Below are 70,497 nucleotides of genomic sequence, written 5' to 3'. Positions count from 1 at the left end.
GGAGGTACGCAGATGTAGTGCGTGTTACAAACCAGTCCTATCAACATGTTGTTGAAAGGGTTGCTGCTGAACAACAATATTTTTTGTGCATAACACAAAAGATTGTACAGCAGCTGACCTGGCTACATCAATCTCACAGGTGGGACTATCCCCAATACACAAGACCACCACAGCAAATAGACCCAAGGTGGGCACCTCTGGCAACAACACTGACATCACATCGGTGCTCTTACTGAACATCAGAGGACTGTTAACACTTAGTAACAGGACAAAAATTCCTTTCCTGAGAGACCTTGTTACATGCAATCAATGCTTGTGCATAGCACTTATGTAAACACACATAAAACCAGCAAATGCAGAAATACACATAGCACAGTATGTTGTATTACTGACCGACAGGAAAGAAAGGAGTTGTGGTGGAGTTGCTATGTACATCCGCGAAGACATCATACCCCAGGTCCTTTTGTCACACTCAAATTCAGTATGTGACACACTAATTGTACATATAAGGCAACTCGGTGTAGTTATATGCGCTACATATTGCCCTCCAGATGCTCCAAATCATGCAGACAAGTTTGAAGACTGCCTTATAAAAATGGAAGAAGTTCTAGTCACATTAGAACAACACATAAGTGTACTTCTTATGGGTGACTTCAATCTGCCCAATGTCAGATGGCCCGAGGGCCTTTCTCTCCCAGGAATGACACGATGCGAACGAGGACAGGCGAGGTCCCTCCTGAACCTCATCAACACTCTGTATATGGAGTAAATAATACTCCAACCAACCAGGGCAAGTAACATACTGGATCTCTGCTTCACAAATGACATGGATCTCATCCATAATGTGAAAGTGACACCGACACTACTCTCGGATCACAACATGGTAGAGTTAACCATGTACGGGCCAAAGGAAAGCATGGACATGCAGTCTACAAGAAACTCTCAGAATCTTTCCAGATTGAACTTCCATAAGGCAAACTGGAAACAAATTGAGAAAGATCCTCAAACAAAACTGGCCTAAATGTCTCTCCTCTCCGGACATCAACATGAAACTTCAACAATTCATGTTTGTAATGCAAGCCATATGCTACAAATGTGTCCTGGAGAGAAAGGTCACTGTACACAAGAACAAAATCCCCAGGGAGACGAAAATTCTTATGAGACGGCATACAAAAACATCAAATCGCCTAAACAAACATATTGAAAGCAGTGAAAAGTCCTGCCTGAAAATACAACTGCTGGAAATTGAAAAAAGTCTGCAACTCTACTATGAAAAAGAAAGAGCAAACAAAGAAGCCTGGGCTATAGACAATATAAAATCTTACCCCAGAGCTTTCTACAAGTTTGCTAAAGAAACAGCTACGGTGCACTGTAGGATAGGGCCACTCCTTGAAAAAGATGGCTCACTCACAGGAAACCCAATGAGGATAAGTGAAATACTAAATGAGCATTTCAAAAGTGTTTTCACTAGGACACTTGCAAGTCAGCAATCCAACTGACTTTTTTACCACTACAGATAAAAAAAGCAGGAGTGATAATCGATTACATCAATATAAAGGAAGACGATGTAATAAGGGCTATAGAGGAAATGAACCCAAACTCAACTACTGGCCCTGATGGATTCCCACCAATCCTTCTAAAAGCATGTGAGTCCGAGCAAGACCACTGCAGTTCCTCTTTCAGAGCTTACTTGCAACTGGCAAACTTCCAAGAAAACTGAAGGAGAGTATAATATGCCCTATTCATAAAGGAGGTAGCAGAGCAGAGGCGAAAAACTACAGACCTATCTCTCTGACCTTGCACATCAGCAAGGTCATGGAACAAATAGAAGAAAACTAATCACCTTCCTTGAGGAAAATAATTTGCTGCCTGACACCCAACATGGTTTCCGACCAGGAAGAAGCTGCCTGACTCAGCTCTTACAACACTATGACTGGGTACTGAAACAGCTGCTCAACGACTGAAATGTGGAAGTGATATATCTCGACTTTGCAAAGGCCTTTGATAAAGTCGATCATGGAATGATGTGTCACAAACTGCGTGATCTTGGCATAGTTGGAAAATGGCTGCATGACTTTCTGAAGAATAGAAGTCAGGTGGTAGTAGCTAATGAAGACACCTTCGACGACACGCAAATAGTGAGCAATGTCCAGCAAGGCACTGTTTTGGGACCACTACTGTTTGTCTCACAGGCAATACAGAACCCTGAAGACACTATGCACCTGCAATGCGAGTTGGATAAAATATACAAGTGGGCTGAAAAGAATAGCATGCAGTTTAATGCTGAAAAGTTTCAAGCTTTGTGCTATCAGCATGCAAAACTAAATGCAATACCCAATAAATACACTGGACCTGGAGGGATTGCAATCCCAGAGACACAATCAGTGCGAGACCTGGGTATTTACATGAGTGATGATGCATCCTCCCATGTGCATGTTGCTAAATTGCCAATGAAATGTAGGCGGCTGACCGGATAGATTCTTAGAACTTTTAGAACAAGAGATCAGGAAACTATGATGGTCCTCTGGAGGACACTTATCCTAAACCACTTTGACTATTGCTCTCAGCTATGGTCACCATCAAGTTAATCACAGAACTTGAGGCGATCCAACGAAGCTACACGAAGAAGATAGCCTCTGTGCAGCATATAAGCTACTGGGAAAGACTCAAGAGATTGAGACTCTATTCCGTAGAGCGTAGGCGAGAAAGATATGCCATAATATACATCTGGAAGATCCTCGAAAGACTTATCCCAAACTTTAGCATCGAGAGTTACGCAAATACTAGAACTGGGCACCACTGCATAGTGTCAAGGACTCTAAATTTGCCATCAAGATGTAGGACAAGATACTATGATAGCCTGGGCTTCTGAGGACCACAGCTCTTCAATATCCTTCCGAAGGACCTGAGAGACGCGCATGGAGTGGATGTAGGTGTCTTCAAAACATAACTGGACCTCTTGCTGTCAAGTGTTCCAGATGAGCCAACTTCATGGCAGGAGGTGCAGATGAGGGAAGCTGCATCAAACTCTCTCATGCACCAAATGTCAATTCCTAAAAAGCATTTGTGAAGTAAAATTATGTTGCAACACCAAATGGCGGTGCCCCAGCATGGTCACAGCTCATGAGCTGAAAATAAATCAAATCAAATCATATATATATATATACACAACACACACACACCACACACACACCACACACACACACACACACCACATATATATATATAATATATATATATATATATATATATACATACATACACACATATAATACATACATATATATATATATACATACACACACACACACACACACATATATATATATATACATACATATATATATATATATACTTTTGTATCAGGCCACCCCAATATTTTGGGGTTGTACTATCTCAATGTTAATGAAACTCGTTCACATAGTAGATTATGGTAATTTCACAATGTGCATTAGTTTTAATATCTGGTTGGCCCTCCTTTAGCATCAATTATTGCTTTTATACTGTACATATGCAACCAATTATCAGTTAGACCAATGTCGCCCAGAAACAGAAGAAAAACATCGTCGGAGCTCTGTGTGGATTTCAACAAGGCAAATACTTCCCAAATATCAACCAGAACTGTTAGAAAAATGCTTGTAGAGTACGGTCTGAAAGGCTGTAAAGCCAGGAAGAAGCCATAGATTTCTGAAGCGAATATTGAAAAACGTCTTCTGTGGGCCAAAAACCACTTAAATTGGACCAGTGAGCAATGGTTAAAGTCATATGATGTGATGAAAGTAACTATGAGGTATATGTATATGTCTCGGGATGGGCTAGAGAGTTTCTATTTTGGATATATTTGGGGTACTTAATTGTGCTCATGACTTAGTGTTCACTTCTTCCATGGGTATAAGTAAGTATTTCGCTTATTTCTTTGCGCATTTATCACAGATGAAGGGAAGGTTCTTATGAACTAACTCAGAAATCGGGTCCGATGTGGTAATAACGGGATTTTTTTAGAAATTTCTGTCGGCTTTCTTCGAAACACGTGATAAATTACATGGTTATTGACGCTGTGTCTATTTTCGGCATATTTTGGCATTAGAAATTTTTCCTTTTGCCCTTACTTATAAATTGTTTATAAATTTAACCTCTAAAGGTATTGTTAATATGTGGCCAATGATAGAATTTTTCGAAAAATTTTATCCTATATTAGATGTATATACATATATATATAGTATATATATATATATATGTATATATATATATATATATTATAATATATATATATATATATATGTATATATATATTATATATGTATATATATATATGTATATATATATATATGATATATATATATGTATATAATATGTATATATATATATGTATAATGTATATATATATGTATATATATATATGTATATATATATGTATATAGATATATGTATATATGTATATATATATGTATATATATATATGTATAATATATGTATATATATATATGTATATATATATGTATATATATATATGTATATATGTTGCTGTTTGACACTCCGGGGGAGGCTCGCAATTCTGTGAGCAAGCCCTTGGAAGGCAACGAAATTCTGTTCTCCTGTCGTACTGCGGGAGGAAATTAATAAGAGCCTTGGTATGTGGGACCCCCAGGCACCGAGGCGGGTTGGATTGATGATACCATCCGACTGGACTAGGGGATAGCGGGCCCAGGCTCTTAAATGTAAGAGTATTGCGGCGGTCGATTGGAAGGGTAAAAAGCGATTTTGACCCTATGGACCACATCGGCCGCAACAGATCTGGTTTTACCAGAGATTTTTTTTAAATGGCTGACTGCAGGTATCCGGTGATACTCGAGGGACGTCCCTTCAAGTGTCAACCCGTACCTACAGCCAGGCCAAATTAAAAAGAACTGCCCCCAGGACCATGGTATGGTCCTGGAACAGTCCCCTACCCGCTCAAAGAGAGAGGTGATGTGCTTGGCTGATGAGGCTTCATGGTTCTGGGTTCAGTCCCACTGCGTGGCCCTTGGGCAATTGTCTTCTACTATAGCCTCGGGCCGACCAAAGCCTTGTGAGTGAATTTGGTAGACAGAAACTGAAAGAAGCCCGTCGTATATATGTATATCTATGTGTGTGTGTGTGTTGTCCTCCCAACATCGCTTGACAATCCTATAGAGGAAAGTTTTAAAGATTTTATTTCACTTTATATTATAAAGTTTCTTAATAATTCATGTAGGTTAAATAAATGCTAGTATGGTTATATTATTTCCTTATTTGGTTACAAAACAGTAAGATTTGAAATTTAGGATAGTCAGAATGTTATTTAAAATACTTAAAAGTACGGGTGGCACACTGTATGCAGGATACTCTTATTGCATAAATTCCATATATCTAGGGAAATTTATTAAGTTCATCTTGATTACCTCCCTTCCATTACAATTTAAAATATTTTATACGCTCTTGATATTTCTGCTAAATGATAAGTTTCTTTTTTTTTTTACAGGAAATAAATATGTATATATATATATATGTATATATATATGTGTATATATATATAGATATATATATATATATATATATATATATATATATATATATATTATATATATATATATATATATATATATATATATATATATATATATAAGTTAATCCAAACATGAAAACACAACAACGCGAGGACGTGGAACAAATATAGTATTATTGAACGCTCAGGAAGGAAGAGAAGGAGGGTTTTACGTTTCGAGCGGAGCTCTTCGTCAGAAACATAGGAAAAGGAAAGATCCAGAGAAGGGAAGGCGGAGGAAAAAAATCGCCAACGGTACACACGCGGTCACATACATGTCTGTGTGTGTGTGTGGTGTGTGTGTGTGTAAAATTTTAAGGAAGGCTGCAATGTTCTTGTTCAGGGTCACCACCGTTACTTTGTATATATCCAAAACCACAACGGGTTGGTATGTATAATTAGAAAATGGAAAAGTATGTGAGGTAAAAAGAATTAATTTCGGCCAGTATGTGTGTACACGTCCTCATATATATATAAGAGAGATGGTAATGTTGCAGAGAAAAGAAAGTGAGTTAGTGAAAGTGAGAGTCGAGGGAAGTTGTGTCCCGCATAGTCGCTGAGTGTAACTTTCTTTTTCTCTCTGGCCGTTTGATCTCTAGTGACTGCCTGCTTGTGGCCATGACTCTAGTTGTCCGTTTACACTCACTGATGGTCGTTCTCACTAACTAATTGAGTCGTCACGAGCCGCCTCGCTCCGTTGTCGCCAAGTTACTAACTGCTTGAATCGTCATCGAAGTGACTGATTTTTGCTTAGGGTATTCTTGCTTTTATAACTATCCAGAAGGATAGACATATCATTGAGAACAATAGAATTAGTTGGTGGTCTTGTTATCTCTATTCTGGTTTTTGGTTAAGTAGAAGAGGTTATAAGGGTCAAGTGGTGAAGACATTATTTCGGTCTAGCTAAAGGCATCTGGAAAATGTAAAACTGCTGTCAGAGAGAAACCATCGTTCAACCGTGAGAAGCGTTCTGTTGAAGTATTAATTTAAATTTGACAAAGGTGGATTGAATCCACTTCATACATGCAAGATCCACTACATATATATATACATATATATATATGCCTCGCTCCGTTGTCGCCAAGTTACTAACTGCTTGAATAGTCATCGAAGTGACTGATTTTTGCTTAGGGTATTCTTGCTTTTATAACTATCCAGAAGGATAGACATATCATTGAGAACAATAGAATTAGTTGGTGGTCTTGTTATCTCTATTCTGGTTTTTGGTTAAGTAGAAGAGGTTATAAGGGTCAAGTGGTGAAGACATTATTTCGGTCTAGCTAAAGGCATCTGGAAAATGTAAAACTGCTGTCAGAGAGAAACCATCGTTCAACCGTGAGAAGCGTTCTGTTGAAGTATTAATTTAAATTTGACAAAGGTGGATTGAATCCACTTCATACATGCAAGATCCACTACATATATATATACATATATATATATATATATATATATATATATATATATATATATATATATATATATATATATAGGCGTAGGAATGGCTGTGTGGTAAGTAGCTTGCTTACTTCTGCACATGTGCATTGGTGTTTTGCTTCAACACTTGAACAAGGAGGACATAAGCTAGTGTGCTCCGTCCTAAAACTGAAAATTAAGAAGTCCGTTTGAGGTTTTGAACTGGGCGTGATTTATTGTTTTGGAATTTTTTTCAGTAAATTTCGCACAGCTCGGGGACAATTTCGCCTGCTCTCGGCGGCTATTGTGATTTTTGCTTGTTGAAGTTTGTTCCAGTCATTGAAAATTTTTATGGCCCATTGTGTCGAAGATTCGTCTTCTGTGGATTTAAGATTCCAGCTCGGAGTAACAGCCAAAGAAGAGGGCCAGGAGTACCTGTGTCCGGAATTGTGTAGTTGCCTTTTGGAACCATATTTTTATTTCTTCCGTGTTTTACCTTGTTTTTTGAACTGTCCTTTTTGTTTACTTTTGTCTTATTTTCTGCTATTTATTTTTCGTTCGGACTTTTTTTTCTTTTCTTTCTAGTGCATTTCTATTTTTGTGGACATTTGAACTTTCTTCGTCATGGTGATAAAGAATGGTGTCACTGCTTTTGAGTGGAAGATTGTCCCACCCAAGCAGTGGTTAAAAGATATGGAGGAGAGGACGGTGGTGGTTAGAACATATTCTAAAGTTCTTGATTCCATCACCGTCTTCTCAAAACCAGTTATAGAAAATGAACTGAAAGACTATTTGTCCTCTGTGAAATACATATCCCGTGATTTCAAACATGCAACCGTATGGTTGCTGTTTGACAACCGGGAAAAGGCTCGCAAATTTGCGAGTCAGCCTTTAGAGGGCAACGAAATTCTGTTCCTCCCGTCATACTGCGGGAGGAAATTAATGAGAGCCTTGGTATGTGGGTCACCCCAGGCACCGAGGCGGGTTGGATTGAAGATACCATCCGACTGGGACTGGGGCATAGCGGGCCCAGGCTCTTAAATGTAAGGGTATTGCCGGCGGTCGATTGGGAAGGGTCAAAAGCGATTTTCCAGATTATTTTTTAAATGGCTGGCTGCAGGTATCCGGTGATACTTCAGGGACGTACTCCCCCACCCCCGAGTGTCACTCGTGCCTGCAGCCAGGCCACATTAAAAAGAACTGCCCCCAGGACCATGGTACGGTCCTGGAACAGTCACTGGAAGCCACCTCTCCTACCCAGTCAAAGGGAGAGGTGGATGTGAAGCCTCCTCAGCCCAAAAAAGGATTAAAAAGGAAGAAGGCGGGAAGCAATAGTTGCCCGCCGAAGAACCCTAAGGCTTCGGGAGGTGGTGGAGACTCTGGACAAAGCGGAAGAGCTCCACCCTCTCGAAGTCAGGAAGAAAAGAAAAAAAGAAAGTTGTGCCACCCTCGATGGAAGAAACGACCCCCACCCTTAAAGATGATGAATTAATTATCTTTTTCTACAAGGGCGGGGAGATGGAAAAAGTAGAACATAAAGAGACAGTAGATATGCCCTTCACAAGGGATCCCGAATGGCCACTGCAGATAGCTGTGTAGGTCATAAGGTTTCCCTTGTGGGAAAGGCTTAAAGGATTTGGGGAGGAGCGTCGCATATGGCCGGGTGGCCCTTACATGACTTACATGAGTGAGGCATGGGAAATGGCGGGATATATGAACTTAATATGGAAGATAATGATGAATATATCGATGAGTAGGAGGTGGAAAAAACCACGTTAGGTTTGAAATCTCATCTTATTGTATTATTTGTAGTGGTTTATAACTTCAGTTGTTTTTTAAAAAAAACATGTTAAGTAAGAGGTTTTAGTGCCTCCTTCTTGTAAGAGGTTTGAAACCTCATATTGATTTTTTAAAAAAAAGAAAATATGATTTCGAGAAAAATCCAACCGGAGGGTGTGGGGTTTCGTCTCTCATTTACTCATTTTATTTCATTTTCATTCATTAATGTGTTTGTCCAGCCCGCAAAGCTACACAATCTTTGTACTGTCTATATGACAAATTTTATGAAATAAAGTAGCTTGCTTACAGGCATGCGCCGCTAGAAAGCCTGTTGCTTACAGAGAGAGCTTTGGTTCCGTGAATAGAAAAAAAAGAACAAAAAGAAAAATCGTCAAGTAAGTTCCTGCCTAGCCCTGAGGCAATTTCGTTTGCCTTGGCGGCTTTAAATTGTAGCTTGCTCTAGAGAGTAAAAAATATTGTGCTCTCGTCGCCTTAACGGTGGACTGAAAATTTTTTGAAAACTTCTTTGGAGTAAAATTCTGTGGTGTTTTTTCGCCAAATAACTTGTACATACTGGTGGGCGTATTTCGCTAGAAAAAGTGGTACCCTGTGGTGTTTACCTAACTGGAGTACTATTGAGAAGGACCCTGACTATCGGATTTACCTGCTGGAGTATTATACAGGGCCCAGGATTCCCTGTCTGTTCTACTTGTGTGCATTGTTTCCTTTTAATTTTTCCTTTCTTCCTAAATTTCGGTTCATTTTTTTTCTCATTATTTTAATTTCAGTTTTTTCCTTCTTTTATTTTGTTTTTCTTGTTTTTATTCGGTTTTAATTTTTGCGAACTGCCTTTGATCTTTTTTTTTTTTTTTGGCGGGGGACATGGCAGAGAAGGAACTTAAAAAGAAGAACCTGTCTTGGAGTGGAAAATTATCCCACCCAAGCAGTGGTTAAAAGATATGGAGAGAACGGTGGTGGTTAAAGTTCTTGATACCATCACCGTCTTCCCAAATCCAACTATAGAGAAAGAACTGAAAGACTATTTGTCCTCTGTGAAATACATATCCCGCGGTGTCAAGCATGCAACCGTATGTTGCTGTTTGACACTCCGGGGGAGGCTCGCAATTCTGTGAGCAAGCCCTTGGAAGGCAACGAAATTCTGTTCCTCCTGTCGTACTGCGGGAGGAAATTAATAAGAGCCTTGGTATGTGGGTCACCCCCAGGCACCGAGGCGGGTTGGATTGATGATACCATCCGACTGGGACTAGGGGATAGCGGGCCCAGGCTCTTAAATGTAAGAGTATTGCCGGCGGTCGATTGGGAAGGGTAAAAAGCGATTTTGACCCTATGGACCACATCGGCCGCAACAGATCTGGTTTTACCAGATTTATTTTTAAATGGCTGACTGCAGGTATCCGGTGATACTCGAGGGACGTCCCTTCAAGTGTCACCCGTACCTACAGCCAGGCCACATTAAAAAGAACTGCCCCCAGGACCATGGTATGGTCCTGGAACAGTCCCCTACCCGCTCAAAGAGAGAGGTGGATGTGGCTGATGAGGCTTCATGGTTCTGGGTTCAGTCCCACTGCGTGGCACCTTGGGCAATTGTCTTCTACTATAGCCTCGGGCCGACCAAAGCCTTGTGAGTGAATTTGGTAGACAGAAACTGAAAGAAGCCCGTCGTATATATGTATATCTATGTGTGTGTGTGTGTTTGTCCTCCCAACATCGCTTGACAATCCTATATAGGAAAGTTTTAAAAGATTTTATTTCACTTTATATTATAAAGTTTCTTAATAATTCATGTAGGTTAAATAAATGCTAGTATGGTATATTATTTCCTTATTTGGTTACAAAACAGTAAGATTTGAAAATTTAGGAATAGTCAGAATGTTATTTAAAATACTTAAAAGTACGGGTGGCACACTGTATGCAGGATACTCTTGATTGCATAAATTCCATATATCTAGGGAAATTTATTAAGTTCATCTTGATTACCTCCCTTCCATTACAATTTAAAATATTTTATACGCTCTTGATATTTCTGCTAAATGATAAGTTTCTTTTTTTTTTTTACAGGAAATAAATATGTTTAGAATATTCCTTTAATCTAACTCATTAATACAAATAAATTGCTATTTACTAACTAACTATAAAATCTATATTAATAATAATCTATTTTTATATATAAAAGTAAGGTTGTGTGCTGTCTGTCTCCTACGATTTAGATTCCTTACTCCCACATTTTGCGGTGCAGTTTAATCAAAACCGGGTATCTTATAGTCGTGATTTATATCGAGCCCTTCTGAGTATTAGCGCGCGTCTACGATGAGTCTACGATTTAAAAAAAAAATTACCATAATTTTTTCCCATTTTTAATGCATTTTTGGCATAAGGGAAGTAACTCTAAAAATTTATTAAATCTCAGAATATAAAAAGCTACAGTAACACCCACCCCTATGTGGTTAGCCATATTGAGATGGCTATTATACTTTACATCTCTAAAAATGCTTATATAGTTATTTCCCTTACAAACCCGAGCAACGCCGGGTGATACTGCTAGTATTTTTATAAATGTGAAATGATTTCTATACTCCCCATCCATATATAAGATACTAAAATTTATTAGAATCCTTTGGAAATAACTATCTAAAGGATATTTATTTAAAATCACAAGCAGGATTATGAGTGTTCAATAGGTTAAGGGCATTTGAAGTCTCTATTCTCCCTACCCCACTAGCTTCAGCCTACTAGCTTTAGCAAATGTACCAAAGTTAAATTCCTCATAAAAGGGTTGGATTTATGGCTCTGCCATTTAAACTGCCCCTTCCTCTATCTATAAATAGAAAAATTCTTGTCTCCACTGAACTCTAAAAAAACCCCCTCCCCATTGGTAAATCGAAATAACATAGTGAACTTAGTGATAAAAAATCTGCCCGTGAAGAAAGATCTACTACCATGTTCTTACTGATGAAATTCACGTGTCTGTATACATACCCTCTTTGCAATGTTGGCAAATGGAATAAGTATAAATATGAACAATGTCAATTTAATTTTAAAAAGTTCCATATGTGGCCGAAGAGTGCTCTGCATTTTTGAAACTGATGTAATACTTACATTGCTTAATTAAATGAAGTAGCATGAAACGATTGTACTACACGACCTTTGGATATCCGTGTTGCTTATTTTGATACACACACACACACACACATATATATATATATATATATATAAAAACGGGACAAGAATGCAAAACATCCAGACAGACAATACGCAGAAAACAAGGACAGATTATTCGGAGTTTTCTTTCCTCCAAAGTTGCAAAGATAATCTGGAACTTGACTGAGGAAAGAAAACATATATATGTATATATACATATGTATATAATGTAATATAATATGCATCAAAAAATTGCCTGTCCCACAAACCAAAAATGAATTACAAAGATTGTCTGAAGTTGGGATTGAATAAGATGTTCCAATTGACTAACGGAAAGATTTAGAACATTGCCAAGAAAAATGGAAAAAAGCTGTGTATGAAGGCAAAAAATGAAGTTGAAGAGAAGAAAAGAAAGATGAGAAAAAGTGACAGGAATGATGCTCTAACAAGCATTAACCCTTTCGATACTAATCCGGCTGTAGCTGGCCAAAATATGTTTTGTTTTATAAGACCAACCCAGCAATTTTTGAGGAGATAGAGTTTATCTATCGTCTTTCATGGGAAGCAAAACCATTAGACTTTTATTTTTTTCAGTATGCTTGTTTGAAGCGATCACTGCGGAAACAAACTTATGCAGAATGTAAACTAACACAAAATGGAGGATCAAAGTTTGGAAAATTTGTGAAGCAAATACTGGGTACTACTGTGGATTTAGTTTTTATACAGGGAAAATGTTAGTCACCATGGCCTAGGGTACAATGTGGTCTGGAATTTATCACTTCCATACCATAACCAGGGCCATATATTATTTTTTGACCAATTTCTTTAGTTCAGTCAAATTTGCTGTGGATTCCAGTTTATTCCACCTTTATGGTACACCTGTTCTGTTGTGCATTAAATTCAACTGATGATCCAGTGATGTGCACAATTCTTCTATATCAAAATTTTGTTGCATACCCATTTGAATATTAGCTGATGATTCATTTTCTATGGTGATGTTTAAACAAAATTTTAATATTTTTACCTTTTGCTCAGTTTACCTGGATTTACCTGTAATTAGAGGCACTTTGAGACAAAAGTTATGCAATAGAATTGATTAAGAACCCTTTCTTTAATTATGTTCCAAATATCACATTAATATGTCAAGTAAAAAAGTTACAGTTGTTTAATGAAGCTAGTCTAAATTCATGATTACTTTAGAATTCAATTGAAACTCATGAGGGGTGTATTTTGGTCAGAAATATAGTAACAAAAGGCTTAATGAATATGACTGGCTTAGAGAGCCATATGAAATCACACACCGCACATTGATTGTAGGTGGACAGATGATTTCGAATGCATACTCTGCCATAAAGCATGCATATCAAAAAGTGGCTTGTAAAGGTATAGTAAGTAAATATAATTGGACCTGTAAACTGTACAATCACGAAGTTTTCTTGCACTAATTGCCAAAAAGCATGCAAGTCATTGAGAGGCCTCAAAAGCCATATTTGTGCAGCTCATCGATGATATTCTAAGGCATAAAGAAATCAAGCAATGGCTCTACTCGAAATCAAGTTGGCAACCATCATATATGCTTGGAATGAGTAGACAGCCGACAACTGAGGAAGAGACCTTTGCGTTTACTTGTCCTGTTTTCCATTCTTTTCTCATTGCTTACATATTTCAAGTTATTTGCACCATTGGTCACGTCCTGTACCCATATATGCATGTATATATAATATATGTGTGTGTATGTATATATATATATATATATATATATATATATATATATATACACACACACACACACACACAATGTTTTCATATAGCCACAATATATATATATATATATATATATATATATATATATATAAATATATACATATAAATATATACATATACACACACACACCTGTCTGCACAGTCTGAAAGACAAATAATTGCTCTGGGAAGCAGTGAACTATGTTATTTGATACCAATACCAAGTGTGTGAGTGTATGTGTGTAATTAAGTCCTTGGCAAACTACAGTTGCTAGTTGATATATCTGGGGGACTTTTGCTTAAAGAACTGACCAGTAGACCAGTGGGTTCATTATGCCAAATATGTGTGTGTGTGTATCATTCTTTGATCCTCAAACTAACACATACACTCTGTACATCCTTTTGACTGTATTTTTGATTTGCTTATATATATATATATATATATATATATATATATATATATATATACATACATACATACATATATACACACACAATTTTCCTTTATTTTTGTTTTGAAAGTTAAAGTAGTAAATTAGTAAAGACAAGACTTCTAGCAACATTTTTAAAACACGTTTCTTACTCTGAGTGCATCATGACACAGAGAGTCCACATTGGAAACTATTGGTCTAAAGCACATTTTTTTCATGTCCCCTGAAAAATTACTGTGGACCTCCAATTTACTACATTGCATCTGAGGACTCCAACTGAGAACCCCTGGTTTAAATCACAATTAGAATGAAAAGAACTTGCAGAACAATTTATAAGATTGAAATCATTTTATTCATACATAACCAGATTCTTTAACGTTTGCCTCCAACTCTTGGAGCTTTAACAGGAATTGACTTAGCTGCTTTTGTTTTTGGATTCAATGTCTTTGAAGCAGGCTGTAAATAAAGACGTTAATGAATATTTATTTATAAAGTAACCCTACAATAACAATTCAACAAATATCTAACAAGCACACATTAATATTAGTGATTGAACTTACAGAACAAACATCTCCAGGCTAAATAGTAAAACAGATTCAGTTTGATGGGGAGAAGGGTGTCTGAGAGAAGATATTACTTCTTGCTTGTAAAAAATGGATAAAAACAGAAAACTTCCTATCTTTTCTTTTTTTGATTGGTCAAACCAAGAAATTTCCATGGAAACTAAATATGTAAAAATCAACAAATGGTAATACAAAGAAAGATGTACTCACAAGAGCAGCTACCATCATGCATTTTATCAGAACAACTAACATCATCAGCAACTGTATCAGTTATCTCAATTGTCTCAGAAAGACCAATCTTATGATTATCATCATTCTTCAACCATAAAGAGAGGAATCATCACAGACAAAAGGTTTGAAACAATCAAAATGTTACAACTATAAAAAATTATGACTGGGGTCTTGAAGGGATAATTAGTCAAACAAATTGACTCCAGTACTTTTTTTTTCTTCAAGTCTGGGACTTATTCTTCATCCTGCTCTCTTTTACAGGGATGTAAACAAACCAACAGTGGTTGTCAAGCAGTAATGAGGACAAACAAAAATACATATACACACACATCCTTTAATGTCCATTCTCCATGCTGGCATGGGTTGGACAGCCTGACAGCACCAAGCTCTGCAGTTTGTTTTGGCAGGATGTCTACAGCTGGATCTACTACCTAATTACAATCATTTTACTTGGTGCCTTTTATGGGGTCCTAACAGCATTGAGGTCACAAAGTAACCTACAGCACAAGACACCTCAACTGAGAAGCAGTAGTATTAACCCAGTTTAGATTATATAATCTTGATAAACTCCATCTTATTTTTTTAAGAATTGATAAAAACAGACATCAGGAGATACTGAGACATAACCAGTCAGATGTAAAGAAAGTTTTGTAGGTGCCCCAAAAGTAGCAAGTGTACCAAGCAACATGCATTTTCGTACACATGTAAAAATATAAAAAAACAAATAAGCAGAACATTTCTATAAAATCAAAACAGTTACCAACCTTTGCAGGGGTTTTGACACTCCTCTTCAGCGCTTCCTTAGCTCTTTGTTTTTCTTTAGCAGCCCTGTAGAAATAAACATTATAACTATAAAATAAGCTTGCAAATCTATCATATTGCACAAGTCCAAAAGGAATTTAAATCGCAACGTCATCTCAAATACACTTCTTACGTGTTTCAATTAAATTCTAAAATAATCATGAATTTAGACTGGTTTCATAAAACAACTTTATCAATCAACAAGTGATTTTTAGAACACTCACTAAACTTATTTCATAACAGTTGTTTCAAATGAATCTGATTACAACTAAATATAAAATGATTTAGCATATGTTTCACTATCCAAATTACTCAAAATTTGTCACACATCTTACAGTTATTTAAAAAATGAAAATGAGGTAATCTATGTATACTGGTTAAAGTGGTGTATAGATTTTATATATTAGGAAAAAGGAAGCACTCAGGATACTGCATAATTATTTAGTGCATTCATCATTTTGAGAGATTCATCATGAAAGATATATTTACAGGAAATTCATACCAGATATGAGTTAGTTTACAAAAAAATCTGGAAGTGAACTGGAGATAAAGGTTTGTTATTTTGAATGTGTTTTCAGTAAATCTTTGGAGGCTTGATTAAAGAAAGAAAAAATCCTCAACACAACAACTAAGTCTTCTTTATGCCCATCAATACAAGACATGGATGTTTCCAAATACATCCTACTCACTGTCCCAGAAAGGAGCATCCCAACAAGTTTCAATGTTGGTATCATCATCTAACATCTGTTGTCCATACTGGCAAGCTGCATCGAGCTACAGTCCGATTCAGCTCCGTTTCTATAGCTGGATGCCCTTCCTAAATCCAACCACTTACCAGTGTGCCAGGTACCATTTAGTGGCACTGGCATGCATGTTTTTTTACATGGCACTAGCACAAGACTTGCAGATCAATCCTCTTAACAAAGAGGAACAGCCTTAGAACTTCTGCTGTGGAGCATGTGCCAGGCATCTCAGTCTTTTGTCATCTTGCCTGAAAGGTTCAGTGTCCTGAAGTCATCCGTACTTCATCCCATCTCTTCCTGGGTCTCCCACTTCTACTTTGAGAGGTTGGCACTTCTTGATGGAGCTTTATGCTAATAAACTTCACACTTTGGGCCCAGAAACAACCAAACACCAAGTAGAAAAACAAAAAGATAAGTGAACATTTCATAATGGATTTCATAACCAAGGCCACATTCCTGGTACTCTAAGAACACTTCTAACTTTGATAGTAAAGCATATCAACAAAGAAAAGGCATAGCTAAAGAGAAAGAATTATCACCTGCATATGCTAAACTGGTGAAAGGGGGGAAGGGGGAGTTAAAAGAAAAATCATATGAGGAAGTATTGCATACCTAGACCTAAACTCCTGCTCTTATAAGCCCTTTCATAATGTTACGGAGGTGAATAAATGGGAAAACGCTATGACCTAGTTCCGTTGGTTGGAGTCGAACTGGCAGGAAAAAAAAATAATGGTTCTTTGTCTTGTCAACGGTAAGGGAAATTAATGAGTTAGGAAGTGGCATTTTGATCCCTACACGGTCAGGGAAAGGTTACAAAAAAATTAAAATGCGACGAACTGGTGTTAGAGGGATCAGACAGCAGTCGATACGGACGGTCAGCCATGAAGGTGGTGATGGCGAGAGGTAATGACAACGTTGAGAAAGACAGACAGTGAATGTGACAGATGACAAGCAAGAGGTAGAGAAGAGGATGACAGCGAAGGATTTGGACTACTGATAGTAGGGTTTTGTGATGTGTTGTTGCGGACGAGAAACCTGCGGTAATGTTTATTTATGTTTTTGAATTCTGATGTTTGGAAAAAGAAAAGAGACTCTGTAAAAAGATCTGTAAGATGTGTTTCTAAAAGGAAAAGAACATTGTGTCAGAAAAAAGAAGAGACCAGGAAAAGAAAGAGACTATTTGTTTTCGGATGTTGTACTCAGTTTAAATGCATAGATTGTTTTTTTTTTACTCTGCGTACGATCTGTTAAATGTTTTTAAATGTATTACGTTTTAATTGATGTTGTAAAAATTGTTAAATGTAAGCAACTGCCTTCCGCTGTCTCTCTCTTCCTGTTGTTGTCTCCGGTTACTGGTTTGCATTCGGTGCCAACCCCACCGCTTTCTGCAGTGGATTTCCGATTTGACTGAGCGTAGTCGTCGTCGCTCAACTTAGGGTCCTGAGCTGAGTTGAGCGACGGCAGGTCATAACAATAAAGTAAATGAAAACTAACATATCTACGAAGTCCCATCCCCCTATCATAGTTTTCAAAAACACCATGGTGGGGTGGTGAAGAATTGCAAAACATTCTTTTTTTGATTGGTCAAACCAAGAAATTTCCATGGAAACTAAATATGTAAAAATCAACAAATGGTAATACAAAGAAAGATGTACTCACAAGAGCAGCTACCATCATGCATTTTATCAGAACAACTAACATCAGCAACTGTATCAGTTATCTCAATTGTCTCAGAAAGACCAATCTTATGATTATCATCATTCTTCAACCATAAAGAGAGGAATCATCACAGACAAAAGGTTTGAAACAATCAAAATGTTACAACTATAAAAAATTATGACTGGGGTCTTGAAGGGATAATTAGTCAAACAAATTGACTCCAGTACTTTTTTTTTCTTCAAGTCTGGGACTTATTCTTCATCCTGCTCTCTTTTACAGGGATGTAAACAAACCAACAGTGGTTGTCAAGCAGTAATGAGGACAAACAAAAATACATATACACACACACACATCCTTTAATGTCCATTCTCCATGCTGGCATGGGTTGGACAGCCTGACAGCACCAAGCTCTGCAGTTTGTTTTGGCAGGATGTCTACAGCTGGATCTACTACCTAATTACAATCATTTTACTTGGTGCCTTTTATGGGGTCCTAACAGCATTGAGGTCACAAAGTAACCTACAGCACAAGACACCTCAACTGAGAAGCAGTAGTATTAACCCTTTCGATACCAACCTGGCGGCAGCCGGTTGAAAGGGTTTTTGATTCAAACAACCAACCCAGCTGTAGCCAGCCAAGAGTACTCATTGTTATTAAAATGTGAATTTGAACACAAATCTCAATTAGTACATTCATGAAAACATGTGATTTCACTTTGTAAATAGTTGTTATAGTATCCAACACTGTCTGACATGAATTTTGGGAAACTTTTCTCTTCATTTTTTTTTTTTCAACTTTGAAAATGAATAGGACTTTCATGCTATCAAGCAGTGATTCTGAATTTGAGTTTTTCAACGGAAGATATGGAGAAATCAAGAAAAAGAATCAGTGAAGTACAAAAGCACGTGGTGTATGAGAATGAATCAGATATTTCTGGATCTGAAACTGAAAGCAGTGATAGTGAGGATAATTTTATACCCGAATGGAGTAAGAAGTTAAAAAATATTTTTATTAATTTTTCTGAGGAAGTAAGACCATTAGACCTTTTTCTCTTATTTTTTCCTGAAAGCTTATTTGAAGTGCAGAAACAAACTGGAAAAAAAGATAGCTTGTGGTTTCCCACAACTGTGGAAGAAATACAGGTTATTTTTTGCCACAAATATTATTATGGGTATAAGACAGTTACCCAGGATTAGGAACCTTTTTAAGATCAGTATATTTCCAGTATAAAGTCAAGAATACGATTTGTGAAATTGAACCGATACCCCAGTACGTGGAGAACCAAACTTTGATCCCTTATTTAAAATAAGACCCCTTATAGATGTTTTAATAGTTTCCATGATAGAAATATTGTGTGAATATTGCATGTATGTATTAGGTTGTATAAATATTTTTCAAATTTACTTAATTTTTACTGTTTATTTACCTATAATTTTAATTTGCCTGAAGGTAAGTGACAAGTTTTGATTTAAATTCTATGGTAAATCTTTATTATATATGTTCTTGTGTATGTCTGTGAGTATATTTCATTTAGTTGATGTATTTAATCTTCAAGTTTTCTTCAAAAACAAATTCCAGTATTTCATTTTATTTTACCTTTACTTGTTCTTATGTATATTAAATTCAACTGATAATCCTAGTGATGGGCACAATTCTATATTAAAAATTTTGTTGCATACCCAATTGAATATTAGCTTATGACTTATTTTCTATGGTGATGTTTAAACAAAATTTTAATATTTCTATATTTTGCTCAGTTTATTTGTATTTACCTGTAATTGGTGTTACTTAGGGACCAAAGTTGTGCAATAGAATTGACTAAGAACCCTTTCTTTAATTACGTTCCAAATATCACATTAATATGTTGGTAAGTAAAAAAAAAGTTACAGTTGGTTAATGAAACTAGTCTTAATTCATGATTATTTTAGAATTTAACTGAAACCCATGAGGGGTGTATTTTGGTCAGAAATATAGTAACGAATGGGTTAAGGGACAGAAAAAGGTGTGCTGCAGTAGAAGAGAAATATGGCTACCAGAAAATGAGAAAAGTGTGAGAGCAGAGAGGGGATGGGGCTCGTACACCAGCCCAGAGATGGGAGAGGGTGAGATCAAAAGATTGCAAAAGGAAAGCAAGTATAAAATGTCTAGGGTTTTACTTAGCTGAGAATGTACTCTCAGCCACAGTAAATAGTTGATTGACTTGGTCTTTTGTCATCTCAGTGAGGCTCAAAATATAATTTTCACACCACTTTGTCTTCTTCCATAGGTTCCCTGCATATTAGAGAGCAGCACTTTATGCAGCTGTCCTAATCTATACACATCATGTAACCATATCAGTGCCATCTTGTCTTGCGCACTAATGCCTCTTGTACCTAATTTTCATCTCAAAACCATTCCACCTTCTTGTACATGCACACTAACATGATATATCCAGCAGAGCATGCTGGTTTCATTTGATTTAAGCCTATGCATGTCCTCTGCAGTCACACACACACAGAATTACAAAGTCCTTGGTACAGTAGTATATATTTAAAAAACAAATGAATGGAAATAGCATTTAATAAATTAGATGTTTATAAATTGCACTGTATTTTGAATCTGCTTCTTTCTTCCAGTGATCAGAAGTTTCTTGCTCAAAAGTGTTTTTCAAACTATTCCTTCATTACCAACCTAGTCTAAAATGGCCAAAATAACCTTAGTCATATTTAAATGAGGATTTCAGCACAAACTTAGTACATGTGATTTCACTATGTAAACAGCTGAGTTTTGAAGTTTTGAAAGAAGCCGCAAGAAAAAGCTAAGAAAATATATAGCAAACATAAAAACCACATGATTATGAATCAGATATTTCTATTTTTGGAAGTTAACCCTTTCGTTACTATATTTCTGACCAAAATACACCCCTCATGAGTTTCAATTAAATTCTAAAATAATCATGAATTTAGGCTTGTTTCATTAAATAACTAACTTTTTTACTCATCAACATATTAATGTGATATTTAGAACATAATTAAAGAAAGGGTTCTTAATCAATTCTATTGCATAACTTTTGTCTCAAAGTGACTTTAATTACAGGTAAATTGAGCAAAAGGTAAAAATATTAAAATTTTAAATTGAGCAAAAGGTAAAAAATTAAAATTTTGTTTAAACATCACTATAGAAAATGAATCATCAGCTAATATTCAAATGGGTATGCAACAAAATTTTGATAAAGAAGAATTGTGCACATCACTATATCATCAGTTGAATTTAATGCACAACAGGTGTACCATAAAGGTGGAATAAAGTGAAATACTGGAATCCACCTCAAGTTTGAACGAACTAAAGAAATCGGTCAAAAAATAATATACGGCCCTGGTTATGGTATGGAAGTGATAAATTTCAGACCACATCGTTCCCTAGGCCATGCTGACTAACATTATTTTCTCTGTATAAAAACTAAATCTACGCAGTACCCAGTATTTGCTTCACAAATTTTCCGTAATTTGATCCCCGATTTTGCGTTTGTTTACAATCTGCGTAAGTTTGTTTCCGCAATGATCGCATCAAACAATAACTTCCAGACCACATCGTACCCTAAGCCATGCTGACTAACATTAGTTTCCCTGTATAAAAACTAAATCCACGCAGTACCCAGTATTTGCTTCACAAATTCTCCAAACTTTGAACCCCCATTTTGTGTTTGTTTACAATCTGTGTAAGTTTGTTTCCGAAGTGATCGCTTCAAACTAGCATACTGAAAAAAATAAAAGTCTAATGGTTTCACTTCCTAAGAAAGGCTATAGATAAACTTTATTTCCTCAGAAAAATTGCTAATAAAAACATTTTCAAAGTTTTTTTTACTTCATTCCGATGTAAAATTGTCTTCGCTGTCGCCTTCGCAGCTTTGTTTCTTTGGAAGGCGCTGCTTTCATTTTCGGATAAAAAAATATTCATTATTTTGTACACCACGTGCTTTAGTACCTATTTCATTCTTTTTCTCGATATCTCCCTATTTTCCGTTGAAAAAGCTTTAAATTCGGAATCAATGCTTGATAACATGAAACTCCTATCCATTTTCAAAGTTGAAGAAATATCGATGCCGAAAAACATGTGGAAAAAAATCTCCCAAAATTCACTGAGTTGAGATATCACTTCAAGCAATGTCGGATACTATAACTTAACTATTTACAATGTGAAATCACATGTTTTAACGAATGTACCAACGAGATTTGGGTTCAAATTTACACTTAAATAACAATAGGTTCTCACGGCCAGGTTGGTATTATGAACAAAAAAATTTTTCGGCCGGCTACAGCCGGGTTAGTAACGAAAATGTTAAACAATTTTGCAAATTGTGACAGTAATAATAAAAAGGAATTTGTACCTAAATGTAGTAAGAAACTTGAAAACATGCTTTTCTTAGTTTCAAATTTACTTAAGTTTGTGTCGTTGAGTTTACATGCCCATAACTCAGTGAAAGAAACAAACACATGTAGCAGGCAATGCACACGCACATCTGTGTGTGCTAGTTAAGATTCTTGTTTTAATATTGCATTGGACTATAGTATTCCCTTAAAATCTAACATGTTCTATCTAATGCTTTGACACCAATGCCAAATGTGTGTGTGTGTGTGTGTGTGTGTGTGTGTGTGTATATCATCATCATTTAACATCCGTTTTCCATTCTAGCATGGTTTGGACGGTTCGACCGGGGTCTGGTAAGCCATGGAGGCTGTAGTCTGATTTGGCAGTGTTTCTACAGCTGGATGCCCTTCCTAACGCCAACCACTCCGTGAGTGTAGTGGGTGTTTTATACATACCACCGGCACAAGGGCCAGGAGGCTGGCAAACAGCCACGATCGGTTGGTGCTTTTACGTGTCACCGACATGGACACCAGTCAGGCGGCTCTGGCATCTGCCACGTTCGGACGGTGCTTTTTACGTGTCACCGGCATGGGTGTCTTGACTACAATTTCCATTTCATTTTTATCTGGCATCTGCCACGTTCGGACGGTGCTTTTTACGTGTCACCGGCACGGGTGTCTTAACTACAATTTCCATTTGATTTTTATTTTGATGTTGACGTACTTGACTCAATAGGTCTCCTTAACTCTACGATCCAAGGTTAGCACAGCAGGCCGTCCTGTGAGCCATGAACTCACTTCATTTGTCGGGTCTTCACAGTCACAGCATATCTCAGGGGTTTCAGTCTTTGTCATTTCCTCTGTGAGGCCCTACGTACCACCAGCACGAGTATCACAACTACAATATCCATTCGATTTTTTTTTTTGATGTTGATGAACTTGACACAATAGGTCTCCATATATATACATACATATATATATATATATATATATTGTGAATAGGTCAGTCAGAGACACTTCTATGACCTACCTTGCTTGGCTTGGAGACAAAGTCTACAATGTAAAGTTATAGTCCTTTGTTCTGGAAAGAGTGATGGCTTTTGGAAGGACCCCTCCCCTTTTGCCGGTCAAGGAAGGGTCAAAGAAACTACCTTATAAAAAGGGGGAGCTGTAAATCTGTAGTCAGTTCCAGAGAAATTGAGGTAGTAACATGGCAGACGGGATTACGAAGGGAGCGCAGAGAAAGACAGACACACAGTCATGAGAGCTGACAGGCGAGAGTATAACAGTAACGTAAAAGAGAGGGAGATACACAGAGGACTGAGAGCGAGAGAGGGCTTGGTAATTACAGTAGTAATCGTCTGAAATTGTTGCAGACGGAAAGGAACGTCCGGTAAAGTTTTGTTTGTGTCTTTTGGCTGTCGTTGACGGTATGTGTTTAATTATGTTTTGATATGTGAAGAAAAAGAAGGAAAGAGTAAAAAGAAAGAACAGTGCTAAAGGCTAAAGAAATGCTAAAGAATTGAACAATGTGAATTGAGTAAAGGACTTGTTGATGTGTTGATTATTGAGTTGTGGTATTTATGTTCAGAATTGTTGTGGAAAAGAAAGACTCTGATGTAGTCTTTAAAGACTTTAAAGAACTGTGAACGTTATTTGTTTTAATTGGATTTGAACATTGATTTGTAACGTGAATTGATCTGATATGAACATTGTATAATGTATTGATTTGTTTGATTCGACGTGTATATTGTATCTGCATGTTTAAATGCTTTGATCTGTTGTACACCTGTTTCTTGCATGTGTTTTCTTTAAATGTATTCGATGATGTAATAATTGTTATAAACTAGTTGTTAAATGTAGCCGATTGCCTTCGTGTCTATCTCTGTGTCTCTCTCCTCTCTGAGTTCCGTGGCGAACTTTCCCGATCAATCGAGCCTGGTCAATCGTCGTCGCTCGACTTATTGGGATCCCGGGTTCAAGTTTGAGCGACGGCAGGTGGGATTCCGTAACAACTTTGGGATTCCATAACAATATATATATATACATACATACACACACAGTGTATTCTTGTATGCATATACATACATATGTATCTGTGTGTATAAATAAATATACATGTGTATGATATATAAATGTAGATATCTTTATACAGCCTCATACAGATATGTTCTTTTATTCTTTTACTTGTTTCAATAATTTGACTGCAGCCATGCTGGAGCACTGCCTTTAGTCAAACAAATTGACCCCAGGACTTATTCTTTGTAAGGTCAGTACTGATTCTCAGTCTCTTTTGCAGAGCCACTAAGTTACAGTGAGTTACACCAACATCAGTTGTCAAGCAATGGTGGGAACACACACACACACATATATATATATATACAATATATATATATATATATACACACGACGGGTTTCTTTCAGTTTCCGCCTATCAAATCCATTCACAAGACTTCGGTCGACCCAAGGCTATAGTAGAAGACACTTGCCTGAGGTGTTATGCAGTGGGACTGAACCCAGAATCATGTGGTTCGGAAGCAAGCTTCTTTTATTCATTAAATTTGCCATGTAGGCACTACATATATAAAGTAGCTTTGCAGACTGGACACAGACATTGATGAGGCGAATGATTATGATACAATAATGATAAAGATGGGAGAAGACAGAAAGCGCCTGCCGACGCTCTGCTTCTCTAAATCATTGATCTTTAAAAACGCATATACAGAGGTATTAATCCTCTTACAATTTAAAATACAATATATTTGGACCAAAAAGTCCATACAATTATAAAACACAATTTATACACAAACTGGAGGCAAAAAACCTCTACAATCCCTCCCTGAAGCTTCTTACCACACACACACACACACACACAGGCCATAAATACTCGCACACTCATGCATACATTTGTGTACATGTGCATGTACCTAAATATGTTGTGTGTACACACAAAGAAAGTGAGAGAGATTGCTTTCAGTAACTAAATTGATTAAAATAAATTATAAATATGCATTAGTATAACTTTTTTCGGTGTTTTCGACAATCTTTTCAAATCCATATTTAACAAACTCTATCATTACACACTTTTATATCATCATCATCATCATCGTTTAGCGTCCGTTTTTCCATGCTAGCATGGGTTGGACGGTTCTACTGGGGTCTGTGAAGCCAGAAGGCTTCATCAGGCCCAGTCAAATCTGGCAGTGTTTCTACGGCTGGATGCCCTTCCTAACGCCAACCACTCCGTGAGTGTAGTGGGTGCTTTTTACATGGCACCCGCACAGGTGCCAGACAGAGCTGGCAAACGGCCACGAACGGATGGTGCTTTTTATGTGCCACCGGCACGAGGGCCAGGCGAGGCTGGCAACGGACACAAACGGATGGTGCTTTTTACGTGCCATCGGCACGAGGCCAGTCGGGGCGGTGCTGGCAACGGTCACGAAATGGAAGGTTCTCTTACATGCCACCGGCACTGGTAACACAACTGCAATTTCCATTGATCGATTTCGATTCTGATCCTGATCATCACTTGCCTCAACGGGTCTTCACAAGTAGAGTTTTGTGTCCCAAGAAGGGAGGTATGCATACGTAGGCTGGCTCCATCCCATGTAGAAGGCCACGGGTTATGGACTCACTTGTCCTGCCGGGTCTTCTCGCGCACAGCACACTTCCAGAGGTCTCGGTCTCTAGTCATTTCCTCAGTGAAACCTAAAGTTCGAAGGTCGTGCTTCACCACCTCGTCCCAGGTTTTCCTAGGTCTGCCTCTTCCGCAGGTTCCCTCAACAGCTAGGGTGTGGCACTTTTTCACACAACTATCTTCATCCATTCTCACCACATGACCATACCAGCGCAAACGTCTCTCTTGCACACCACAACTGATGCTTCTTAGGTCCAGCTTTTCTCTCAAGGTACTTACACTCTGCCGAGTATTTCTTTCTTTTCTTTCTTTTACTTGTTTCAGTCATTTTGACTGCGGCCATGCTGGAGCACCGCCTTTTAGTCGAGCAACTCGACCCCGGGACTCATTCTTTTTGTAAGCCCAGTACTTATTCTATCGGTCTCTTTTTGCCGAACCGCTAAGTGACGGGGATGTAAACACACCAGCATCGGTTGTCAAGCAATGCTAGGGGAACAAACACAGACACACAAACATACATATATATATATATACATATATACGACAGGCTTCTTTCAGTTTCCGTCTACCAAATCCACTCACAAGGCATTGGTCGGCCCGGGGCTATAGCAGAAGACACTTGCCCAAGATGCCACGCAGTGGGACTGAACCCGGAACCATGTGGTTGGTGAGCAAGCTACTTACCACACAGCCACCCCTGCGCCTATGAGTACTGACATTACACATCCATCGGAGCATACTGGCTTCATTTCTTGCGAGCTTACGCATATCCTCAGCAGTCACGGCCCATGTTTCACTGCCATGTAGCATGGCTGTTGGTACACACGCATCATACAGTCTGCCTTTCACTCTGTGCGAGAGGCCTTTTGCCACCAGCAGAGGTAAGAGCTCTCTGAACTTTGCCCAAGCTATTCTTACTCTAGCAGTTACACTTTCAGCACACCCGCCCCCGCTGCTGACTTGGTCACCTAGGTAACGGAAACTATCAACTATTTCTAGTTTTTCTCCCTGGAAAGTGACGGAAGTTGGTCTCAGAGCATTTTCAGTGTTTATTGTTCCTGAGCATCTGCCACATACAAAAACCATCTTCCTAGTTAGCCTTCCTTTGACATTGCTGCACCTCTTATGTGTCCATAGCTTACACTTGGTGCATCTTATAGAGTTTCTACCTACACCTTTTCTACAGATCGAGCAGGGCCATCTACCTGAAGGCGTTTGTGATTTGTCTTCCTTCCTACTGATTACGACTTTGGTTTTGGCTAGATTGACTCTGAGGCCCTTCGATTCTAATCCTTGTTTCCACACCTGAAACTTCTCCTCCAGTTCTGATAGCGACTCAGCAATTAGAGCAAGGTCATCAGCATAGAGGAGCTCCCAAGGGCATCCTGTCTTGAATTCCTCCGTTATTGCCTGGAGGACTATGATAAATAGGAGGGGGCTGAGTACTGAGCCTTGGTGGACCCCTACCCGGAATTCTTCACTGTACTCGTTCCCAACCCTCACCCTACTAGCAGTGTCCCTATACATGGCCCGCACAGCTCTCACTAACCATTCATCTATCCCTAGTTTCCTCATTGCCCACCAGATAAGGGATCGGGGGACCCTGTCGAAGGCTTTCTCCATGTCAACAAAAGCCAGGTACAGGGGCTTATCTTTGGCTAGGTATTTCTCCTGCAGCTGCCTTACCAGGAATATAGCATCAGTAGTACTTTTCCCTGGCACAAACCCAAACTGCATCTCATCTAAACTACCTCTCTCTCTAATTAGTTGGGCTATGACCCTCTCCGTAACCTCCATCACCTGATCCAACAGCTTGATACCTCTGTAGTTATTTGTATCTAGGGCATCACCTTTACCTTTGTAGCAGTTGACTATTATGCTGCTACACCAGTCATTGGGTATGACTCCTTTGTGTATCACCTGATTAACTATACAGGTGACTTGGCTATAGCCGACACTACCAGACATTCTGAGCATCTCTGCAGTGATTCCTGATGGGCCTGGGGCTTTCCCTGTCTTCATGCTTCTAATTGCCTTAGCTACCAAGGAACTATCAACCCTGATAGCTGGTCCCTCTGTTGGGTCAACATTCGGCAGACTCTCTTTATCCCATCCATTTTCTTTATTCAGCAACCTTTCATAATGGCATCTCCAAACCTCTCTCTTTGCATCCTCATTTAGTGCAAGTGAACCATCTTCCATGTGAACACACTTCTCTCCTACCACATCACGATTCTCTCTCACACACTGTCTTGCAACGCGAAACACCTCCAGTCTTTGGTCCTCACAGCGCAGAACACTGGCAAATTTTTCCTTATCTGCTTCCCCTCTGGCTAAATAAACCTGTCTCCTAGCTTCTCTTTTGGCAGTCTGATACAATTCCCTGCTACCCCCATTTTTCCAGACCTTCCAAGCCTGTCTCTTTTCTCTAATAGCCCTGTCTACAATATTGTTCCACCACCACGTTATTCTAGGTCGAGAGGGGACTTTGCACCAGCCACAGATCTGGTCAGTGGCTCTCAGCAGGTTGTCCCTTAGAAACGTCCAGCTGTCTTCTACCCCCTGTGATGCTCTATCTCCTTCTGCTTCGTCAAAGGCTTCAAGTAATATGTCCCTAAATCTCTGTCCATTTGCAGGATCTTTAAGCTTCCAGATCCTTCTTCTCCATATTGGTCGTCTTCTGGTAGTCCTCCTAGTCCTGATCCTAAAGTCACTAACTACCAGTCTATGTTGTGGGGTACATTCTTCACCTGGGAAGGTTTTGGCATTTATAAGCAGCCATCTCTCCCTTTGCCTTGCAAGGATGTAGTCAATTTGGCTGGTATGTTGGCCCGATCGGTAAGTGACTAGGTGGCTGGTAGGTTTCCTGAAGTTAGTGTTGCAAATCATAAGATTATTTGCATCACAGAACTCCAGCAGCCTGGTTCCCTCCTCGTTGCGGGAGCCATAGCCTCCATGTACGCCATGGAAGCCCCCAGCATGTCGTCCAACGTGACCATTGAAGTCACCAGCCACAAAGATAAGGTCTCTGTCGTTCGTCAACGAGGTAGTCTGCAGTAGAGTGTCATATACATTTGTCAGATTTTCAGAATAATTGTCTTATATAAATTAGAACTAGTAGCTACTTTTCTTGAAAAGGAACAGAATTCGTGTTACCAAATACCTGCAGAAAAAGGACTTAGCCTCCCAATATCGTTCATGCTGACACAATTGCTACATTAGGAAATGACACTCTGGCTTTATCAACAGTGCAAAAGTGGAAACTGAATTTAGCAGGGGAAGGAGAATCTTGAAAATGACCATGGTCTGCATATCCTGCAACTGCCACCACCGATGATAACATTGTTTTCATCACATGGTGATGGAGGACACGTAATGGCAATAAATCAAATAGCCAATGCTAGTAGCATATCCCATACGAGTTGAGAATGTTCTGCACAATGAACTTGGCATGAGACAAAATTTCTGCTCAGTGAGTGTCATGTCCTGATACCAAATCAAAAGTACACCATGCTAATTACATGGGAAAATCTGACATTGTTTGAGGCAGATCCAGCTGGTTTCTTTCAACATTTCCTAACCTTGCAGGAGTATTGGGTCCATCACTTTGAGCAACAGGCAATCCATGCACTGGATACACTCCTCCTTACCTGCTCCAAAGAAGGCCAAGGTCATTTCATCCACAGAGAAGGTAATGGCCTCAGGTTTTGGACTGCATTTATTGACTATCTTCAAAAGTGCTACACCATCAATGGAGAGTACTAATCCAACTTGTTCAAGCAGTTAAAAAAAAGGATAGCAAGACCAAACACCCAAGGAAACTGACCAATGAGGTCTTGTTTCATCAGGACAATGCTTCAGCACTTACTTTCAATGGCTGTTGCACACGACTGAGTTTCAGCTGGCTTATCACCCACTCCAATTCTCCAGATTTGATCCCATCAGGCTAACATGAAAAAGCATTTGGCTAGAAACTGCTGTTGATGACTTTTTCACCAAAATGACCGCTTGTTCACCAATGGGATCCAAGTACCGCAACACCAATACAAGTATTTGGACCCAAAGGCCAAGAGTTTTGTGTTAGTAGTTATAAAACAAATATAATTGGGGAATGGGGAATGGAGCTGGTAAAATCCAGGCTACATATGTTCCCTAGCTAGCAGAACCTTGGAAGTACTAATTACTCAACCAGATGCATTCCATTAGCTACGCATCAAGGCCAAAGATACCTTAGTTAAATGAAGATTAAATTGTCGTCATAGGATCCAGAGTTCACTCACAGAAGATTTAACTAAGGCATCTTTGGCCCAACAAGCAGCTAGCAGAGTAATTATTACTTCCAAGGTTCTGCTAGCAAGAAAACATATGTAGCCTGGATTTTACCAGCTCTATTCCCTCAATCTGGATTTTTAGTTGGTGACCTAGTTGGTAACCGAGAAGCATAAAATAACTTTTTTCAGCTTATCGAACTTCAACAATGGAAAAATTTACAACCCTTTATGTCAATAAACGATTGTTCCCGAAAGTTGTTTTTTACAATGCCTACAAACTGCTCAAAGCTTACTAACTTCCTACACCTGGATCCTTAGATCTTACATTTACATAAATCCCAATTTTATTCTGGGAGCAACCGTCTTCGAAGACTCATATTGTCGTTCAATGCTCGAAATGGGAAGTAGACAGACAGCTGACGACTGATATCCTCTATGCCATTTGTTTCTCTCATTTGCTTTCACATTTCATGTTGATGTCCTGTACCCATATATGCAAATATATATATTTTATATTATTATTTGATTTTTTATTTTATCTAGTTTCAGCTCATGAGCTGTGGCCATGCTGGGGTACAGCCATTTGGTATTGCGACATAATTTTACTTCACAAATGCTGCACCTCCTGCCACGAAGTTGGTTCATTTGGAACACTTGACAGGAAGAGGTCCAGCTTTATTTTGAAGACACCTACATCCACCCCATGCAGGTCTCTCAGGTCATTCAGGAGGATATTAAAGAGCTGTGAACCTCTGAAGCCCAGGCTATCACAGTATCTTGTCCTACATCTTGATGGCAAATTTGGAGTCCTTGGCACTATGCAGTGGTGCCCAGTTCTAGTATTTGCGTAACACTCGATGCCAAAGTTTGGAAGAAGTCCTACAGGATCTTCCAGATGTATATTATGGCATATCTTTCTAACCTACGCTCTAAGGAATAGAGTTGTGAGTCTTTCCCAATAGCTTATATGCTGCACAGAGGCTATCTTCTTCGTGTAACTTCATTGGATTGCCTTAAGTTCTGAGATTAATTTGACACTGGTTGGTGACCATAGCTGAGAGCAATAGTCAAAGTGTCCTCCAGAGGACCATCATGGTTTCCTGATCTCTTGTTCTAAAAGTTCTAAGAATCCATCCGCTCAGCCAACTGCATTTCATTGCCAATTTAGCAACATGCACATGGAAGGATGCATCATTACTCATGTAAATGCCCAGGTCTTGCACTGACTGTGCCTCTCAGATTGCAATCCCTTCAGATCCAGTGTATTTAATGGGTATTGCATTTAGTTTTGCATGCCATTCTTTCAGCCCATTTCAGCACCCAGTCATAGTGTTGTAAGAGCTGAGTCAGGCAGCTTCTTCCTGGTCGGAAACCATGTTGGGTGTTAGGCAGCAAGTCATTTTCTTCAAAGGCGATTAGTTTTCTTCTGACTATTCATTCCATGACTTTGCTGATGTGTGAGGTCAGAAAGATAGGTCTGTAGTTCTTGGCTTCTGCTCTGCTACCTCCTTTATGAATAGGGTATATTATACCCTCCTTCAGTTTTCTTGGAAGTTTGCCAGTTGCAAGGAAGCTCTGAAAAAGGGACTGCAGTGGTCTTGCTAAGACTCGCTAGAAGGATTGCTGGGAATTCCTCAGGGCCAGTAGTTGAGTTTGGATTCATTTCATCTATAGCCCTTATTACATTGTCTTCTTTTATATTGAATGAATGTCATGCATCCATTTCCAAGTATATATATATAGCTAATAATGAGGGATTATCAATCTGGGCAAAATACTTCATAAGCTCTCTGTTGGCACACCAGGCTAACAATATTGTTTAGATTAGTGAAGTACAAGTATTCTTATGACAGAGTCCAAGGTTATGGTTCATCACAATTCTACATTGTAAACCTGTTGCTGGGCTCCAGACAAACTAGTCTTTATACAGTGATATATAAGACCAGTTATAGATAATGGTCATTACATATTTTACCTTTATTAGAACAAATTTAGCTTACAGCTGTTACTGATAGGTATACTCAGTTGAGCAAAATTGAACAACTTAAATTAATGCTTCTTTCATTTCTGGTTATAACAAACTTTGGAAATACAGGGTGTTTGAGGGACATTGATATATGTAACTGCCAGATTTTAATTAAAATTATATCAGAAGGAAGTTCACAACCAGAACTTTCAAATGATATATAATTCTCCATGGATAATATTTGATGAGGAAATGATACATACATACACAATATATAAAATTATCATGAACTAAAGAAAAAAATTACCTTATGGCCTGTTCCCGTTGAGCTTTTCTTACTTCAGGCTTCTGATTACGCTTGGCCAAAATATCGCTGAGAGTGGTTCCAGCAATGGCCCTCTGAAACTTGGCCGTCCTCCGAGTTCTCTTCTTTGCAACCTCTTCAGTCTGACCTTTTTTATGCTTTCGCCGATACAAGACAGTCCAGTTTATTTTTCGAGGGTTACGTTTCATTTTAAAGGACCGCTCACATTTTGAGTTAAGGAACTGCAGAACCTATCAATAAAATATAGATAATGAAGCTTTTAGGCTCACTGTACTAATATCCAAAAAGTTATAAGCAAATTTCTTGCATTACATTTATAGGCATATCATATTTTGTATCAAAAAATTAAAAAAAACATCTCTTGTATTTCAAGTGATGTAATTTAATTTCTTTTCTTCCTGAGGTATTAATGATACTTGCTTTTACTCTAAATGTATTAATAGTATCTGGTAACACATTTTGCTAATAATATGCATCTCTGCTAATAAGGAGTGAAATCACAGGAACAAACTGCAACATCATGATGTATATGTATACACACACACATACACGCACATAATGCTCACTAATTTCTACAACAGCCATTGGCAGAAATATAAAAACCTCTATCAGTGGAATGTGTTTCCTGCCATGCAGTATTTATTAATAGGGAGTATTAAACATGGTAATATTCAAAAGACCATATAAGTTAGAAAAAACTTGAAAGAAGATCTCTCTCTATATAAACGGCAGTTTGTCAGTCTGTGTGTCTGTCAGGTTGTACCCTCACCCTGACCACGGCTTTAAACCGATTCTGATGAAACTTGACATACACATAGCCCAATGTCATAATTCAAAACTAACACAGCGAAAATTTTGAAAAGTTCCCCCAGTTCTGAAAAAAATCGATATATTCGACATGGGGTCGAGAATCTAAGCTTTTTATATGCAACGCATTTTCTGTTGTAGTTTTCGCAACTTGCAATCGATTTTCACCAAACTCATGGTGAAGCTTAATGTTACCCTACGAAACTTAATTCTGACGTTAGTTTTCCATGCAATACCTTACCATCAGAAAAAAAATCGATAAAATCATGCCCTTTTGGGAAATCGCGTTCAAATTCAAGATGACATATTTACAACAATATCTTTCACAAATTGGCAGGAATTTTTTTTTAAATTCACAGCGAGCATCATATCTGATCCAAGGAGCTATATGGCCCTTTTTATTCCAATAGGATACTTTATTACTGGAAAAAATCGGTTAATTAAATCATATGTGGCACACATAGCAAACCGATTTGTGTATTTAACACAAACCACAGACTGTCTAGGGACGCAACTCAACCTTTTTAACTCTTACACTCTGAAATAACTATCAAACAGTTATCGATAATTCAACCCAACCAATTCCTACCAGGAAGAAATTACATTCGAGACTTTACCCCCAACACCGCAACTTCTGCTAATAGCTGCTGCAGCCGCAAGTTATTCAAATACTTTTTTTGTTTAAACTTTCTTTATAACTACCATCCCAAACATTTTACCTTCAATTTTTGACGTACCCTAAGGGTCCTCGGACACTACTTGCAAACTCTTGGTTTATTATAAGCCGCTTTTGTCGTATGCACCAAAAAACCTTTTCCATTCGTTTGTTCAGTTTGGTCACTTTTCGCTTTTTCGTTGTTGTCACTCACATTGCTGCCCGCTTTTTTGCCGTTTTTGTACATTTTTATACATTTTGGGATACTTACCCCACGTGTTCCTTTTTATTACACCTTTGCCAAACACATTGCTATCCACCAAAATGCCACCCGAGATGAGAAGGGCCCTCCTCAGCCCTCGGACGGCCAAGGCATCGGCTGGTAGGGCTAGAAGGGCATGCGAGACCCACGAGGAAACCGCTTTGCGCCTCTCGCAAAACGCTTCCCGTTCTGCTGCTGCTCAGGCATCTGAAACTACTAGCGACCATTCTACCTGACTTGCAAGGGCCGCAGCGTACAGATCTTCCCTCCACTCGAGGTTGACGAAAGAGCAACAGTCCAGCCAAAACATGCGGGCTTCTTCCTGTGCTTCCATCCGCAGAGCTCGCGAGAACCCCGAACAAAAGCCCATTCGGGATGCAACTAACGCCACTAGCACTGCCAGGACACAATCTGTCAAAACCTCACAGCAGAGGAGAACTCGCCAAGCTGCTAACGCCGCAAACACAGCCATGGCCCGATCTGTCAAAACACCTCAACAGAAGAGAGCTCGCCAAGCTGCTAACGCCGCAAACACAGCCATGACTCGATCTGCCGAAACTCCAGACCAACGAACTATTCGGACATCCAGAGATGCCATTAACACTGCTGCTGCTCCAGACTTCAGAGGGTGCTGAGGCGAGAGCTGAAAGGCTTTCAAGGGATGCCACTGCTACCGCTGTCGCACGCGCATCTCAATCTGCTGGGGCACAGCGCACTCGACTTGAGAGTATCAACCAAAATCGGGATATCATTTGTGGTGTACGTACCCCTACCCCCGCTTTCTGGTCGTCACTAGCATTCAACTACAATGCCACAATTAACTTCTTGCGTGGTCAATGACAATTGTATGCCAGTTTTGCAAAGCCAAGAAATGGCCCGGAGAGCCACCTGGTTTGTGCTGCTCTGGTGGCAAAGTGGACCTGCCACCCCTACGGGAACCACTTCAACCACTGAAGGATCTCACGGCGGGTTTAACCCCCGAATCGTCACAATTCCTTGAAATCATTCGAAAGTACAACTGCTCATTCCAAATGACCTCTTTCGGGGCCAAAATTCCTCCTAGAGAAGGCTAGATGCCTACTTTCAAAGTGCAGGGACAGGTCTGCCATCTTATTGGGTCACTTCTGCCAGACGAGATTCAACAGCCTCCTTTCCTCCAAATCTACTTCATTGCCGACTACAACCAGCAGGTTGATGCACGCCTTGGAATAATACCGAGTACATGCTATGTTCCCCGCAAAGACGTTCTTCTCCGTCTCCAAACCATGCTTCATGATATCAACAGCTACGTCTGCAGCTACAGGTATGCCTTGGACAGTGCTCCGTCTCCAAACTTCACCGTTGTCATTGATGCTGATAAACGACTCCACGGGGAGCACGAACGCCGTTTCAATGCACCTGCATGCAACGAAATTGCCGGTCATACACGGAGAGCAACAACAGCCGTGACATAATCATCTCCTCCCGTGGTAACAGCCGACGCAGGATCAGCGAGACTCAGATCTTATGACGCGCTTCAGTATCCATTGCTTTTCTCTTATGGGGAAGACATTGGAGGCGCAATGGCCCAGTGGTTAGGGCAGTGGACTCGCGGTCGTAGGATCGCGGTTACGTTTCCCATACCGGGCGTTTTGAGTGTTTATTGAGCGAAAACACCTAAAGCTCCACGAGGCTCCGGCAGGGATGGTGGTGATCCCTGCTGTACTCTTTCACCACAACTTTCTCTCACTCTTACTTCCTGTTTCTGTTGTACCTGTATTTCAAAGGGCCGGCCTTGTCACTCTGTGTCACGCTGAATATCCCCGAGAACTACGTTATGGGTACACGTGTCTGTGGAGTGCTCAGCCACTTACACGTTAATTTCACGAGCAGGCTGTTCCATTGATCAGATCAACCGGAACCCTCGTCGTCGGAACCGACGGAGTGCTTCCATCCATGGGGAAGACGGCTACCACTTCGGAATTCCTTTACGGCAGCCCTCCAATCAAACTACTGTGGCATCAAAGACGGTTTCCTGCAGGGCGTTCTACTCATACCGGTTCATGGTCAGGGAGGGTGAGTTCAGCTTATTGCCCCGTTGTCGTCAGCTATTCAACCAGTTCGCCATCGACATGGCCGCCAAAATGGAATCGGAAAGGCTGCTATACATTAAACTTAATCAGACCAAACTTCGCTCCAACTCCTACATTCATCTCCGTGACGGCTTGCAACAAGAAAATGAGCCTCACAATATCGGCAAGTCATGCATTCTACCCTCCACCTTCACGGGAGGACGGCGATATATGCGCGAAAAAACCCAAGACGCCTTGACCTACGTGCGCATTTACGGCCGGCCAGACCTCTTTATCACCTACATGTGCAATCCCAGCTGCGACGAAATCACTTGTGAACTCCTCCCAGGTCAGTCTCACACCCATCGGCACGACATCGTTGCTAGGGTTTTCCGTCTGAATTTGGGCAAAATGATGGATTTGATAGTTAAGGGTCAGATTTTTCAGGCATGTCAGGTGCCACATGCTTTCGGTCGAGTGGCAAATGAGGGGCTTGCTACATGCTCACATCTTAATTTGGCTAACTAATAAAATCGAGACTAATGACATTGACAAATTCATTTCCGCCGAGATTCCTGACCCCGATGAGGACCCCGAACTGTACGAAACTGCCCACACTACCATGGTACACGGACCCTGTGGACCAAATTACACCAACACACCATGCTGCAAAAACGGATTAGCCTGCTCAAAGGGATTCCCTAAATGGTTCACTTTGGAGACTCAAACAGGCGGCAATGGGTATCCGCTATACAAACGAAGGAGTCCAGCCAATGGAGGCCGCACGATTACGATTATAACAATTACGACATCAGATACAATGTAAAATACATCAGATACATCAAAGAAAATACAAGCAACAAAATCAAAGCATGCAAATACAATATACAGTCCGGAGACAACAGTTCAGATCAAATTAAAACAAATAATGTTCACATTAACGATACAGTTCAATGTTCAAATCACATTAAAGTCTTTCTTTCTTTATCTTTTACATTTCAACAACTCTTTTCCTTAATTCACAATGTCTTTACAATTTCATTTCTTTTTCCTCTTTTTTTCACATCAATTCTCTTTTTTAGTTCAACAATTCTTTTCTTTAACAACTCTTTTTTAACAGAATTCACATCAAAATACAACACATACCGTTACATTTCTTCGTTTACAAACTCCCGCTACGAACAGCCATGCCTTCATGCCGTAGTCCCTCTCTCTTGCTCTGCTTAATCCTATCTGCCCGTCCTCCTCTCACTGTCTGTCTTTCTCGCCACGCTTGTCATCTCTGCATCGACCCTCACGACAGCTACCCTCCAACTGACTCCACAAACCCACAGCTCCCACATTTTAAAGGGTAGCAGATTTATTTTTTTCCTTAAACTTTCTTTGACCGGAAAGGGCAGAGGTCTCTTCGAAACTCGTTAATCTTTCCAGAATCTGACGGAACAAAAGATTTACTCATCTGCTCAACGCCAGCTCACAAAAAGTAGGTCGCAAGCAGTCCCCAAATTGACCCCCATATCAATATCAACAAGGGCAGCGATGCTGCCATGTTCAGCATTCAGGGGACCACCAGTCGCGACGAAGTGTCTAACTACTTGGCAGGCCGGTACCTCAGCAGCAACGAAGCGTTTTGGCACATTTACGGCTTCCCGCCCCATCAGAGACACCCGGCTGTGGTACAGCTTGCTGTACACTTGGAAAATGGACAGCGGATTTACTTCACAGAGCAAAGTGCTGCGCAGGTAGCCACCAACCCTAAAGACACAACGTTGACCAGTTTCTTCAAATTATGCCAATGTGATGACTTCGCTCGAACACTTTTGTACCCACAGGTCCCATCGTACTTCGTGTGGTCTAACAACACCTGGGTTCGACGGAAATCCGGCAAAAACGTTGAAGGCTTCCCAGGCGTCAAGTTTGACTCCTGCCTGGGTCGAGTTTACAACATCCCGCCAAACCAGCAAGAATGCTTCTACCGCCGTCTCCTTCTACATGAGGTCACTGGTCCAACAGGTTTCGGCAATATACGTACCGTCAATGGGGTTCTGTGCGACACCTTCAGGGAAGCATGTATGAGACTTGGCCTTCTAGAGGATGACTCCCAGTGGGACGCCACTATGGCAGAGGGCGCTTTACTGCAAACGCCTTCAGCCCTACGACATCTTTACGCAATCCTTCTTCAAAAATGTCAGTTTAGTGACCCACTAAGTCTCTGGATGAAATACAGGGATGACATGTCGCATGCCCTTCCACCGAGATCACGTTCACCAACTTCATTTACAATTTTGCGCTTATTCAACTCGAAGACGCTGTCATCGATATGGGTGGCTCTGCTTTAACAGAGTACGGCCTTCCACCACCCACACCTGAACATGCTAATGTTATGTCTGCTGAATTGTTATGCAAAACTTCCTACTGCATTGAGGAACTGCACCAGTACGTCCAAGATAATGAACCACGACTGCTTCCAGACCAGCGCATAGCCTACAACACCATCGTAGACTCTGACAGACAGCAACGTGGGGGGATTTACTTCCTTGACGCACCTGGCGGCACTGGCAAAACCTTCGTCACGAAACTAATTCTGACGGAGGTCAGACGCAACACGGACAGCTTCCTCTGGTATCGCGGCCACGTTGCTTCCGGGTGGCAGAACCGCCCACTCTGCCTTCAGACTCCCGCTCGATCTGGCAAAGTCCGAGTCACCTATCTGCAACATCGCCAAGAACAGGCCGACATTCTGCGCAGTTGCAAACTCATCGTATGGGACGAGTGCACTATAGCACACAAAGACGCCCTTGAGGCACTGGACAGGTCCCTGCAAGACATCAGAGACTCTACGGCCCCCATGGGAGGATTGACTTTACTTCTTTCAGGAGACTTCAGGCAGACTCTACCTGTTATTCCAAAAGGAACCCGTGCGCGTGTGCCTTAAGTCGTCAGCTCTTTGGGCACATGTGCGGCCCTTGCACCTCCAAACTAACATGTGCGCGCAGTTGATTGGTGACAGTGGATCCGCTGCATTCTCCAGGGACCTTTTATCGCTCGGTGAAAATAGGATGCCGGCTGATGTGGATGGCTGCGTTCAATTGGACTCACTTTGCACCACTGTCGACACCCCTGCTAGCCTCCAGGACGCTGTCTTCCACGACCTACAAAACAATTTACGCGACCTAAAATGGCTGGCAGGCAGAGCTATTCTCGCACCCAAAAATACAACTGTCAACTCCATCAATATCCAGCTACTTGAAGCTATTCCTGGTGATGTCCACATCTACAAATCTATAGATAGGACAGCAGACCCCGCCAAGCTTGCCGATTATCCTGTTGAATTCCCGAATTCACTTGAACTGCCAGGCCTGCCGCCACACATCCTGAAGTTAAAAGTCGGTGCGCCCATTATGCTCATCAGGAATTTGGTTCCACCTAAACAGTGCAACGGCACACGTCTGGCTGTGAAACATTTGGCACCACATTTAATAACGGCCACAATACTTACCGGTTGTGGGAAGGGAGAGGACGTCTTCATTCCATGCATGCACCGTCGGGCGCTGACCTACCAATCCACTTCAGGCATTCTCAGTTTCCTGTTAAACTCTGCTTCACAATGTCCATCAATAAATCCCAAGGCCAAACGCTACAAGTCGCTGGGTTACATTTGGGCGAACAGTGCTTCGCCCACAGTCAACTCTACGTGGGCTGTTCACGCGTTGGGAGGCACAATGATGTTTTCATGTTTTCGCCCAAAGGGACAGCTAGGAACATCGTATAAACTGAAGTATTCAGGTGAAGAGAAGACATTGCAACCTACACATGCGCCTTCGTTCCCTAGAGGGAAAGGACTAGATTGGGATTAGTCGTTGCCTACTCTTACATACCCGGGCAACGCCAGGCTATGCTGCTAGTGAAAGCATAAATACAGAGATATGTAAATGTATACAAACAAGCAACCTCATCCTCAAATGTTCATTTTCCACACCAGCATAGATTGGACAGTTTAACTAGAAGCAGGCAAGGCAGAGGTCAGCTATGGCTAGATGCCCTACCTAATGTAATGTACAATCGTCAAAACCTAAGACCATGCACACCAAGCAATAGAGTACAATATAAGAGTAGATCATCGACAATAAGCTATCAAGTTTTAAAAGGAAATTTGAGAAGAAAAAAAGAAGCATTACATATCAAACAAAGGCAATCAGCATTGCCTGTGTTTCAAATATATTTTCTACCATAGCAAATTTTTATATTTGTCATAAGTCACTGTATAATTGGTACCTTATTTAGTATCAGCACACACACACACATGGAGAAGGTTTCTTCCAGTTTCCATCTATCAAATTTCACTCAAATGGCACTGGTCCACCTACAGCTATACAACAGCCAATAGTATGCACAGGGGGAACAAACTTAAACCAATGGAATCTTGGATCTCCAACCAGGCCCTTTGCAATATCCTTAAAGCCAAGAACTTTTCACCACCCACTCATATACCTCTTTCATTCTTTAAGTGGTCCATTACTATGTTTCTAACCCAAATAGACCCCTTATGTGTTTCAATTAAATTCAAATATGGTCATAGTGATTTCTGGAACAATTTAATAAAAGGCTTGTAGTAAGATTTCTTCCAAAACCACATGGTAGCACCTTGGGCATTGTCTTCTACTATGGCCTCGAGTGTGTTTGGTAGACAGAAACTCAAAGAAGCTGTCATATATATAGACATGTGTGTCTGTCCTCCCCACCACCACTTGACAATGAGTGCTGATGTATTTATGGCCCTGAAACTTAGCAGTTCAGCAAAAGCGACCAATAGAATAAGTAGCAGGCTTTTAAAAAATAAGTACTGGGATCAATACATTCAACTAAAATTCTTCAAGGTGCTATCCCAGCATGAAACAAAAAGAAAAAATCTTTAACTAACTGAAGGCAATTTAATAGTAGTAGCATTACAGGTAAATTCAACTAAATATATAATTATTTCAATTTTGTTTGAACATGATCATTACTAATCAAAATTTTTCACTCACTTTACATGTAAAAAAAATGAGTTAATTTTGAATAAAATATTTGTAAACTCATATTACGTATATAAATCACACAATATATTTTTGAGGGTAACTTGTAAAATATACATTGGAAACTTGTTGCAACAGCCCGTCAACTGGGAACTCTTTTGTGAAGAAATTTACAGAACTGCCGTTTTGCAAGCCTCAATTTTCTCTAATTTATGGGGATCTGTTGAAATTAGAGGGAGGGTACCACTAGCGAACAGTGGTCCCGGTGCGCGCTAGCTAGTCGTAAGTAGTCGATCCTACAACGACTTGCGCGTATGCAAACGAATAGTTTCGCGCATACATGTTTGTATTTCAAGACTGAATAAATATCAAAGAAAATGGGGTTTTTATATTTTTCGAACAAAGTAAATAATATTTTAAAAGGATCTTTTCAATTTGACCGGCAAATTTTTTAAATAATTTCTTTGTAAATAAAACACAAAGGATCGACTAGTCATGACTAGCTGGCGCGGATGCGCGCACCGGGACCACTGTTCTCAAGTAGTACCCGCATTATATATATATATATATATATATATAAATATGAAGGACCCCGAACCCTTCAAAGGGGTGTTTAGCATCTAAGTTCCTACGGAAAAACCTAGTTTGTGATTTCAAAAGGATCATGTGAATTTAACGAAATCCTCCACCTTTCCCAGTTTCTTTCTGCGCATTTCAAATTCGTTTCCTACGCGAGTGTGAAGTAAAAAGATATCCATTTTCCTCAAAGGGCATAACTACAGATTCCACGTAGATTGAAATAAACATTTCCAAAAAATTTAAAATTAAAATTGAGGAATGGGGAAATTAAAAATTTTGAAAACGTATTTTGCATATTTGTAATTTAAACAATTTCTTCAAAGCACCGTGTGTGTTTGTGTGTATATGTATATGTATATAATCGTTGTGCATTGATATTGGCATTTTTAAAATATGACAAAAAAAAACTGCTGTTTGACATGAAAGATAACCGTTAGGAATAAGAATATAAATTGTAGCTACACCTTGAACAATCACACAGTTCTAGGACATACGAAACCAATTTCAAAAGTTACCTTGCCATCGGCTTTAACCATGCGCTTCCCATGACCAGGATATATTTTATAACCACTGAAACTGCAAACTTCAATCCTGTAAGTATAAAAATACATACATATATTTAAATATATACAACAAATTATCAATATTAGTAAACAATAAATTAGATTTAGCAATTGAAATATGATTTTTTTGCGGATAAGTCTTTAATGTAATACTTACTTCATGATGACGACTTTACAAGAGACCGGATAAGGAAATGACAACAGTATCACACCTAATATTTACGCGCTAAATAGTTAACACCGAAACTAAGAAGAATTTCAGAAATGTGTACGCTAATATTACTTTTAAATTACAATATTAATTTTCAAATCCATTATTTTATAGAAGTATATTAAATATAATTTTTTTTTAATTAGTTACCTCGGAATTCAAATTCAAGATGGAAGACGTTTTAGAAAACTAACTTTAATGTAAGTAATTAATCTCAGTAATTATGTTTTTAAACAATATTGTAGTTCTATTAAAATTTTATTGGTATCTAGGAAACCTTCTAGATAGTCCCTAGTGTGCAATGCGTCTTCTTTCATCGGCTAAAACTACGCAGTTGATGATTGTCAAATGGATGTTTATGTTTTGGGGTATTTCGAATTCATCACCATTAAAGAATTGAGCCAGTTTCTAAAGTGGCATAACTACACATGTGTACCCCACCGACTTTGTTGTGGTCAATCAATATACAGTTTAAGCCCTGGTCACGTTTTCTACACGTTTTTTTTTTTTTTTTTACATCTATTAGACTGGGAGGGTTCGTTTTGATGAGCGGGCGCTAGACTAGACCCTGAAAGTTAGAAAAAAACGGATCGTGTGAAATTTCCGACAGTCCTCTCCTCACCCTTTCAGAAAACATTTTCCCGACAAATTTCTTTATACTCGTAATCAATACCATTTGAAAAGTATTTCTATAAAATTTCATTGAATGGTACCCATTTTCCTGAAAGTGATGAGGGAAAGAAGTCGGGTCATGTGAATTTTCCGACCCTCTCGGAAAAATTCTTTCTAGCAAATCCCTAAAAAAGTATCCATTTTTCTGGAAGTTATAGGCATGGTCCCAGGAATTTTTCGAAAGGAGGGCACAAGGTCAGAAGGGAATGCAATTCCAGGAGAAAAGGGCGTGGTAACATTGTTTAGAAGGGTGCACTTCTTTTCTTGAGGTGGGCACGTGCCCCTCATGCCCTCCTCCCCCTTGGGGGTGCACATCTATAGCAATGCCCGGATACAGATTCTTTTATTTGTTCCAGTCATTTGACTGCAGCCATGCTGGAGCACCACCTTAAAGGGTTTTTTAGTTAAACAAATCGACTCTAGGACTTATTCTTTGTAAGCCTAGTACTTATTCTATCACTGTCTTTTGATGAACCACTAAGTTACAAGGACATAAACATCAACATCAGTTGTCAATCAATATGGGGCGACAAACACAGACATAAATATATACTACCCATACCAACATGGAAGGCGGACAAGCTTCTTTCAGTTTCTGTCTACCAAATTCACTCACAAGGCTTTGGTCAGCCCAAAACAATAGTAGAAGACACTTGCCCAAAGTGGGATTGAACCCAGAACCATGTGGTTGGGAAGTAAGCTTCTTACCACACAGCCATGCCTGGGCCTTTTCCAAAATTCTAGTTTCATTTTGAAGATATACATCATGTAATGTGTTTGTATGTATGTGCCCACCAATATTTTCCTTTTTACATTAAATTTTGATGTACTCGGAATCGATACATCCCGACAGGTATTGGTAGAAAATTTCATTCAAAAAAGATATTCCTACTCATGTGTCCCCCTCCCCCCGCTACTTTGTTTCCTCATAACTTTCATAAAGATATTTTTTTAATGAAATTTTCTATAAATATACTTCAAATGGTGTAGATTCTGATTGTATTGGAATGTGTGGTTAAAAATTTTTTTCTGAGGGTGTGGAAAGAGATTAAAATTTCAGTCCTCCATATCAAAGGTTCCAACAAGAATAGGCAGAAAATCAGAGCTTGAGACAAGAAGACACTTTCGACCAATCAGTATTCTGTTTACATAATCAGTTTGATCAGTCACCTTCCTCTGTCGGCTGAGTAAAGTGTCATCCAAATGATGTTTATTGGTAATTAAACTTATTTTGCAACACATGTGTGTACTTATCAGCTTTGTTTTTTTGTTGATAAGGACTATTGTGATTTGAGAAGACATACAGAAGTATGCTAAAGATTGGATATAATCTCTTGTGGGCAAGAACTGTAGATTAAAGTTTATTATAAACAACACAAACATTTCGTAATTTAATAGCTTTCAATGTGATACCTGTTAAACATAAATTATTTTTATTTAATGAAAATTTAATAAAATCTAATCATAAGTAAGTGAAATTATCCTAAATACAACTAAATTGAAAACCTTTTCCCTCTGGCCATATCGACAATTCTGAAAACTTTTGGATGCAAATTTTACACAAGTAGAAGCTTTTTTTAACAATTGTTATCCTGAAAATCACCTGTGTAAATTACACAGGTATGCAACGTACATGAGTTTCTACAGTATACCTCACACATATTCACTAAGATATCTACACAGGAGCACAAATACGTCATTTATAAACATAGAAACAGAGTTGATTGAGTTGCCAGGAAAGGACAGAGAAGAAAATGCTACAAAACCACTATGTTGTCACCATTATAACAAAAAATGATTCATAATCATTCAAAAACTCCTAGAATATCTATAAATATTTAATTACTTAAAATGATAACCACTATAAACAGTAAACAGCACTGTTTCACACCACATACAAGAACCAACATGCGCCTATATGTATATATACATATAGGCACATGTACATGGGTGTGCGGACACACATGTATATATGCCCTAACTAAATCAGTTTTCAAAAAAATAGTACAACCACTCAAAGAAGTTGCAAAATCCATAATGTAAGGAATTGGATATTTATCTGCTTTTGTTTTTGAATTAAGTTGCCTAAAATCTCCACAAGGACGCCAGTCAATGAGATTCTTCTTCACCATAACTAATGGTGTTGACCAGCTACTACTGGAAGGACAAATTATACCAAGGTCCAACATATGACTAAACTCGGCCTTAGCAACCTTCAATTTTTCCAGAGATAGTCTTCTTGGCTTATAAAAACTTGGTGGTCCTTGTGTGATGATGTGATGTGTTACCGAATGCACACACTTGGTATTTAGAGCTAACTGTTTCGTGATATTCAGATAATTCTTCAAAATCCTGTGATAACGATTTTCTGAGGACGCTATGAAATACAATGGACTGACTGTGGCTTTTCTGCATCTCATTCCTTGAATTTTTAATGAAGTTTCTGTGTCTATCAGTTTTTGTTTTTTTACATCTACCATTAGATAATAGTATGCCAGAAAATCTGCCCCTAATATTGGGTAAGGCAAATCTGCTACTATGAAGATCCACTTATTCTCTTCGTAAATTTATAGAGTTAAACTAATCTCTCCAAATGTTCAGATATCAGATTGATTAACTGCTTGAAAAGTCAAATAAACAGGTTTTGGTTTCTCTTTTAAAAGCTTTAAAGGCCAAATTGAACAGGCTGCTCCTGTATCAACCAAAAACCTTTCTTTTGAGTTCATGTCAAAAACATGCAGTTTGTAGCATATACCATGATCCACTTTATCAAATGCTTTTGCAAAATCAAGGTATATTATGTCCACATTTGAGTTGTTGAGTAACTGCCTCAACACCCAGTCATAATGTTGTAAGAGCTGGGTCAGGCAGCTCCTACCTGGTCGATAGCCATGCTGGGTATCACTCAGCAGGTTATTTTCTTCAAGGAATGCAATTAGCTTCCCTGTTTCATAACTTTGCTGATGTGTGAAGTCACAGAGATAGGCCTATAGTTTTTGGCATCTGCTCTGCTTTCCCCTTTATGGATTAGGCATATTATTCCCTCCTTCAGCTTGCTTGGCAGCCTGCCATTTGCAAGAAAGCTCTGGAAGAGAATCTGGAGGGGTTTTGCCAGGGCACGATTTGAGGAGGATTGCTGGGAAACCATCAGGACCAGCAGTTGAGTTTATGTCCACCTCATCTATGGCTAGTAGTATATCTTCTTTGCTGATGTCGATGTATTCCATCACAACTGCCTTGCTGGTTATCGGTGAGGTGGCAAAGAAATCCACTTGTTCGTTCACTTGTCTGTGTTCCAATGGGGTGGTAAAGACACTTTTCAACTGGTCATTCACTACCTCACTGTCTGTGAGGGGTCCTATCTTGCAGTGTACTGAGGCAGTTTCTTTTGCATAATGAAAGAAGGCCTTTAGGTTTGATTTAATGTTTTTTATAACCCAGGCTTCTTTGTCTTCTCTCTCCCTCACATAGGATTGTTGCAGGCGTTTTTCAATCACCATCAGTATTGTTTTTAGTCAGGACCTTTCACTACTTTGGGGATGTTGGTTGAGGCAATTTGCAACCTTCATCTGTCATCTCATGAGGATCTTCCCCTCCTTTGGAATCTTGTTCCTTTTTCTGTTGGCTTTGTGCTTTGAGACATATTTCTGGCATACGGTTTGTATAACAGACATGAAATATTCTAGTTTCATGCCAATGTCTGGTGTGGAGAGATATTTCAGCCAGTCCTGTCTGAGGATCTCTTTTTGGATCGATTTCCAGTCTGCTTTGTGGAAGCTCAGATTGGAGAGATTTTGAGTGCTTCCTTTAGGTTGTATGTCTCTGGCTACTTTTGGTCGATATATAGACAGCTCTATTATGTTGTGATTCGAAACTAATGTCAGCATCACTTTCACATCATGAACAATGTCCATATTGTTTGTGAAACAGAGATCCAGTATCTTATTTGCTTTGGTTGGTCGGAGCACAATTTGCTCCATGAATAGGGCATTAATGAGATTGAGCAGGGACTCCACTTCTACTTGTTTACAATGCGTCATTCCTGAGAGCATGAGGCCCTCAGACCATCTAATTCTGGGTAAGTTGAAATCACCCATAAGAAAGACATAATTTTCCAGTTTCATGGGGGGCTCTTATTTTTGTTAGGCAATCTTCAAATTTGATTGTGTGGCTTAGAGCATCTGGTGGGTGATATCTATTGCATATGAGTATATTGTATTGTCTTATGTATACAACTTCAGTGTCACATACTGAATTTGAATATGACTGTAGGACTTGGGGCATGAAGTCTTCATGGATGTATACAGCAACTCCACCATGGCCCCTTTCCCTTCTGTCCATTTGCAATATGGTATATGTTGGTACATGCATCCTCTATATCAGGCCTAAGATGAGTTTCCACAAATGCTGTGCATAGGGCTTGATTGCATGCAGCAATATATTACATATATATATATATGTATATATATATTATTATTAAAGCTAAAAGTTAATTCTGATCATGGAGCTACCAAAGGTTTCATGTCCACGAAAACCACAACCTTATACTTGTGTGTGTGTGTAGGAAAAATACAAGTTGAAAATGCACTGAGAATAGTTAAAATATTTTTTATTAATATATTTAAAGCTTTAACCGATTTCACAGTTTACACTCAACTTTCAAAATGTTCAAATAGAAAGACATGGCTTATGTCACAGCTGCCTTTCTTCTGACTTGTGTTTGATGCTTGCCCTATTTTCATAGGGAGTTCATGGCTCAAATTAGTATGTTTTGAAAAGGATTTGATTTATAGAGGATAGTCACATGACTGGTCTTAGAAATTTTTGTATGTTTTCCCTGTTATGTCCATGTGTTAGTATCTAGTGATAAAGTTTGGCATGGTAAGTTAAGGCTGACATGGTTGACTGAACGTGTTCAAACAATCAATGCTCTGAATGTTTTCTGTCAAGTGTTTGTAGAGAATGAACATTAAGTTTATAACCTTTTATACATTTCCCAATATGTATATTTTGCTCCTTAAAAAAAGCTGACACAGTTGACTGAACATGTTTAGTTATAATCAAGTCACTCCAAATTTAATCTGTCTGGTGAGAGAGTGGACAGGAATTGTTCGTATGTAGTCTAGTGGCTAAAGTTTAGGTTGTTAGCTGTGTAGGTTCTTCATCATAAGTGGCAGAATGAGTTTTGTGTGTGAGTAGTTACCTGTGTATGTTCTCTGTTAAAGTTTATTAAGTCTTGGTTTGTACTTTTGTATGAAAGTATTTTCTTTGTTTATCCATGCTTCATCTGTGGTATTCACTGAACATAGGTAGGGTTAGAAGACCTGGAATTTGGGTGACTTATTTTTTTAACATATGTCTATGTGTCCACTCAGTGGAATCTGTCAAGTACTGGGATCTTGTATTTGTTGTTGGTGAATGGTCAGTCTATTTCTTAGAGTAAGCTTTGTTTGACCCATGTAATTTTCATTACATCCTTGACATTCGATAGCATTTATTAAATTCCTTGAAGAACATGTAAAGTGATTTTTTTATGGTAAAAATCTGTCCTGATTTGAATTTGTAGGTTGTGTCTACAATAAGGTTGATGCAGATCCCACAATTGGGGTGGCCAAACTTTTTGACTGTTGGTGTAGGAATTGTGGAAGATAATTTAGCACTTGCGAGGAATTTTTTGAGGGACTTTACTTTTGATTATTTTATATATTTCGAATGCTTGTTTCATTCTTGGGTCTTGCTTTAGTAGTAGACTGTTCTGGTAGATAATATTGTAAACCTCTGTGCTTCTTAAATTGTGTGTTATAATAAAGGGTATTGGCTGTATCAGGAGCATTTTTCACTTTCGTACTTCAAAATTTATTACTTTGGCACATTCTATTCCATTAATGGATATTGTCTTTTAAGTAGTACTTATTTTAGTTCCTGGAGCATTTTATTGCAAGTTTCAGGGTTTGAGACAATTGTGCAGATTCTTCTTGCTAGATTAAAGGGGATGTTATTCTTCATGTGTTTGGGATGGCATGAAGGAGAACAATAAGTATTGTTTAGAATCTGCTTGTTTGTGGTGAATATCTGTTTCAATGTTTTTATCTCTTTTGATGATTAGTATATCCAGGAATGGTAGTTGAGTTTTACTGTATTTCATGGTAAAGTTAATATTATTGTTTATGCTATTGATTAGATTTCTGAAATATATAAGTTGTTCAATTGTGTGTATCCATAGGATTAGGCAGTCATCTAAGTAATGTTTCCAGTTTTCTAGTAGATGTTTGTGAAAGCTAAAGCTATATATTAATTTAGATTGTTCATATATCTGGACCTCCCTGTATGACATGACTAGATTGGAATGTCAGAGCAATTTTTGTCACCATCGCAGTCCCAGATATTTGTTCGTAAATATTGCCATCAAAGTCAAAAGAGTTGTTTTCAAGGATAAACTTTAATCATTCAGTGATGAAACTCTTTTCAGTTCTGTCTAGAATTTCATGAGGGTATTTCTCAAGCCAGAAATTTATTGTCCATATTGGTGTGGGATTGTGGTATAGAGATTTACCACATCAAAAGATACAATAATGATTTCATTGTTTATGGATTTTGGAAGGTGGTTTAACAGGTCTAGGTCATCCCTTACAAGACTTGGTATGTATTTTAAAATTGGTTTCAGTAATATATCTAAAAAGTTGCTGAGTCTGTGTGTTTCACAGTTCAGGCCTATGATTGGTCTAAACTTAAGGTTAGTGGGATATTGTATGTTTATGCAACTTGAAGTCGGTTCTTTACACATATTCTTAATAGTTTGATTCTTATGGATTTTTGGGAGATTATAGAAGTAGCTAGTCTTGCAATCAAAATCAGTTAGGTAGTCACATTCTTTGTTTGTTAAACCGTTTAGATGTCTGTCAATAAATGTGTTCAGTTTAGTCATTGTCTTTGATTTTTTGTAATTATTTACCTTTTCATAGTAGGTCATGTCTTGTAATATAGGTAGTATATCTCTTTTGTAGTGTTCAATATCCATAATAACTATAGCACTTCTCTGATCAGCTTCCTTAATTATAATGTCATTATTGTTTTTCAATTCATATCCTATTCCTTTCGACTGGGCTTGATTTTAGGGTGTAAAAGTTCATTATAAGGGAAGGTAGATATAAAATCAAGACATTTATCTAAAGCTTTATTCTTACCTTTCATAGGGGGCTTGTAATTGCTTGTGTTTCTTACAATTGATTCGTCCCTGTTTTCTTTATCGTACAATTCCTCTGTTGGGCATAGTTTTCTAGAGAACTATGAAATATCGTTCTATATTTCATTGGAGTTAGGGTGCTGTGGTGTCGGGGTAAATTTTAGGCCTTTTGACAATATATTTCTTCTACTGAGAGAGTTTTTTGGATATGGAGATACATCTTCATACATACAGACACAGTACATAGTCACAAAACCCCATACACACACACAGACCCAGACATGCACACAAACACATGTATATGCAGAATACATACATATATATATATACATATGCACGCACACATGCATACATACATACATACATACATACATGTGTATGCATGCACACACTGACCTACACACATATGTACAAACAAACAGAAAGAACACAGCTCGGATAAAGGACAGTTAATGACTATTGAAAAGGGTTGTAAGACCCAACAAAAATTTTAGGAAAAATAAATAAGTAAATGAGTGGGAAATTTACCAGTGAGTGTGTTAAATTATAAGGCACTAAAAGATAATGACTCTCCCCAGACACAACAATATATATATATATATATATATATAATATAAAAGAGAGATTCTGTCCATTTGTTTGTTCAGAATCTCTCATATTAAATAAGAGAGATTCTGTTTGTTTATTTGTTTGTCCAGCAAAATGAAAGTAAATGGTTCAAGGGAAGCCATTATGCTTTTTCTATATATATAAAATTGAAATTCTGTTTTCTTTCTTTCTTCGGCAAAATGAAAGTTCCTGCTTCAGGGGAAGCTATTATGCAGTGGCACAACACTAATTGTACACCAACTTATGAGGAACTGCATTGAGGCAAATATTCTCACTGGTTGTGGTAAAGGTGACACCGTCTTCATTCTTTGCATACCAGTTATACCATCTAATGTCCCATTCCAATGAAAGTGGTCACAGTTTCTTATCCCACTTTCTTTTGCTATAAGCATTAATAAAACTCAGGCACTAAGAGTTGCTGGGTTGCAACTTGAAGAACCATGCTTTTCACATGGACAACTTTATGTAGGAGCATCATGTGTGAGACCAAAAGCAAATGTTATTGCTTATTCACCCTTAAATAAAACAAAAAAAACATTGTTTATAAAGAAATATTCACTCTTAATGCAACATGAATACTTCAATGACTTAATTTGCCATTACTGTCATTACATTCAAGAATGACTAAGTTACCTATTTAAATTGACTGTATTATATAATTGCCATTACCATATTGATAAATAAAATAACTCATAGAACTCATTTATTCTTGTCATATAATAAACAAACAGGAGTTTGTGTATGAAATCCATCTTTTTTCTACTTCAATTATTACATGTTTTTCTCTTATAAAATACACACATACAGGAGGAATATATCTAAATCTATAGTGGTAGTCTCACCATGGTTCAGATTCAAAACTTTATGTTGGAGTATCATGTGTGGGAGCAAAAGCAAATCTTTTTCCTTATGCACCCCGAAATAAAACAAAGAATACTGTTTATAAAGAAATATTCACCCTTAAATGCAACATGAATGCTTAAATAACTTAATTTGCCATTACATTCAAGAATGAAATCAATCTTTTTTCTACTTCAATTATTACATGTTTTTCTCCTATAAAATACACACATACAGGAGGTTCATGTATGAATTTGGCCTTTTTTAGAGAGGTAATTAATAAATTATTATTTATTGATTAAAAAATTGACAAACACCCCTTACAACTGTTTCAATTCCAAACCTGTAAGGTTGTGTATACTGGAGTTGTAAAGTAAGAATATAACAATATATTCATCTGGAATGTTATATATAAGAAGGCTCAAGTAAATATAATTGGTGAAAATGTCATATTGTGATATTATGTCTATCCTTATAAAATCAATAGAAAATTAGTATGTAGAATTTAATTCAAGTGTATATAGTTATTAATATTTAACTAAGGTTGAGGACATTCCATGCAATCTATTACTTATAAATATCGAAAGGGTTAGAAGACCAATAAGAATATTAACTTAATGTTAGGATACATAAAGATTATAAAATAAAAACAAGAATAAAGTAAAATAAATAAACCAAAATTGGCAGAGTAAAGAGTGAAAATAGATCGAGAGAGAAAAATGAATAAATAAAGAATTATAAATTATTACTTTTCACCCCTTAAAAATTTATTATTGAGCTAGACTAATAAAGATAAAGAACTATTGGATGAAATTTAATTTAAAGGTTTCAGATGTGCAGCGTTTGCTTGGTGATATACTAGATGTAAATATGTTAAGTGGCTCAGGTATGGAGATATGGTATTTAACATAAATAAGAATTAAAGGGAATAAATATATGGTAATAAAAGTAATAATAAGAGCTTAAATATGGGTCAATTCAACAAGTTAAATTAACTACATTATGGTTTGTGAACCCTTCTTAAAGGTTCCCATTTATGTTTAATTTTTACCATGTTTAAAAAATAAGTATTTACACTTGCAATAGTGTAAATACTTAGTTTTTAAATTTAAATTATATTTATTTGTTATTGTTGTTATTACTATTATTACTATTTGGTATATAACATTTTATTTTATCTTTATAACCCGCCTTACATAAAACAATATCATATTGGTTCATATGTTTATTAAATATATCCTCATTAAAAGATAGATAAGATATTTTACTAATATTGTGAATAAGTGCATTTTTAATTGATCCTGGATGATTACTTTGGGAGTGTATGTATTTTAAGTTAAAATCAGGTTTTTTGAAAGGTTCATGAAAACCAGTTGATAAATTACAATCAGCATCCAAGAAGTTAATAGAGTTGTTTTCTCTCTCAATGGTAATGGAGAGGCCAAATCTTTTAAAGAATTTATATATTTGCCTTATAATTAATTCAAGACGTCTATTAGAAAAAATTTTTACAATAAAAAGCACATAATCTCTATACAATCCATCTCCAATTTCTAGGAATTCTTCATGTAGATTCCTACTAAGTAAATTCCTACTAAGTTGGTTAATTGGCTGTGTCTGGCATGGCTATAGTAATAGGGAAACAATTGGGGGTATCTTTTCTGGCCCATAGTTTATTATCAATTTCAATAATAGATCTAAGGGCAGTAAGAATAATGTTTATTTCTTTCACATTAGTATAGTTTCTATTAACAATAATAATCAGGAAAAAACTACAAATAATAATGATATAGTTACAACCTATAATTAATTCGTTTATTGGCCACAAGGGCTAACTATAGTTACAAACTATAATGAAAACATATATAAACATATAGCAAATAATAAAAACAATAATGATAATCATTACAATTTGTTAAATACAACTAATACTAAAAATATCAAGCATAATAATCATAATAAAAAAAAAATAACATATACCACACTAGATAATAGAAATAAGTATAAGAATAATAAATATAAGTGATAGGTAATACACCTATAATTGATTATAGCACAGAAAAATCCAATAATAAAATTTGGCTGATAATCTCTTTTGCTATGCAAATTAAAAATAATTTAGTAAAATCTATTTCTATGATTATTAATAAACATTTTAATACTAATGGTATTGTCAAGAATTTTGGTTTGAATTCTGTTCAAGCTGAAAATTGCAAAGTAAAATCAAATTGTTTTCACAGGCTGCTCATATCAAAACTCACCTTCTTTAGTTTAACAGACCAAAATACTCCCATTTTATAGCTGATGTACAGACACTAGGCTAGTCCATCACATTAAGGCGTGGACGATCCAAATAAAGTTAAATGAACCTGATTGTCACGTGGTGAACCAAAATGGGTAGCTAAAAGTATAAAGCCAAAATGTAGGTAGCTAAAGTTCAAGAGTAATCATGCTTCTGCTACATCTACCCTCTCACCAGAGAATCAACCATGAGAGTGATAATCGAAAACCAGAAAAAAAAAATATAGCCAAGAGAAACATATACAACAAATGTTAACAAAAATGTACTTGCAAAAAGGAAAGAAAACGAGTAAAAAGTGTCCAATAAAAATGAACAATACAGTAAATGTGAAAACACAGCCAAAAGTTCATATTGATGGTTGAAAATGTTAATAACAGTTCGAGATGAAGCCTTTAGAAAATTGCTGTTATCTCTAACAGCAAAAATCAAGAAAGCACATAAAAAAAAGCAACGACAGTAAATTGTGTGTAACAAACAAAGGTTATTGAAATTTCAAAATATATTGTATAGAACAGGTTAAGTGTGAGTCTTTAATGCAGCCTTCTGATGTGAAGTCAGAAAGTGAGTCCAAAAGTGTGAAAATGGGAAAAGTTCATGATATGTATATAAATGCACTCAATGCTGAAAGTGAAAGAAGTGCAAGTAAGAAAATTCTTCTAAAGAAGTTTATTATGCCAAGCAATTAAGTATGTTTTGAAACTGCGTATAAGAGAGAATTGACAAAAAGCTGTAGAGCAAAATATTTGGCTGTAATGCTAAAAGTCACCAAAGAACTTGCAGTAGCAAAAGTTGTAACAGTTTAAAGATCTGCTGTATATATTTCCTTACTGTCTATTGAATCTATCGGTATTTACTGTACTCAGCTGAAAATAATTATTTCTTTTTTATAGATAACATCTACTGAAATATGGCTAATGATATACCCATTTATCTAAGTGAGCTTAATGAGGATGCTTCTTTGATTAAACCTGCAATATTTTACACCCCTCTCTTTTCACCAACCACCACTGAAAATCCAAATAACTCAGTAAGCAATGATGATGGCAGAATTACATCTTGTAGTAAACTGTATTCTTCTGTCATACAAAGGCCAATGACAGAATCCAAATATGAGGCATATGACAATCGCCCAATTCGATCTCTTGGCAAAAACTTCTACAAGACTTTTGCAGACCCTTCTTTCAGCTGTTCCCCACCTCCATTATCAAGAAGTGAACCAACTGTCTACAGGAAGAAGAAGGCCAACCAGCAATTGATGAATCAAGCTGTAAACTATGATGAGAGCTGTCCTGAAAAAGGGTTGCCACAGTTACATGAGAAGGTCAGAATGATTAAATTTGATCTTATCATAGTATCTTTAAAGTTAAGTTTTATATGATAACCAGGACCATATCTTTCTTTTCTTGTCTGTTTCATAGCAATTATGTTTAATAATTATTTTAATATGTAATTTCTTAGCAAGGTATGTGTTGATTTTTAGTTATAGGTGAAGAGAAATGTGTACATTTTTCTTGAGTATAACTACATTCAGTGGTTGTTCTCTTCTTTAACGTTATTCACATGTACAACACAGATGTTCTTATCTACACACACACTGATTTATTCCTGTACATAGTACATATAGAAATGAAAAGTAAAAAGAATACTCTTGAAAAAACAGCAACTCATCCAGTACAATCATATATTGGAATTATAATTAGCGAGGCCAGAAGGACTCCAAGAAACAAACCAATCCCGAAAAGAAGGATTTGGAAGCTAAAGAACCCTTCACATGGTCAGAGATTTAGGGACATCCTCATCAAGAAATTTGATGAGAGGGAGGAAGAGCTTCAGACGTCGGACATAGAAGGTAGCTGGGAATTCCTACGGGACAGCTTGCTGAGTGCCACAGACCAAGTCTGCGGATGGTGCAAAGTCCCTTCCAGACCTAGAGCTACATGGTGGTGGAATAGTGCAGTAGACAAAGCTATTAGTGCAAAGAAACAGGCCTGGAAAGCCTGGAGGGATGGGGGTAGCAGGGAACTGTACCAGGTAGCCAAAAGGGAGGCTGGGTGGCAGGTATACATAGCCAAAGATGTAGCAGAAAAGAAGAAGTGTGATGTTACAGGAGAGAAATGTGTCCGCATGGATGATGGGGTACTTGCTTTTAATGTTGGTGAAAAGAAAGAGGCTTGGAGAAGCCATTATGAAAGACTGCTGAATGTGGAGAATGAATGGGAGGAGGAGAGCCTGCCAAATGTTGACCCAGTAGAGGGACCAGCTATCCGAATAGACAGCTCCCTTGTAGTTAAGGCAATTAAGGATATGAAACCAGGTAAAGCCCCCAGCCCATCAGGAATCACTGCTGAGATGCTTAAAACAGCTGGCTATGTGGGCTATGGCCTAGTCACCTGCATTGTAAACCAGGTAGTTCATAATGGAGTCATACCCAATGACTGGCATAGCAGCACCATAGTCAACTGCTACAAGGGTAAGGGTGATGCTCTAGATAGAAATAACTACAGGGATATTAAACTGTTGGATCATGTGATGAAGGTCATCGCATTAGGGAGAGACTTTGCTTAGATGAGATGCAGTTCGGTTTTGTGCAAGGTAGAAGCACCACTGATGCTATATTCCTGGTCCGACAACTGCAGGAGAAGTACCTAGCTAAAGATAAACCCTTCTACATAGCTTTTGTGGACTTGGAGAAAGCCTTTGACAGGGTCCCCCGATCCCTTATCTGGTGGTCGATGCGGAAACTGGAGATTGACGAATGGCTAATAAGGGCTGTACAGGCCCTATACAGAGAGGCTGTCAGCAAGGTTAGGATTGGCAACAAATATAGTGAAGAATTCCGGGTAGAAGTAGGTGTACACCAAGGCTCAGCCCTCAGTCCCCTTTTATTCGTCATAGTCCTCCAGGCAATAACAGAGGAATTCAAAACAGGATGCCCCTGGGAGCTCCTCTATGCTGATGACCTGGCTCTCATAGCAGAATCACTACCAGAGCTAGAAAAGAAATTTCGGGTGTGGAAGCAAGGGTTAGAATCAAAGGGCCTTAGAGTAAATGTAGCAAAGACCAAAGTTATAGTAAGCAGAAAGGCGAACTCAGCACACACACCCTCAGGCAGGTGGCCCCTGCTCGATCTGTAGGAAAGGTGTAGGTAGAAACTCCATAAGATGCACCCAGTGTAAGCTATGGATGTATAAGAGGTGCAGCAACATCAAAGGGAAATTAACTGATAAGATAGCTTTCATGTGCGGCAGATGCACAGGGACAATAGACACCACAGATACTCAGAAAACAGATTCCATCACACTCCAGGGGGAGAAACTAGAAGTAGTTGATAGTTTCCGCCACCTGGGTGACCAAGTTAATAGTGGAGGTGGATGCTCAGAGAGTGTCATCACTAGAATACGAATAGCCTGGGCAATGTTCAGAAAGCTCCTACCCCTACTGGCGACAAAGGGTCTCTCACTCAAAGTGAAAGATAGATTGTATGATGCATGTGTGCGAACTGCCATGCTTCACGGTAGTGAAACATGGGCTGTGACTGCAGAGGACATGCGTAGACTTGAAAGGAATGAAGCTAGCATGATCCGCTGGATATGTAATGTCAGTGTGCGCGCATGACAGAGGGTAAGCACCCTAAGAGAAATGCTGGACATAAGAAGCATCAGATGTGGTGTGCAACAGCGATGCTTGCAATGGTATGGTCATGTACTGCGGATGGATGAGGAGAGATGTGTGAAGAAGTGCCACTCCCAAACAGTTGAAGGTATCAGGGGGAGAGGTAGACCCAGGTAGACATGGGATGAGGTAGTCAAGCATGACCTCAGAGCATTGGGCCTCACTGAGGCAATGGCGAAGGACCGAGATCTCTGGAGATATGCTGTGACTGCAAAGACCCGGGCTGCTTCCTGCACCAGTTCCGCATAGCCCCTGCCCATTCAAAGTACCTTGGATTCCAGAACATCCCGCTGTGCTTGAGGAGACCTGTTGAGTCAAGTACATGAACATCGAAATAAATATCAATGGAAATAGTAGTTGTGATACCTGTGCTGGTGGCACATAAAAAGCACCATCCGAACATGGTCGTTGCCAGCACAGCCTCGACTGGCTTCTGTGCCGGTGGCACATAAAAAGCACCATCCAAACATGGCCGATGCCAGCCCCGCCTCGACTGGCTCCAGTGCCGGTGGCACATAAAAAACACCATCCGAACGTGGCCAATGCCAGCGCCACCTCGACTGGCTTCTGTGCCGGTGGCACTTAAAAAGCACCATCCGAACGTGGTCGATGCCAGCGCCACCTCGACTGGCTCCAGTGCTGGTGGCACATAAAAAGCACCATCCGAAAGGGCATCTAGCTGTAGAAACTCTGCCAGATCAGACTGGAGCCTGGTGCAGACCCTGGCTTCCCAGACCCCTGTTGAACCGTCCCACCCGTGCTAGCGCGGAAAACGGACGTTAAACGATGATGATGATGATACAATCTAATAATAATGTTGAAATAAGTAGTGTAACTGAGATGAACTTTTATTTAAATCTTACAGTATAGAAGAGAAACTGATCTAACACAGGTAGTATTGGAATGAGTACATAAACCTGTTTTGCACTATGGACAACTGGAAAAGTATCCAAGCTTTTGCCTCAAAAAGAGATCATGGACATTCTATCTTAAATTGGTTGACTATTTCCATGTATTTATCCAGATAACCAGATCTTTTGAGCAAGTTCATAATCCCTCTCCTCTCTGCATTATTGAAAGCCTTCTTGAAATCTTTCAGAATTTGTGGTAGACAGTCTAGCTCTTCACAAGAAATTGTTGAGGGCCCCTTAATACCAGCCTAAAGTGTACTTGCTAGCCCTTTATGATATCATCTATCTCAGTGCAGAAGTGCGAGCTAACTTACTCTTCATTGGTGCATTTCCACCTTTCTGGAAATCATACACTTCTCTCAGCAGGAACCTGATTTCATTTAACTCTTTTCCTACACCATTAGACATTGAAGTTCCTTTTCTAGCAAGGCATTTGCATGTGAGTTAGCTGATAGCTTGTCATGTACTCCATCTATTGAAAACTGCTTGATGTTACTTTTCTGTTTCAGATACATCATTTTCATCTAACCAGTTCGCTTGCTTGCATTTGAACATATTTTTTAAGACTACTTTTGGTTTACTTCAAGCAACTGTACTCCCAAAACATCTACTGCTGGAATACCATGTAGTACTTTTAGTTAGCTGGTACTTTGCACTTCAGGATTTTTTTAATTTTTTTTTATGTTAGTGAAAAACTAGAATAAACCATCTTTTTCTAAAAGTTCTCAGCTGCAGAAGTTGAGCTTCAAATTGTTCAGGAAACCCAAACATATAAGAACTGAATAAAGAAAGACCCAGAATTGAACAGAGTGATTAAAACTTATTTTAAATAATGATGTAAAATAAGGAAATTACTGAAGTGTAAAATTGCATAGACAATGTTTGTAATCTAATGTACTTATATATACATGTATATCAGTCCTGTCAGTCAATTAAGCACCTCAAGTTTAAGGCCATTAGTATCAAACTTACTTGGTTTTTGGTGGTGGCTACAATGTATAATCGTTTATGACAATAATAATACAAAACCTTTTTATTACTATATATTGTTCAGTGATTGGTTGTTGTCATTTACTCCCAAATCAGCCAAGATTGAGCTGCCTATGATCAAAGGCATTCCATCTGTGACTCATCTTCTTTTCAAACAGTGAGCATCATCTAGGACTATAACATCCGATTTCCTAACATGGTTTAGTGGAGTAAAAAATATGATTGCTGCTTTCAGTAACTGAAATCACCATGACTTCTATATTGGCTAGTTGTTCAGTGAGGTAAAATGGAAAATGAGTATAAAATATATGAAAGAGTTGTGAACATAACTTTTCTCAATTATTTATCTGTAGATTAAATTTTGGTTCTTGTTTTCTGTTCTACCTTCAGACACTCATGCTTTGTTTTGCCCAAATCGTCTTCCTACAATTAGTCATTACATATTTATATTTCATTTAGAGATGCATTGGTACATTTTTGCCTTTCTATTAGTTACATGCATATCAAGATGTTCATGTTATTTAGCGGTACGTTCTAACCTGAGTAGTTAAGATTCAAAGAATAGATTCACTTATTAGTTATCGTACTTGGCTGCTGATTATTCTGCTGTGTACTTTCCTTTATATCTATTAATAATGATAACATGATTGCCCCAATACCTCATTCATTCAGGTCTGTATGATTTTTGTTAATAATTTTAGGGTACCATGTTGTGTAAGATTGTACAAAGTGTGCATAAAATTAGTTGGACAAGAGACATTAGTGATGTTGTCTTTACATTTTTTAAAACCAGTGTCTACAGAAATTAGTGAAGTAAACCATGTATAATTTTGTGCTAAGGAAACAACTCTTATTACACTTAAAATATATACAGAAAACATATTATCTACTTTCAGGTAAAATCCAATAGGCTAGGCATAGAGAGAAATTCAGATATATTCAGAATCACTCCAGGAAAATTTACCATTGTATCTGCAGAAAGTAATTTATATTTAGCAAGCCGTGAGTAGTATTCATTACTTTACATTTCTTATGTATCTGCTTTATTTTCTCAATTGACAATAATATTGATTGTTTAATATTTCCGGAGATGTATTTGCATAGCAAGTGACCTGATCTGAGATTGTCTGCTGAAACAAAAACAGTTGCAGCATAAGCCATTTAAAAACACACAAAAACTGCTAGATTCATTTCAACATTTAAATTTAATTTGTCAAAATATTTTCATCACTTTGAGACCACAACCTGTTCACTGACAAAATTCCATGCTAAATATTGTGACAAATTAAATTTAAATGTTGAGGTGAATCTAATGGTTTTTGTGTGTGTTTTAAATGACTTATAAACACCCTCCAAAATTGAATAGGTCCAGGTGTTTTATGATCTATTTCAGATTGTATTCATTTATTTCTTTTTACTCAAGAAAATACTATCATTGTACAGTAACACCTCACTTTACGAGACCCTGGGCTTACAAGTTTTATTTTCCAAGCACAAAATTCTTTTTACTTTACATAAAATATTCTTTACATTCTACTGTTGTTTTATTGCTATTTATTTACAAGTATTATAAATTTTATTATTATTATTTATTTATGCGCCCTTTTCAAGCCTAGCCAATCTCATGAGCCCAGTTTCCTGGTTTCTATGGCAGATGTATTCCCCCAGCTGGACGGGACGCCAGTCCATCGCAGCATTACTCAAGAAACAGGAAGAGTGAGAGAAGGTTGGGGTGAAAGAGTACAACAAGGGTCACCACCAACCCCTGCCAGAGCCTCGTGGAGCTTTTCAGGTGTTTTTGTTAAATAAACACACACAACGCCCAGTCTGGGAATCGAAACTGCGATCCTCCGACTACAAGTCTGCTGCCCTAACCACTGGGCCATTGCACCTCCACATTATAAATTTTATAGGTAAAATATTTTTCTGGTGACGAGTTATGATTTCTAACATTGCTACTATGGGAAATTATTACTCTGCTTTATGAGTTTTCACTTAATGAGCAGTCTCTGGGAACAAATTAACTCATATATCAAGGCATTACTATATTTTACTTCATACATCTCCTTGTAATTATAAATTGACATGCAATACATAAAACTGAAACAATTCTAACAGAAATGTTTTTTATTCTGCAAGAACTCTGGGGTAGACCACATTTCTTGTTCTGTGATTTGATGAACAAATGTTTCATCATCACCATCATTTAACATCCATTGTCCATGCTGGCATGGGTTGAACAGTTTGATCAGAGCTGGCAAGTTGGGAAACTGCACCAAACTCCCGTCTAATTTGGCATGGCTTCTATGGCTGGATGCCCTTTCTAACACCAACCACTTCACAGAGTGTGCTGGATGCTTTACACGTGGCACCACACAAGCATGCAACATAGAGTTGACAATGAGAAAAAAATAGACTTGTCAGTTCAACTAAATGACAACTCTTGAGAGACTATCGCTAAGACTTGTTGATGGTCATTGAAAAAGCAGTGCTACAGGAAGCTGGAGGTTCTTGAAAGTGGGTCTTGAATTTGACAGAGTTTTAGTGCATTCAAATTTTGTAGTAACTTACTGTCAATGGCAGATTGTAAGAAGGAACAGCAATGGAATTGTTAACATTAACTACAATGTCAACTGACTTGTACCATGGGAATTGGCTTAGTTCCTGTTGAACGATGGTAACATTAATTACATGCAGTGGCATTTTGGGGTGCTACAATGATATGTTCAGAAAACCTCTCCTGTAAAAGGCTAGAATAACTTTTTTTTGATATATTGTCTCTCTCACATTAATGCTAGACTATTTGAAACTGGGCTGCTGAAACACATATTACTACTTTGACTTGACTAGATGGCCACTTTTTACTGATAAACATCTTTATTTACATTTATTTTTCTTTTGATGCAGTATATCACTTAGTTCACACATTCACTAACAAAAGTTATATCTCCTATGTTCCAATAAGATGTCCTATAGATAAACCTGTGAAGCAAGAGAAAATATGATACATTAGAGAATAAAATAATACACAATAATTTGCATAGGTAGTATGTTAGCATATTTATCAGTTATGGGAAATATATTTTTTCATTAGCATTTAAATTATGTGAAAGAGAAAAATTACATGGACAGTAATACGGCATGCAGTAATTTGTATAGGAAATTCATTTCATTACATCAACTCTTCTGAGGTTGGGGAATTTTCTTGGTTAAGTACGAGTCTTGATTTAATCAACTCCGACAAAATTTGTGACTTTGTACTAATGTTAGAAACCATAAAAACTCCCAGGAAATGCCTTGATTATTGAATGAAAATGATGAATATATAAATGTAGTTACATTAGTGATAGACTGAATGGAAACCAGTGTGTTAGATGTAACAGATACTAACATAGAATTATCAGTTACTCTAAAACCAACAATTTTTACTATTGAGAAATGGACATTTTAACACTGATAATATGTTTTGTTTGTTTGTATTTTGACAGTGCACTGTGCAGCTACATGTATCCAGGCAGCCTGGCGAGGTTATTATTGTCGGAACTTTGTATGTCACGTCAAAAACATTCAGCTTGAGCTCAGAAACCAGAGAGCTGAGAAACACATCAATAAACTGAGTTCAGATTTACAACGGTAAGAAAACAGTTCCATTATATGAACTAGAGGTAGTCTTCAAAGTTGGCTTTTGTTGTTGTCATAATGCTTAGCAGCATTTCATCCATCTTTACGTTCTGAGTTCAAATTCTGCCAAAGTCAACTTTGCCTTTCATCCCCGAAATTGCTGGCCTTGTGCCAAAATTTGAAATCATTATTATTATTTGATGAAAACTCACAGCTTCTTTTGCTTGGTATGATAGAAAGTCAGCTGTCCACAGCCAGCAGACTAAGGTGACACTTGTTTACTGGTCATGCTTCAAGAACCCTGCAAAGAATTCTTGCAGTACCAGGCAATGCTGATATTTGTAGATGTTCTGTCTTTACATTTATACCAATCTTTTTGAGCCATATTGGTAGTTCCAAGTGCTGATACTTCCAAGTGTGCCACTTACTATTGGTACCACGTCTACTCTTTCTTCTTTCCTTTTGATCCTGTTGTCACTGGGACATGCTATGTTCATTATCATGCATGTTCTTCCTTTTTTTTCACCACAACAGTGTTTGGTTTCCAGTGTCTGGTCAGTGGAATTCAAACTCAGAACATTATTATTATTATTATTATTATTATTATTGTCAGATCACATTGGAGCCTGGTACAGCCTTCTGGCTTGCCAGTCCTCAATCAAACCATCCAACTCATGCCAGCATAGAAAGCGGATGTTAAACGACAATGATGATGAATGATGATGGTGGCAGAATTGTTAGCACACTGGACGAAATGTTTAGTGGTATTTCGTCTGTCTTTACGTTCTGAGTTCAAATTCCACCAAGGTTGACTTTACCTTTTATCCTTTCGGGGTCAATAAATTAAGTACCAGTGAAACATTGGCCTTGTGCCTTTAGTAGAAAGGATCATCATCATCATCATCATCCTTCTTCTTCTTCTTGCAGTTAGTTAACAAAACCATTAGAGAGACTTGCAGTATTTTTTCTGGCACTTTATGTTCTGAGTTTGAATTCCACTGCAGTCAACTTTGCCTTTCATCCTTTCACAATCAAGTACTGAGGTTGATGTAATCAACTTCCCCTCCCCTCAAAAACTACTGGCCTTATGCCAAAATTTGAAACCATTATTACTATATTTTACTCCTCAGAGTTCTTGATTTTACTTGCTCTGGTTAATTCTTTGAGAGCAGAGAGCATCCTGTTGTCAAAGGTTTCACAGGGTCTCTTTCCACAAATTATAAGACTTAGTACTAAGGTGTTGAGTATCATGAATACTCAACACCCAAATACCAATCTCAAAATCCTAACTGTCTCCAATAGAGTAGTTTTGGGGTCATGCTCTGCTCTAATGTCAGTTCAAATTTCTCCAGCATATTTCTCAAACTTGTGCTCCACAACTACTAGGATGACAATTACTCTTTTCACTGCTCATACTCTTGCAATTTTATCCTCTAGCAACTTGTATTTTACCACTTTTTTCATCTTGTCACCTACACATACATCCCTGGGTATGGCAATATCTATAATTTTAGTTTCCTTTTTCTTTTTATCCACTACAATATCTGGTCTCCAAGCATCAATTAGAAAATCATAGTGGATTGTAAAATCTCACAAGAGATTATTCATTATTCTCAGTGACACCTTCTGATTTATGTCCATACCATTTCTGTGTTCTTCCAAGACTACTTTCCACACAGTCTTCAGCAAACAAACTTAGCCACAATGTCATGCCTCCTTCTGTAGTGCTTTTACACCAGTTTGCTACACTCACTCACATGTGAGATTGTTTTGTTTTTGCTACCACACATCCTACAAAGGGGTGATTCACTGCTCTTATCTATTTGGAACTTGGTGTAATTTGTTCTCAGAACTTGTCCATGGGTGCTTCATATCAATGCCTCAGTGCATCCTCTCAGATTATTTTTCCTTAGCTACCTCCAGGTGTTGGTCTTGTCTTTCCTTTCAATTTCTCTGAGGTATGGCCCATGCATTTGTTTTAATTTTCCAGTTGTTTAATCTTTGTTCCTCATCTTGATTCTTAAATGTTTTTGGGTGCATCACATATATCAGTAGGTATTGTGTTGCTATTTCTAATAGCGGCAAGCAAGGGTTCACTTTGCTGTTTGATATACCATCCCAGACTATTGTCCTCGTTGACAGCACAAGCTTTTTCTCTGTCTACATAACAACACTTTCATCATATCACATTAAGGAAACAGCCCATATATTCATTAATCTGATCTTGTTCTTTCCATTGAACCTACTTCACATAATTAATTTGGTTCTTCTGAAATATTCTCACCTAAAGCTTTCCGTCATCTCACTTCTTTATTTTGTCATACGTCAAAATACCCAGATACTTATATCCATCAATCGCAATATCCTTTATTCTTTCACCTTTGGGTAGTTCTACACCATCAGATGACACTACTTTGAGACATCTTTTATGATAACCATAACCCACTTTTTAATCCCAAATTCCATCCCAGTATCCTTACTGAATATCTACACTGTTGACACCAGACCATTTATTTCACATCCACTCTTCCCAAAGATCTTTAAGTCATCCATATGTAACAGGTGATTTAATTTTTCTCCATTTTTCAAGGTGTACCCTGATATCACTTTCCATAGTATCTGTGTGAGGGATATCATACAAATCACAAACAGCAATGGTGACTGACTATCTCCTTGATGTTAACCCTTGCCCAAAATTTTCCACATGATGTTAACTCTATATTCTAGTTCTTCATTGATCTGATAAAATTTACAATGTTATCAGATACCTGTACCAATTCAAGACTTTCTAAAATCCCGGAATGGAGGACCATGTCATATGCTTTCTTATAATCAATCTCTGCCATACCCAGATTAATATGTCTTACAGTCATTCAGCAACATTCTGTCAATCAGAAGTTGATACTTTGTCCTCTGGCTTTTCCTTCTGCATCCCTTCTGTTCCACAGGCAGTTCGTCATTCATTTCCAGGAAGTCATACGCACAATGACACAATTATTCTTATCATCAACTTCCACATCAAGGATAGGCAGATTAGCCAGTGATTATCCATTTCATTACCTTTACCATTTTACCTGTGGTCAACCACTTTGGGATTTCCACTCCATTGTTGATCATTTTATTCATTTGTGCAGCTATTCTTTTGTGTAATGCTGGAAAATTTCTCAGCCAATACCCTTGTACTCCATCTGGGCATGGACAATTCCAGTTTGGGATCTTTGTTGGCTGCTCATTTACAATTTTAGTTGTTATTCTTATATTGGTGTTTCATTTCATTTTTCTCCAATCTTAACTCCTTCAACCATTCAGCATCTTTCTTACACTTTCTTCCATTATTCCAAATGTTACTCCAAAACCTCTTACTTTCTACAACATCCAGTTCTTCACTGCTGTTAACCTTCCCATTCAGCTGCTGATAAACCCTTTTCTGATTCTGTTATAACAATCTCTGATTTTATATTGTTCAATTCTTGGTCATATCTCTTGATCTTTGTAGCTTTTGTCTACAGTCTTTGTTTCAGCTCTTCAAGAACTACACTTTACCCTTTTTTTATTCTACAGCTACGTTCTAGTTCCAGATAGTTCTCCTTCCTGATTTCAACTTGTTTCTTTCTTTCCAAAGTGTTCATATGTTTGTTTTCGTAGTCCATTTGTTGATCGCTTTATTCTTTTCTTCCTCCAAGGCTCTTTTTCTACATTTCCTATTTTATGGTTTGGTTCAAAGCCTACTTTCCTTCCTATGACAAGCATTAATCAATCTATTTGTTCCTGTTAATTAATTTCTTTCAGTATTTTACTTACATTCTGGGTACATCTTATGAGTAAAATTCTGTCTACTTTCCTGAATCCATTCACTTCCTTGTCCAGATTTTTCTCAATGATACCAGTGATGTCTTTGATTATTTCTTTGTCCTTGTCACTCAAGACTTAAACCAGTATAATTCACCCAGGCACCTTTATCAAATGCGACCTCATCAACTTTCTCTGTAGCCACTTCTACCTTCATTCCCTGTGTTTTTAAATCTCATCAAGCTCTAATGCTGTTAACCACCCTTTCTTCTTTATTGTCCTTACCTGGTACCAGAGTCTTTGTTCCATAATATGTGAGACCTGCATCTCCATCCACATGTCATGCATCTCCTTTCTGTATCCTTTTAGGGGCTTCCCTTCAGCATCAACAGGTCCACTCAAAAAATAACATTCCTTGACAGCTGTATTTATTGTCTTAGTCCATTTTGTTCTGGCAGTCATATAATGATGATCAGGCCTGTGTTGCTCACCCACTGGGCACCTACTAGGTGAAAGTCTGTCACCTGTAGTTCCATCCTTATTTATGCCATTATATTAATTCATTTATCCATTACTCTCATGCAGAAAAAAGTGGTGAGACAGTGTCACAACCACTAGTATTTTTATTGCGACACCATCTTAGAAAGGTTTATCTCAAAAGACTCAAAGGGGCCCCTGTACCATTGAAAGTTTGAGTGAGCTATCCTGCACTGGATACCCACCCAGTACTTTCAGTTCTGCAGCTGGTAAAATATATACATATACACATATACACACATATACATACACACATATATAAATACACACACACACATATGTGTATATATATGCACATATATACATATCATTCTTCATTGTCATTATCACTGACTAAGACAGCAGTGATAATAACAACACTATTATTATTGAGTGAGAGAGCAGTGCATGACATCAAAGTGATATGAAGCCCAATATGCCCATTATGACTACTCGTCTGATAAGGGTACACCAGTCACATGCATCACAACCATATGTGCACAACATGGTGATCTCATATCAAGATAAACAGTGCATGACTTTCCAGATGAGGCCCAGTTAGAATTTCCTTCAGGATGAGTAGCCCATCCCACTCAAAAGGTCCCTGAATAAGGTTTGTTTAAGGATGATGAATGAAACACCCATGTTTCCAGAGGTGAATTATTCAAACCTCAAAGAATCCCTCTCAACACATGGCTATGATGCTACCCCACTACTTCTGCTCATGATCAGAGATGCACATATCATCAGCCACCAATGAACAACTGGTTAAGGTCAAACAACTGACAAATCTGTGGTATTGAGCAGAATATTTGCTGTAACCCATCTTTTATACCAAGACAAAACAATGTATTATTATTATTATTATTATTATTATTATTATTATTATTATTATTATACTACAGGGGCATCAAGCTGTTGGATCAGGTAATGAAGGTTACGGAGAGGGTTATAGCCCAGTTAATTAGAGAGAGAGTTAGCTTAGATGATATGCAGTTTGGGTTCGTGCCAGGGAAAAGTACTACTGATGCTATATTCCTGGTAAGACAGCTGCAGGAGAAATACCTAGCCAAAGGTAAGCCCTTGTACCTGGCTTTTGTTGACTTAGAGAAAGCCTTTGACAGGGTCCCCCGATCCCTTATCTGGTGGTCAATGAGGAAACTAGGGATAGATGAATGGTTAGTGAGAGCTGTGCGAGCCATGTACAGAGACGCAGCTAGTAAGGTGAGGGTTGGCAACGAGTACAGTGAAGAATTCCGTGTAGAGGTTGGGGTCCACCAAGGTTCAGTCCTCAGCCCCCTCCTATTTATCATAGTCCTCCAGGCAATAACGGAAGAATTTAAGACAGGATGCCCCTGGGAGCTCCTATATGCTGATGACCTTGCTCTAATTGCTGAGTCACTATCAGAACTGGAGGAGAAGTTTCAGGTGTGGAAACAAGGATTAGAATCGAAGGGCCTTAGAATCAACCTAGCCAAAACCAAAGTCCTAATAAGTAGGAAGGTGGACCAACCACAAACGACTTCAGGTAGATGGCCCTGCTCGATCTGTAAAAAAGGTGTAGGTAGAAACTCTATAAGGTGCACCAAGTGTAAGCTATGGACACATAAGAGGTGCAGCAATGTCAAAGGAAGGCTAACTAAGAAAATAGTTTTTGTCTGTGGCAGATGCTCAGGAGAAATAAACACTGGAAATGTGCAGAGACCAACTTCTACCACGTTCCAGGGAGACAAACTAGAAGTAGTTGATAGCTTCCGCTACCTAGGAGACCAAGTCAGTAGCGGGGATGGGTGTGCTGAAAGTGTAACTGCTAGAGTAAGAATAGCCTGGGCAAAGTTTAGAGAGCTCTTACCCCTGCTGGTGACAAAAGGCCTCTCGCTAAGAGTAAAAGGCAGACTATATGATGCGTGTGTACGTACAGCCATGCTACATGGTAGTGAAACATGGGCCGTGACAGCTGAGGATATGCGTAAGCTTGCAAGAAATGAAGCCAGTATGCTCCGATGGATGTGTAATGTCAGTGTTCATAATCGTCAGAGTGTAAGTACTTTGAGAGAAAAGTTGAACCTAAGAAGTGTCAGTTGTGGTGTGCAAGAGAGACGGCTGCGCTGGTATGGTCATGTGACGAGAATGGCTGAAGATAGTTGTGTGCAAAAGTGCTACACTCTAGCAGTTGAGGGAACCTGTGGAAGAGGTAGACCCAGGAAAACCTGGGACGAGGTGGTGAAGCACGACCTTCGAACCTTAGGTCTCACCAAGGAAATGACTGAAGACCGAGTCCTATGGAAGTGTGCTGTGCATGAGAGGACCCGGCAGGACTAGTCAGGCCATATCCCGTGGCCCCTACCTGGGACGTAGTCGATCCACCTGTGCATACCTTCCTTCTTGTGACACTTGTGAAGACCTGCTGAGGCAAGTGAAAATCAATCAAAATAGATGAACATCAATGGAATTTGTATCTTTGTGGTACCAGTGCCTGTGGCACACAAGAAAACCATCCGAACGTGGCCGTAGCCAGTACCGCATCGACTGGCCTCCGTGCTGTGGGAACATGGTGGCACATAAAAACACCATCCGAAGACCCGGCAAGACTAGTCAGGTCATAACCCGTGGGCCCTA

General features: G+C 38.4%; 2 protein-coding genes across 2 annotated transcripts; one reads left to right on the top strand and one right to left on the bottom strand.

The window, feature by feature from the left end:
* Positions 1–14,421: 14,421 nt before the first annotated feature.
* On the bottom strand, positions 14,422–42,799 carry LOC115220399 (60S ribosomal protein L24). The gene is made up of 5 exons (XM_029790521.2): positions 42,720–42,799; positions 42,515–42,590; positions 32,613–32,860; positions 15,647–15,710; positions 14,422–14,544 (listed from the first exon to the last, which is right to left on the bottom strand). Exons 1-5 carry the CDS (start codon positions 42,722–42,724, stop codon positions 14,461–14,463), a joined length of 477 nt encoding a protein of 158 aa, XP_029646381.1. The 5' UTR covers positions 42,725–42,799; the 3' UTR covers positions 14,422–14,460.
* Positions 42,800–42,813: 14 nt separating this feature from the next.
* Positions 42,814–65,336, top strand: LOC115220282. Its single transcript, XM_029790392.2, has 6 exons — positions 42,814–42,830; positions 42,920–42,973; positions 55,270–55,700; positions 60,849–60,954; positions 63,441–63,585; positions 65,237–65,336. Exons 3-6 carry the CDS (start codon positions 55,287–55,289, stop codon positions 65,334–65,336), a joined length of 765 nt encoding a protein of 254 aa, XP_029646252.1. The 5' UTR covers positions 42,814–42,830; positions 42,920–42,973; positions 55,270–55,286.
* Positions 65,337–70,497: the final 5,161 nt, after the last annotated feature.

Source organism: Octopus sinensis, linkage group LG16 (genome assembly GCF_006345805.1).
Source record: "Octopus sinensis linkage group LG16, ASM634580v1, whole genome shotgun sequence".
In the NCBI taxonomy this organism is placed as follows: Eukaryota; Metazoa; Mollusca; class Cephalopoda; order Octopoda; family Octopodidae; genus Octopus; species Octopus sinensis.
Note: the sequence above shows the minus strand (reverse complement) of the source record. Positions and strands in the feature narration are given on the sequence as shown.

Bases quoted from the DNA above. Each gene is read 5' to 3' on its own strand.
- LOC115220282 (XM_029790392.2), top strand. From the start codon at position 55,287: ATGGCTAATGATATACCCATTTATCTAAGTGAGCTTAATGAGGATGCT. The intron at 55,701-60,848 runs GTCAGAATGATT...ATCTACTTTCAG, and splicing joins TGCCACAGTTACATGAGAAG to GTAAAATCCAATAGGCTAGG. The intron at 60,955-63,440 runs GTGAGTAGTATT...GTATTTTGACAG, and splicing joins TAATTTATATTTAGCAAGCC to TGCACTGTGCAGCTACATGT.
- LOC115220399 (XM_029790521.2), bottom strand. The intron at 15,711-32,612 runs GTAATTTTTTTC...TTATTTCTACAG, and splicing joins CAACGGGAACAGGCCATAAG to GGCTGCTAAAGAAAAACAAA. The intron at 14,545-15,646 runs GTTGGTAACTGT...CTTTATTTACAG, and splicing joins GTGTCAAAACCCCTGCAAAG to CCTGCTTCAAAGACATTGAA.